The sequence below is a fragment of the Meleagris gallopavo genome, chromosome 1 (genome assembly GCF_000146605.3).
Source record: "Meleagris gallopavo isolate NT-WF06-2002-E0010 breed Aviagen turkey brand Nicholas breeding stock chromosome 1, Turkey_5.1, whole genome shotgun sequence".
In the NCBI taxonomy this organism is placed as follows: domain Eukaryota; kingdom Metazoa; phylum Chordata; class Aves; order Galliformes; family Phasianidae; genus Meleagris; species Meleagris gallopavo.
Genome location: NC_015011.2, coordinates 78510105 through 78580843, shown reverse-complemented (window position 1 = coordinate 78580843; position 70739 = coordinate 78510105). Strand labels below are relative to the sequence as shown.

Here is a 70739-nt window from a genome sequence, read left to right as displayed (position 1 = left end):
GGTGAGACCACAACAGCAATCACAGGTACCTCTGAGCACAGCATTTCCCAGGAGGACATAGCCAGGATCAGCAAGGATCTGGAGGACAGCGTTGGGTTGGATTGCAAACGTTACCTTGGTTTAACAGTGGCAGCTGTTCTCGGACTCCTCGTCTTCCTTACCCCCATCGCCTTCATTCTGTTGCCCCAGATCCTGTGGCGGGACGATCTGGAGCCATGTGGTACTGTCTGTGAGGGACTGTTCATCTCTGTGGCATTTAAACTCCTCATTCTTCTGATCGGGACCTGGGCTCTGTTCTTCCGCCAGCCCAAGGCAGACATACCAAGGGTGTTTGTATTCCGGGCCCTCTTGTTGGTCCTCATCTTCCTGTTTGTGTTTTCCTACTGGCTTTTTTATGGCGTTCGCATCTTGGACTCAAAGGACACCAACTACCAAGGAATAGTGCAGTATGCAGTGTCTCTGGTGGATGCACTGCTCTTCATTCACTACCTGGCCATTGTCCTGCTAGAGCTACGGCAGCTGCAGCCCATGTTTACTGTCAAGGTTGTTCGTTCAACAGATGGAGAATCACGATACTACAGCTTGGGGCACTTGAGGTAGGTACAAGCCACTGGAGTCCTGTGGTGTAGATAAACATGGCTATGCCACAGCAGGAAGCACCAAGTGCATTTGTTTATATGGTGTCATTTTGTTTCTGAATTTTTCCCCAGAGGAATCCTAGTCCCTTGGATGCTACCGAATTGGATTGGGCTGTCCTTGCTTCAGAAACCTGAATAAACATCCCTTGAGTCAGAGAATGAAAAGAGCTGATAGCTCAACTTTAGGTTGGTCATTGGGCTAAGCCCAATGAGGTGCTTACTTAAAGACTTCTCTGTCTCCTTGCTGGAGTAAAGAGGAGAGGCTTCCTCATGTAGCTGAGGGTTGTTTGTGCTCTGTGGTTGCGTGGACCGGATGCTCTCTGACAGCACATCAGAACATCACTCTTCAGAGCCTCCTGACTGGCCAGCAGGTTCCTTACATTCACATGGCAGGGGCTGAAGGAAATAAGTAAGAAAACATTCAGCAATTTAATGTGCTGAAATGCAGAACACATCTTGTCTGTCCTCCCCTGTGCAGCCAGGACTTGTGGAAGAAACTTGAATAAATATTCCTTGTGTTAGACTTAGCACTGCCATTCAGATCCTGTGTGAGGTGTTGGCGACTGGTTGAAATGTTTGCTTTCAGGTGTTTGAACTCTGGCACCTGTTTTTGTGACAAGTAGGAGCTACCTTGAAGGGTGAGGCATGGAGCTACACCATGGGATGCTTTCAGTGGCCTAGAACTCCCCTTCTTTTCTGAGTTCAGCAGCTGGCTGTGTTTTTGCACTGCCTTGCGGGGAGACTTCTTCTGAAGCAGCCTTAGTGCAGCCAGAACTTTCCAGCAGCTTGAACAGTGAAGAACAATATTTTTAATGAGTACTGGGACACATGTAGATACAGGCTATTTGTTTGTTTGTGCTTTTGTTTTCTTGTGGTACTACACCTGGTTTGGTCCTGATTCATGATGGTACCTGCTCTTTTTGTCATTGTTGTTGACCAGTTTGATGGGTCAGATGCATCTAGGAGTGTTTGAGGGCTGTGCAGTTTGCAGGTATTATGCATGCCTGCTTCAGCCTTTCTCCTGGGGTTAATGCTTCTCTCCACAGAGATACAAGAAAGAAAGACTATCTCAGTCTCCTTAGTTCCTGTGTCATGTGAAGATGTCTAGAAATTTCTTCATTCCTGTGCCCTGTCAGCTCTGAAGCTGATTCCCCAGACTGTATGCGTGCTTAAACATCTGCTCCACTTATCTTGTCCAGACCCCTATGGCATGCATATTTATTGCAGATGGAGAGATTAGTGTCTGCTGGTTTAAGTGGATGTAGGAACAGTCTCCAGTTATTAGCTTAGCAATGGAATTGCTTTGAAGCAGATTTAGTGGTTGAAGCTCAAGTCTGGGAGTTGACTCCTGGATGCTGATCCTGGCTTAACAGAAAGGCTTGTGGTCTCCTACGTGAACCAGATCTGGACACTGCTGGTTCTCCTTTGTAAAATGTGAGGCAGGACTCCTTTCTTGTAATGGAAGCACTCCAGTTGCTTTACCCAAAGGTCAGCTTTGGAGTTCAAAAAACAATCTCTGTTGATTTTCTTTTTTCATTTATTTATTTATTTATTTTAAAACTTGCAAATTCCTCTATGGTAGGTGGCAGATCCAGGGCATCTCTTTAATCTGAAAGTGGAGGGCGATGGAGGAAGCTATCAAAGAGCTCCCTTGTACTGTGGCTTTGTGCCTTGGGGGTGCCGTGACAATTCTCACAGAAGTGAACTGTGCACAGAGAATTCAGTATTTGCATGTGTATGCCTACGTATGAACACCAAGTGCAGGTTTGGCTTGAGAAGGTTTGCATGGTAGTTGACTGTTGATTTGTGTTCAGAGGAATTAAGATCCTCCTTCTGCCAAAGTCTACCTGTCTGTCTTTAGCTGTGTGTATTGGAAATGCTGTGTCATGGTGTGAACCACCAATTGAGTACCTGGTAGGAAGGCAGAGTCAACTCAGGGAACTCAGGTGCACGCAGTGTACCTGAGTGACCAGAAGGGATGGAGCCAGGATCCACCCCTTCCCAGACCTCAGCTAACAGTTGGCAGTGGAGGTGCTTATCTGAGGACCTTACAGACCCTCCGAAGGTAAGCAGTTTCATATTTCTGTGCCTTCTACTATCACTTCTAAGCAGATCCTCACTTGCTGTAGCCTAAGATATCTCCCATCTAGTTATGCTTTCTATCACATGACACAATACGGGTAACTGTGACTTTGTAGACAAAGAATTTGCTTGAGAATCCAGGCCTTAATAGCACTAGCGTTAGAAACAGTGTTCTCTTTGGAGCAGTTTTCTCTTTACAGAAGGATTTTGGAATGCCTTAGGTGATGTGAAGGCAGCAAGGACTAGTAAAATCTGCGATGTATGAAAAAATTAATAATTTCTCATTTGTTGGCAAGCTGCTTGCAATTTTGTTTGGCACACCGAATCCAAAGCATGCAAAATGTAGATGCTTCAGCAGCATCTTGTGTTAGAGAGGAGAGTCTTGCCAAGCATGTCTAAGAATGGGAAGCTAGTGCTGCTTTTTCCTGAGTTTCTGGCAGCTGTATAACATGTTTTTGAGGCTCTGTTGTTTTTAACATCCTTGCTAATGTAGAGGTAAGACTTTGAAGATCTGATTAGAAGCCAAGTGTCTCACAGACAAGGAAGAACACATTCTCTCTTCATCTCTCTCTTTTGCAGAATGCAAGAGAGGAGAGTTATTTGTGTGCAGATGGCACAAGCAGCTGGACTTGATATGGAGCATGACCCCAGTGTGATAAGCACTATAAGAAATGACTGAAATTCCTCTTTCCATCTTCTAACAGCTTAGAATTGCAAGGTGTTCGTGCAAAACAAGAGAAATTTGACAACTGAAACACCCTTGTATTATAATCTTGCAAAGTGTCCGTGAAGTCTCTTACGTGCTTGTCCATAAAATGTCATAGAGGGCTGCCTTCTACATCTGGCTGGTTTGCTCTACTGGAACGTGAGGTCTGGATGGTTGAGATGCACAAAGGTGGTACGTTCAGGAGGACTGAAGAAGCAGCCTTGTGGGAGCACTGGAGAAATTTTCATGGCTGTGATGGAGTATGTGTATGCTGCTTGTTGCTGCCGGTGGGCTCTTTCTGTTTACTCTTGTGTATGCTTGCCTCACCCCAACCCTTTTAAAGGGGTCATATATAGGTTGTGGCCTGCTGCCTGGAAGGAGGAAACAAGCTTCAACAGGCGTAGTAATCTGATTGCCTTCTGAAATCAAAATGTTGTTGCCTTGGTCTGTTCTTTAGTCCTTTTTGTGCACCCAAGCATCTCAGAGTTTTGGTCCATGGGGTTTTCCATCCTCAGCAGTCCGACAGGCTCCAGAGGCTGGTAGTGAGAAGACTTTTGGGACATCTTGTGCAGTTTTGCTTGGTTGAGTAGTCCTGAATTGTTTCCCTGGCAAAACTGTTGGTACCTTTTCAGTCAAAGATGCAGGCTTTCAAATTCTGCCTCTTCTCTAATATGGCAGAGAGCTGCTAAGTGTGAGGAAACTGTCTGGGAGAGAAAGGAAGAAAACAACAGCTTAACTGCTCTTTTGTAAAACTATGGGTTTTGCTAGGTAGAGTATGGACTGGATTTTCCACCCTCCTTGGCTCCAACTGCAGTTAAAAAGTTGAATATGCTGAGTTTGATGTTCCATTCCACCCCTGAGGGCCCTGGGTCCAGGAGGGTAGGCATATTTGGGAGTAGTTCCCCAAACTCATATTGTAATTAACCTATTAATAGACTGGCTTGGTCCCACCTCCAGCACTTTGGCTACAACTTTTCTTTTGGGAGACTTTAGCTGCCAAAATGAGCATTCCCTTTGGCAGTAGCTCAGGGTTTGGCGAGGGGAGGTAAAAATTAAATTGGAGTCCCTGTGAACAAAGTGCCAAGTCTCAACTTACTAACTGCTCTGCTGCTCCTAGTAGGAGGGGTTGTCATGTGGGGGAAGTGCTTTATGGGGGTATGGATGGACAAAGAGGTGGGAAGAGCGAGCAGATATGGGAAAGTAAAGCCTGGGAAAACATAGGAAAGGTTGGGTGGGGATGCTGGTGAGAATTTTGGAAGCAAGAACAAAGGGAACAAAGGTGGGGAAGAGTGACAGTAGATAACTTTTCTGTTGAAAGGCTGATTGCTTTGCTGTTACTGGGACGTGGATGACATCTATCATCCATAATTCAGTTCCTCCTGGATGGCTCAAAAATAATGTAGATAGGGCGTTGCTGGAGAAAACCCTCCTCTTCACGTTCAAGTGCTGGATGCAGTCCTTTTCTCTCCAGTGAATAGTCTTTCCCCACCCCAGAGCTTTGCTGGTCTAGAGAACTCAGGAAAGTGAATTACTTCAAACATGCATGGTAATTATTGATCCTACACATAGACTGAATGTGGTTCCGTTGTAGTCTTTGTTTTCTGAGGTTAGAAATATCTGTGAGTGGGTTTTTCTCCTCCCTGCAGTATTAATATGAGAAGCGTGGCCATGATAGTTTGTTCTGAACTGACAAGTTGGTTATGAGTCTTCCATACAGCTTGAGTCAGGACACAGCTTTTGCAGACTGATATGAGCTGCTTGGTGTTCATTGTCCATATAATCAAAAGAAGCTTAGTACTGAGAAGTAGTAGAAAATATCTGCTAGAGCGTTGTCCATCCTTGTATTTACCATCTGTATTTGGATGACTATTTGCTGAGTTGTGGTTTGAAAATACGAGAGCAGATGCTTCCTTGAAACAGGTGTATGTCTCTGAAGAGCCTGCACCTTCCCTGCAGGAGTTAGCCATATCTTATTGAGAAATCTTGTGGCTTGTACAGGCTCACAGAACAAAATAGATGCATAAGTTTTTTGGAAGGGGAGTCTGTCTCTTGGCTGAACTGAAGCAGAGAAGCAGCTGTTCCATAGGTGGTGCTTGAACCCTTATGTTCAGTACAAAACAAAGCTGAAAAGATAATTGTGTGGTGGAAACTGATGCTTCTTTTGATCCAAGGTTGGCATTCTTGTATCTGTTGAACCTACTGATTACAAAAGTGATTTCTAGGCTCAGTATTTACAGATCTGACAGATCTGTGTGCATCCCTTTGTGCTACCAGGGTAGTTTTCCCTAGTAAGGTAGTATATAGGGGATTAAGGTCTGGGAAGAAGCTTCTTCATGCAGCAGTTCACTTTTGCACGTCTTATTTTGCAGCAGCTTGTCCCCCTTATCAAGGGTGAAATTCTTCTCTTTAGTAAAACCTGGTCAGCATTTCAGCTGCATAGAGAGCACTGTCCTGGAGTTGTATCAACGCTTCTCTCATGATTGTACTGTCCTAAAATCTCCCTACCTTCTAAAAGGAAGGAAAGTTTCCATTACATCTTTTGTTTCTGTTTTTTCAGCATGGATAAATGTATCAGCTTAAACATGGGCTTAGGCTGGATGTCATCTTGCCTGAGACAAAAGCTGCTAAAACCCTGCTGCATTCTGATGGAGGAGCTTCCTAATGTGCATCTCATTAAATTGATCATTCTGATTGTGATTGATCCCATGCACTTGCAGGCTATTTCTGTTTCCAGTTGGGTGGTCAAAAGTATGACTGCAAAGCAATGCAGTGTCTGCTGTGATAAACCTAGCTGGACACTTCTTCCACAGGGAGTGTGTCTGGGCTTACACACTCCTTCCTTCTACCCTGCCTATGGTTTGCTGGACCTGCCTTCCCAGGGACTGGAGAAATTATTCTAACTGGCCCTCCCTTCTCTTTCAATCCTTGCCGTTATCCATAGTGATAAACACTATGATGAGAGATTGAGGTGTATTTGTATCTTGTTCTGTAGCAAAACATCTTATTAACTGTGCCACTGCCTTGATTACAGGAGCTCCCTACAGCTGCGTGTTACACAAATGAGCTACCTTGCAAAACAGTTCTGTCACCAGAGCCTCTAGTCCAGGCATGTCCAACCTGCAGCCTGTTGGCCATGTGCGGCCTGGCCTGGCCCAGATGGTAGTGCAGCCCGTCCCTTCCCTGCGCCATCATGGCAGCAGTTCTTAGCAGTTCTTCCCGCCGAGCTGCCCAGCCTGGCCCCTCAGCACCAACCAAACATTGGTGCATTGAAGCAGACTGATGTGTTAGTTTCATAAAAACAGGGTCAAATATCCTACTAGTTTTGTTTTTGTTGCTCTTTTGTGCGTGTTTTAATTAAAATACCTTTTGTTAATGTTTTTTTTTAAATTGTTACTTATATACATTAATTATATATTTAATGGGAGGTGCTCTGAAAAAAATGCCTGATATGTTATTATGTTGGCCCACAACATCAGAGGTGGATGTTGGTGGTATGGCAGTAGAGGTTGAGCCTTCCCACCAATATTCCCTTGCATGTTGTTGCTGTGTGACAGATGGCAGCAGAGGGACAGTCTGTCAGAATGGCATCTGACATGGGAGTGCATACGAAGCAAAGGTGTGTCACTGAATTCCTCCATGTGGAGAAATGGCCCCCAGGGACATTCATTGATGCTTGCTGAACACTTATGGAGACCAAGCAGTGGGTGTGAGCGCAGTGGTGGTGGGTGATAGGTGTCAGTATTGGGGCACCTCCACTGTGCAGATTGTTATGAGTGTGGCATGCAGACTCTTGCTCATTGCTGGTGAAAATGCGTAGCTAATAATTGTGACTGCGTTGAAAAATAGTATTTTGTAGCTGAGAACTTGCTCTATTAAATAGTGTTATTGTGTTCTTTTATCGGTTGTAGTTTCCATGGAAATAATTACACGGCATTACTTTCTGTGCTGCCTTCATAGATAGATCGTGAAGACGATTCCTCTTCACTCAGGCCGGGCAAACCAAAGGATTGGACATCCATACTCTCTAGCCTGTGTGAAATCAGCCTCCTTTCTCAGTACATTTTCTCAGTCCTGAATTCCACACAAAGCACCCTGATGAGCATTTGTTTGAGTGTCTTTCTCCTCCCCTTTCACCCAGCCAGATGAGCACCAGCCTTAAGTACTCTCTCTCTCCAAGAAGTTCTCGCTAAATGTTAGGTGTTAATTGCATCCTCAAGTGTGAAGTTACTGAAGAAACCTAACTGTGCTCCAGAGCGGCTTCTTTAGCACTGACAAAGAGATGTGTCAGACGTGACCTCCAAGCCAGTGTCCCTGGCAGCATTTCACATAACTAGGTGTTTACAACCACTTTTTTATGGGTTTTAGCCCAGCCTGTTTTCTCCAAAGCTGGGCTGAATCTCTGCGCTTCCATTCCTGGGCTTGAGGAACTTGCCTCCAGGAGAATGGTGCCACCAAGAACGAATTGGCTGTTTGCTGTTACTGTGAGGGTCCTGGTGGAACTGCAGAAACAAATTTTCCCTCTGTTCCCTGCAGAGCAGATGGAAGCCTGCTTTGATGCTGGGGATGAGTTATAGCAGTGATGCCTCTGTTTTATGAGGGTCTGTCTGATGGTGTGTGGGGTGTGTTGCCAGCAGAGATCGGTGAGGACTTCTTACTTGGGTCAGAGTAACACCTCATTAAAAGGATGTTTATTTGTGACAGTAGTGAACAGCAGGCTCCAGTAGTGCCAGATGCTTCTCATTAGATGTGGGGTTGGAAATCTGGAATAGACTGTCAGTATCTCTGACTGCATGCACTGCTCATCTGGGAACTTCTGATGTGGTGAAGTCTGATAGGGCTCTGTTTTTCTTGAAAGGAGCATGCTTTCCTAGCCTCTTGTCTCTGTGTACACTTTTCAGAAGGCTTTATATATAGCTTTACACACAGAGCTGTTCTTAACGTTGATAAAGATGACAGCTCAAGAGACTGAAGGGCCCACAGTCATCTTGCCTATCCCCCTCTTCTTGTTTGATCTTGGCTGCCTTGCTTACTTTTCTGTGCATCCCTCCGTTGTGTGCGTGGGGAGCCTTATGTGAGGTGCTGCAGTAATACAGAGTTGTATTTCACAAGCCCCAGGTGTGCCAATAAAATAACAACATAAACATGAACCCTCACAAACTCCTGGGCTGTGCTTTTCAGGACAAACCAATCTGCATTTACACTACCTGTGCACACAAGCTGTGCTGCATCTTTCTGCAAGAGGAGCTTGGAGTTGGGCACGGTAAACAACAGCCTAGCTAAGGATTGTGTTCTGCTCCTGTGAATGCACCAAGCAGCAGTGGCTGGTAGCTCGGGGTGATTGCTGCACCCTGGAGCGCTCTCACATTTTTTGAATAGTTAATACTTTAAAAGTTTACAAGCATACTTGTAAGCAGAGGGCCCTCAGTCAATTATTAATTCTCCTGGCCAGTGCAGCCAGTACAGTAGTACAGTGTGACTTGCTGTAATGGGGAGTTGCTGGGTTTGTCCTTCTGAAAGGGGTGGTGAGGAGGAAATGCCACTGGTTTCATCTGCGGAGATTTTTTTTTTCTTGTTGGTTTGTCTTTCTAAACAACCAGCACCCAGCAGTACAACAGCAGGCTCTCCAGCCTGCCCTGTACTTAAGGCATTTGCCATGTAATTTCTTTCCCCCCCCCGTCTCTGCCCTCCAAGTCGCCAGTGTGTACCACCCACAGAGACAGATGGTCTCTCTAAGCTGCTGAACAAATTTTGTGGCCATGAAGATGCTTTTATCTTCAAATGCTGAAGAAAAAAGTAAGAATCCACCCCCTCAATCTTTAACAGCCAGTTTTTGTGGTGAATGGTGAAATACAAATATTCTGCAAAGGAGTATGTCCTTAGGGGGAAAGGAGGAGGCATCGTTTTTGTTTAAAGTGTAAGAAATTAAGAATTTACAGTTCTCATACAGAAGAAACCAAATAATGTTTAAGAAAACTGGAAACTACCTACCCTGAAGGAATAGGGAAGGGTTAATAAGGAGTTGGGTGGTAACTGAAGATTTTTTGGCCACAAATCTGAGGGCAATATTTTCATTTATAACTTGATTTCCCTCCCAGCTGTCAGCCTGTTAAGTGTACCTCTATGCTTAAATTTTGCTTGCACCGTTTAGATCAAGTTGAGTCTTCGGCTGAAGTTTTTGGGAGAGCCATTCTGGCAGACAGGCACCTGTCATATAAGGAAGGACTTAAACTGCAACGTGAAGGCTGCTGGCTGGTTTGTGTTCCCTAAAAGTCAAAGGTTAGTGAAGGGTAATGTGCATCCTTTTTGGGTCTCGGTTGGAGATGCTCATCCTGAAAGTGCAGATCATGTTCCCACAACCTCAGCAGCATTTGCAGAATCTCTGGGTGCTGCTGGCTTTAAAATGAGAAGCTTTGCTTGGGCAGAGCTGTGGGTTGGATCAGGCACTCCTTTATGTGCAGGGCTTTGCTGGTGTCTGGGCAGGCCTCTCCATCTAACCTTAAAGTCCCATTGCTATGCTGGTTTTGCTGCCAAAGAAACTTTGAATGCTTTCTTTCTGTTGTTTCCTTGGAATTTAAATTGCGTTTCTTAGCTTTCATTAGAAAGAAAGAAAGAAAGTACTTTTTAACTATTAATGTAACTTGAAGAGTTCCTGTATAGTGTATGCAAGGTGTCTATAAGCTCTGGCCTTTCATATCACTTGGTCAAGTTTTAAATCATCTTCTGAAAATGTCTCTTACAAACTTCTTGCGGTACGTGATGGTTCCTGCATTCTAAATTATCTTTTTAGAGGCTCAGGCTCTAGCATACATGCGTGATGGCGAGATGAGACACATCACTGCTGCAGATACATCAGTACTAGGGACTGGAAGCAGTAATCCAGGGTACTTTGTGCGGCTGCTGCAAGGTTTCTGGGTGCTGCAGGAATGGGCACTCTGTGTCTGCACATAGTGGCTATTCCAGACTTGAGGCAGCGGGAGTTCTTGGTATTATTCCTAGCTTACCTATTCAGAAGATAGCTTCAAGCTTCAGTTGAGCTGATTTTTTTAAAATGCACAAACAGCTAGGGGCCAGGATCACATCCCCTATGCCTTAGGACTTGTTCAAAACTCCTACAGTCCTAAGAGCAACTTCAGGTGTGTACACACTTTTAAAAGAGGTCAAGCTTCCCTCAAACACTTTATCTATGTTTTTCAAAGATGAACTGTGAACTCAACAGCTGATGCTCTTATCTAATACAGCCTGATGGGTGTGAAGAGGAAAGAGGAGATAATTACTTTTCTTTTTTTAAAACCATAGTTATGTTTTGTGCTAAAATTACATTTGAATGAAGTGAAGGTTTGAGAATTTGGGGGAGTTCTGCATGTGGTGGATTTTTTTGTTTATTAAAAGACAAACTCTTGCTTATAGTTTCTGAAGTTTGAGCACAGTGGAGAAGCTCATGCAAATGGAGTTTGGTACTGGCAGTTCTGTGCTAGATTACTTATGAATATCAAAGAACACATTTCACCCTTCAGTTGAATAAACACTAGGACGAGAGACACCTTAAATTGTGCCAGGGGAGGTTCAGGTTGGATATTAGGAAAAATGTCTTCTCAGAAGTAGTGGTGAGGCAGTGGCACAGCTGCCCAAGGAGGTGATGCAGTCAGTGTCCCTGGAGGTGTTCAGGAAATGTGTAGATGTGCCATTGAGGGATGTGGCTTAGTGGGCATGGTGGGGATGGATTGATGGTTATGCTAGATGATCTGAGGGGTCTTTTCCAACCTAAATGATTCTATGAAATGCTTGATCATAGTTTCATATCATTGCTTAAACTGATGCTGCTGCAAGAAATTGTCCTGTCAAGTGTCTGATTCTCCCTTTGCCTTCCCAAGGAAACCTTGTCTAGTTGCACAGCAAGCTGAATGGCTGAGCTGGTATTTATACCTCTGTGTTATCTACATGGCTCTGTAGTTTATGTTTGTGGATGGGTCATTTAGTCCAGCTCAACTTCTTCAGTCTTCTTAATTATCTTAGTGCCGAAAGTGTGCAAAGACTTGAGTTGGCGGAAGTTATGAGATGGGGCAGAGGAGAGGTGTTGGGATTGTGTTCTCTAGATTTAAACTGTAAGATCAACTTCAGCAGTGTCTGTAGATTGGTCACCAGCCTTTGTAGAGTTGGATATAGACAAGGGGAGCGAATTGAGCTGCAGCTGGAGAAGCCAGTGGCTTTTCTGTATCTCTGTCTATTGGGTATCCTATCCCATATCAGTGCTGCTATGCAGGGACAGCTCGGCAGCAGCTTCCTCTAGTCATCTTTTCACTGAAGTTGTCCCCCCACGCTCCTTTCTCTCTACCCTCCTTCCCAACCTTCCAGTTTGATCAATAGATAAAGGAAGCCTTTCACAGCTTTGGTTTTGCGTTGATGTGAGCAGCCAGTAGCTGTTTCTCTTTTTCCCTTAAATAAGCAAGTCTGTATTCTCACTAGCTCCCTTGAGGACATCCCACCACTCTGCAAAACTGTGGCATGGAAACCAGCTGCTTGTTGTGTTGTCAGCATGCTCAGAAAAAACAATTCTCAGCTGGAGCTGTGATCCCTGTGCTGCTGCTGTCAGGATCCAATTCAGCCACTGTTAGCCTCTGAGGGCATGGAATTGGGTTTGAGACACAAAGGTAGTGCCTTCATCTGTCTGAATGCCCTTCATCTGGTCAAAGGGGGTGGAAGAATCCAGCTTGAGAGTTGTTGGGGTATTTCATGAGGCTGTTGGTGTCTAAAAGAGCAGCCTGAACACTGCTGTTGTCTGTGGGTTATACTATGTGGTTTTGCATGTTGAGGGAGTGCTTGAAGCCCCTCAGGCACACTGTTCCTCCTGCGGAGAGACCTTAGCAAGGAGGATGAGAGTGGTTTGCCTTGCAGCCCACACTCCTGGCAGCTGGCTGCTGTGGGAGGAGCTCAGCCCTTCACAAGGTGCCCTTTCACATGTGGCCCTGCAGGCCCTCTTGATGCAAGCTCATGGCTGGGCTGAGGTAAGCACTGCAACATACCTTTGCCACGTATTGACAAATTGCCCTTTGCTCTTCTGTAAGGGGCCTAGAAGGACAGACCTCCTGGTTACCTGAGCTGACCCCATGCCATCAGGCATCCTAAAGTTGCAGGCAGTGAACCCCAGCATGACTTTGGACTCGGCAAGGTCTTCAGTCTTTCCTTTCTCATGGAAAAAGTGTTCGCTGGATCCCATTGGAAGCTGCTCTTGTGCTTCAGGCCCTCCTTTGTTTCTAAAACCTGTGTTAGGTTTTTGCAGCTTATCTTTTATGTTCACTGAAAGTCAAAACAGGACTAACAGGTATCCTTGTGATTGTGCCTTCCTTGTCACTATGTCCTGTGATGTGCTTGCTGTGTTACCGAGGAAAGGAAGAGGTGTAGTGCTAGCGCTCTCAGCCCAGCACAGTGTCTTGCTTTTCCCAGTAAACCATCTTACCGGACTTTTTGAAACTTGCCAGTAAAGGTGACTGGGGAAAAATGCTTGTGTTCTGAAGACCAATTAACTTGCTGAAATATCAGGCTAGAAAGCCTCTGAGAAGGAGATTGCAGTGGGAGCGTGCATGCCTGTGGGTTTACTGGGTTTTTATAGCTGCTTGCTCAAACTTAGCACTCCGTACTTCTGTAGCAGCATCTTCTGAGCACTGACCTGGGAATACTTTTATAGGGCTCTTTAGGGAGGTATTAAATAAGAGCTTGTTTGGGTCATATCATTTAAAGGAGCAGACTCTTTTTCTAAAAAGTTTGATCGTGCTCTTTTATAAAAGCCTATGTTTTAAAAATTCCCGTTTCCATACTCACAGCTTCTCTTCTGAATAAAAAGGTTGCAACATAAGAGCAGGATTTGTAGTGGACTGGCAGTGGTCCTTTCCTTTTTCCTTTGTGCTGGATGGTTTGGCTGGGCTGCTAATGAAGAGGGGAAAGAAAAAACAACCCCAAAAAACCCCTCCAAGAAAACAACAGCTTGCTGTCCTGCTCTCATCCAGGTAGAAGACTGTGGGACAAGCTCTCTGTGCTGTGTTTATGCTTGCGTGCACTCTACACAAACTGGCTGTTTGCTCACATCTAAAACAAACTGTGTCCTGGTAGCTCGATGCCTGCTCCTTGGGGGAGGGAGAGCTGTGCCTGCCTGCCTCCTGCCTGAGCCCAGTGGAGACTTCAGTTGTGGTTGCCTGACAAGAGAATGTGGTTTTCCTGTTCCTAGGGGCTGTGGTCTTGTTCTCCCAGCTATACTAGGCTGAAATGCCACTGTAGTTATGGTGATGAAAAGGTATTTTTCTGCTTGGCTTGCTTGGTGCGGCTGCTGAAGGAGTTCCTTGTCTTGGCATCTCTGCTTGGCATCTCATCCTAGAGGGAGTAAGGAGACCTCAGCAACTTGCTGTAGATGGACCTGATGCAGCTGTGGGCTGGAGGCAGCCTGTAAGCCAAAGCTAGCTATGCACAGAGGGTTGCTCTCTGCAGTTCTTGCTCAGTTTCTCGTCGAGGTGCCAGAGCTTCCCAACTGGCTGTGGTATGTATTTAGCATGCCTAGAGTCCTTGGCTTGTTTTGATGCTGTGTGTCTGTTTTGCAGCACTTAAAAAAACGTTTGGAGGAGATGAGTCTGTGTTGGGAGCCATTTAGTGAAATAACCCTGGGCTTGCTCAGTCCTCAATTAGTACAGCACCAATCTCTGATTCTCCCTGTGGATTTTGGATGCTTGGCTCGCCCTCAGCTCTGATCCTATGGGTTTTGCCTCTGTGGCAGAGTAAGGAAGTTCATGCTCTGGTAGCAAACATCTTAGTTCTTTCTGGGTGTGTGTTTAGATCTGTATCTGCTGCAACACTGTGAGGAACCCCTGTGCCTTCAGAGGGTAACAGAGCCATGGCAAGCTGCCTTCCTAGCTCAGAAGGCAAAACGCAAAGCTTCTAAAACCCCATCAGTGACACCACTGCGGTCTTTTTGTGTCTGATGGCAACTTTGAGCTTAGAAGTGTGACTTTGATCTCTTTTTTTCACCACTCCCCTTCTTACTGTCCATCTTCCCACCACTACAGCAGACTCAGCACCATTTTTCCCAGGAAGCAGCAGCTTCTAAGCTGGCATTCTGATGACATGAGCAGGCTTCCTTGTGCTCTCAGTATAGCACTGGCTCGTTTGCCTGGAAATCCTCTAAAAGCAGTTTCAGTGGTGGTGTAGCTATGTCTGGGAAGGCAAATAGAAAGCCAAAACGGCCTCTGAGTGAGTGACACAGTGTTAAGACCTCAGATACCAAAATCCCATGTAGCAACAAGTTCTTGAGCAGGTTGCTCATGACATATCTTTTGACAGGGAAAAGCTGGCAGTTGTTATGCTTTTGTGTCACACAGTCCCCTCCTCCATTTCCTTGGAGATCCCACAGAAGTTAATTCATTGTTGTTTGTTAAGGACTCGGCCTCTCTCTGCTGCCAAATGCTGCTGAGGTACGCAGCACTGCTGCCGGATCTGCTTGTTTGCTTTCCCTGCTGGCAGCGTGCTGTGACATGGCCTTCTTCAGGAGGAGAAGAATAAAGATAATAAAAACAAATTATTTCAAACCCCCCTCAAACTGCACAAAATACAAAGCAGTGAAAGTAGGATTTTACTGATGCTGCCTTTACAAGGCTGTGGTCCTGTGCAAGAGGTCCTTTCTATGTCGCAGGTTTCTGTTGCCTGAAAATGCTTTTCACATCCTGATCTGCTTTTTTGGGCTCTGGTATTTTGTTGCTATGCCTGAATTTCATTTGGCTGCCAGATGCTCTTTGCAGGACATAAGGAAGGTCCTTGCTTTGGCCTTCCCTAAGTAGACAGTCTGGTATTGAAACTTTCTGTTCCTTTTCCTCCCACCTCTCCCCATTCTTTTGAAATTGTGCATACAAGGGGCCTTCATCTGCTGAAGTGCAGAGCGAATGGATGCAGTGGGTGGATACGGTGCTGAGCTCCTCCTGAGACACTTCTGCAGGGAAAGGCATCCGAGTGCGGGCTGTGGGCCAGCTGCCAGTTCCCATTCCTGGAGGAGCTGGTGTGTGGGTGGGGAGGAGGCTGCCACTGAAGCACCTTGTTTGCTGTGGCAGCAGAGGGTCTGGCCTGCTGTGGAAAATCCCAAAGAACTGCATGTTGCAGGAAGCCCAAGGCTTCCTTAGCTTGTTTCTGGGAGCTACTGAGGTACCCAAGTGTGCTGGGTCCCTCTGCTGTGCCGGGGATAGCCACATTGCTTGTAGGGCTGCTTGCTGCTCTTCAGCTCCTACTTTCAGCAGGGTGAGGTTTCCCCTTGATGTGGGTGAAAAGGTTAAGCAATGCTGCCCAGAAGGCTCTGATTCAACTTTACCCTCACCCTGGCTAATTATGGTCACCCTTCTAATTTTCTCGGCTGCAGCACCTTCTCTTTAATTCTTTTCTTTAGAAGAAAGTTTGAAGAGTCCCAGCCTAGCTGTCCCCCTCACCTGGTGGGCCTGTGATGAATTGCATGGGAGCCAGAGATTTCCTAAGTAGAAATTTAGGAAACTGCATCAGTAGAAAATAACAGGGCTTTAATATTCAGGGCAGCAACGGCTGAGTTTTGCAATGTAACAGCTTGATTGTGTTTGGATTTTGGGTGCGTGTGTGCCAGTGAATCAGAGGGGTAGGTAAGTCATTGAGGTGTAGGAACAACTGGTGTCATTGTGATAACAGCCTCTGTGGGGCCCAGAGAAAATGTGTATGTATTAAAGTGCATCATGCTCTCCCGTGCCCTAGCAGAGCCAGCTGGCCAGTGGAGCACCTCCCAGACATTTCCACTGCTGCCACTGATGTCCTAGTGCTGTCTGAAACCAGTGCCCTGCACTGCCAAGGTATAACTGTTCTTGTTTTTATCATCTTGTTTCCAAATGTTACATTTTGAGACAAAGCTCATCAAGTTTCGCCTTTCTTCCTGGGAAGCAGACATGGAAAAACTCAGTCGTGTTTGAGTACAGGCACAAGGGAAAATATATACTGCAACTATGATTTCTTTTGTGAAATTTTGTTTTGGAGCTGCAACAAATCCACAGTAGGAATCGGGAGTTTGGCAGGGAGAAATAAACTGGTCGTGGGTGGGGGTGTCCATCTGCAGGCCTTTGTTAAAGGAATATTATTTCCCTGATTAAACAGTGGCCTTCATTACATATCGTTAGCTGAGTGCTTAAATGAAATTGCTTTTAACATACCTGATAGGAGATGATATTTAGAACTGGTATCTGAAGAATAAAGCTCCCAGAGGATGCGGTAGTTAGTGTGGTGGGGTGTTTTGCATCTGTCCTAAAGATGGAATTTGCTTTAAAACCTCAACTGATCATCTTAAAAGTGTACAGCTAACAAAACAGATGATGCTGTACCGTAACAGTGAAAGAGGAAGGTACACACTGAGCAAGTCTGGATTTGTTTGTCTTCCCCAGCATCTTGTAGATGGACTGCATCTCTACTTCATTCACTGCTGGGTGGGAGATGGGCAACGAGATGGTGAGAGCGACAGAGCTAGTGTGTGTGAGTTTGAATTACTGAGGTGTGATGTAGAAGTTAATATTAGCACAAGGCACGGGAAAATTAAATTGCTCCTCTGGGAGCACACGTTGAATCAGTGGCAGTGATGAGAATTGAATGTAGGTCTTAATTTGTTCGCGTCTGTTTTCCCACATTACTATTCTTTTTTTTTTTTTTCCCCTATGGTGTAACGTGTGAGAGTACTTGGTTGCTTTCCTTATGACAGGCTTAGTCAGTAAGTGTGAACTTCACAAATAACTGCCAACAAATATGTTGGCAGTTCCCTTTTAATTTTTGTGGGCTCCAAATGAAACGAAGTGTGATGCTGCCTCGATTCTGTCCCTTACTTGGGATTTAACAGGCACTACTGAGATAATTCATTCTCAGGCAGCTGTGCTCCTAAGGCAATGATCTTATCATGCTGTGAAAGCTGGTAAGATTGGGCTCCTGTTAGAGCTTGGATGGAGGAGATCTGAGAAGCTGTAAGGTGCGGCTGGAAATGACTCAAATAGAAAAGCATCTGCACTGAGCTGGTCCCTCTATGCAGGCTGGCCACACAAAGCCAGCAGGACACGCTGATCCCTGGCCTGGGCATGCCAGGGAGCTGAGCACTGTCTGCATTTTGCCATGCTGCAGGTAGCCTGGCGCATCCTTGACACTTTGCCCTTGCTCAGGGCTTTCCTATCGTCCTCCTGTTGAGGCATGGAGAGACATTTCTAGCATCCTAGACAAGATTTTTAGGTTCTAGGGAGAGCCTCAGTATTTAATATTCGGTGTGTTGCAAAATTTCGTGGGTGTGACAGCCTTGTTCTAAATAACATGGCTATTTCTTCCATAAAACTTTTACTTTAAAAAGAAATAAAAAACCTTATTGCATTCTGTGAGTTTATCTTCTCCTGTTCTTTTTCCTCTAGCATCCAGCGAGCTGCACTGGTAGTTCTGGAAAATTACTACAGAGATTTCCCCGTCTACAACCCAGCGCTGTTAACAGCCTCCAAATCCCGTGCTGCCAAACACATGGCTGGCCTGAAAGTCTACAATGTTGATGGTAGGTGAGGTGAAATGTAGTCTCTGAGAACGGGTGGGATAGGGAAGGGCTGGGTTGGCCTTACGCTTTGTTATGCACGCATTCTCACCTTTTTGCTTTGCCAAATCCTTGTCTCTTGCTGGAAGTTTTCCTAAGGGTGCTGGGGTTGCTGGTTCCAGCTGACTTTACAGATGTGTTTAGTCCACAAAAAGGCTTTTGTTTTTGCCAGGTGAAAACAGCCAAGTTTTGGGTCAGGCTTAATGATTACGTGGCTTGACAGAGTTTCTTGGCACCGCTGCTTGCTTTGGGCAGCCTCTGCTTCTTGTCACCCTTAGGTCATCTCCTTGGTTGTGCTAGTACAATAAACGCAACTTTTAACCTAGATCTGTTCCCCAGTCATTCACTGCACAGATGCTGTGGGCAGCCTTCAGGAGGATTGAGGAGGTTCATACCAATGCGGGGAGGAGCAACTGTGTAAGCAGCAGTTGACAGGGAAAGAAATGTTCATCAGGCTTGCAGCCTTAGTGGTAAATTAGCTGTACATGTCTTATGCTTGGCTGTGCTTCCAAGTCATTGTGATGCTCAGCAGTTTGCGGGAAAATGCCAAGACAGATAACTATCCCCATGGAGCCTTACTGTTTTGCAAACTTGTTTCAGGCTCTTGGGCTTTGAGGATATGTGTGGGAGGATGGCTGAGTGGATCCATGAGAGCACTCAAAGCAGTGAAAACTGGACTTAATCATTTGGCACTCTGAAGCTCTGTCAGTAGAAGCTAGGCTTGATAAGCAGGGTGTGCCCAGCCATCTGAGCCTCCATAAAAGTGTGCACTCTTCTGATGGAAGAGCTTTGATGGAAGTTGCATGGGGCAGCTTCTTCAGTGAGGCAAGGCTGAAACCCCAAGATGTGGTAAGTCCTGCATATAAATGGGTTTGTATTAAAAGGCTTTGAGAGCAGGAAGGAACTGGAAGGACTTAGCTGCTCTAGGTGGCTTTGTGTATGCTGTAGACACTGAAATATGAACATTGGTCAATGCAGCCACGTGTCTTGGGTTTTTCCTTTGCCTTAACAAGGCTATGATGTCTCTTATTTATTTTGGTTTTTTAATTTTTGTATTTTTGATAGCTCTAGAAGTTTCAAAGCCTTATTCTTAGTTTTTCCCCAAATCTGATGCAGCACTGCAGAGTCCATAAAATCAATTGTAGATTTAAGATCTTTACAATGAGATCTCCCATTTCTGGTAGAGGATAGGTGAAAGGAAGCAGGAGGGGGGTAGAGGGGCAGCCTTTCTTCTTCCGTGTCCCCTGTTTCCTGGAGTGAAGAAGCTTGGAAGCCGGAAAGAATTAATTCAGTAAGAGAGAAGTAACCCGACTTGCTCTGCACTTTTCCAGGGGTGAGATTTTGCATCTAGTTGCTCATTCTCAGTGAGGCCCTGTGTATGGAAAGTCAGAGCTGCCAGATCCCAGTGTCTGTGCACCATTCAAACCATACTGCAGGATATGCTGTTCCCATTACCAGCTTGCTTCTGGTGCAGCATCTCTTTAAGAAATAGCAGGATGCCTGACTCTGTAGCAGTTACTGGGGTAGCTCAAGCTTGGAGGAAAAACTGTCAGTACAGTGGCATTAGAAGTTTTGTGAGTTAGCAGCTCCTAAACTAGTTGAAATATGAGGAACCAGAAATGAGCTCCAGATATGGCTGGCCAGGCCTTCTTAATGGCAATCTGATGAGCCTGGTAGGGCCTCAAAACTTGCACTTTCCATTTTGGGGCAGTACAGGATCCCTTGTGCAACACTTTTGCCTTTGTAGATGTGGAAATCTCAGGCTTAAAGGCATATTCTTCAGAAGCATTCCCATCCTCTTTACAAAGAGGAGTGTAGTTCTGGCTGCAGCTCGCCTTGGCGTCTTGACAGCCTTTTACACCCTCTGTGTGAAAAAACAGTAACGCTATTAAGCAGCTTAATTTGTTGGCAGCTTTTGTATTTGATGTTGTAGCAGCCAGGAAGAAAAAACATCTTGCTGTAATCTTATACAGAGTGGGGAGGCTCACCTTCAAAACCTGAATTTCCATCACCAGACATAGTGAAAGAGGCTTGTAATAATTCTGACCCAAATTTGGGAACCAGTGTCTCCCTTGAGTAGTATTCTCCATTTCAAGTCTGTGAAACAAAGTCTGAAGTGTTCAGACTTTTTAGGAGCCATCTGTTTGAATGATGGGTCTTCCTACTGTTGAGCTTCAGGCTTCTGTCTTGGAAACGTGGTTTGTGATTTTTAGGAAAAATAAATAGAAGCTGCCTTTGCATAAGCAGAATAATTTAAGCATGTCTGTGCAATTAATGGGCCTTAGTCACTGCCAGGTAAGAGCAGTTGGAAAAACAGCTCTCGGTGGTTTGGAGACTGTCTTAGGCTTCCCTTCTTTATCCTCTGTTGGGTAGAAGAGTTGGTAGACTCATCGAGAGTAACATTTTCTCCCTTTCTGCCACATGTCTGCCCAAACACCCAGAGCTGGGAGCTTCTTAGGCCTTTCCTGCACTGTACACTGTAAACTCCTCTTTCATTTGCTGGGGTGTTCAAGAGCAGGTCATGGATTCCCTGTTCAGGGAATAGAAGCAATAGAAGCTCTGATAGCAGATGCTGCACTGCAGTTGCTGCGTGCACAGACCCCAGCCTAACCTGTAGCACACCTGCTCAGAAAACATCTACCCTTCTGCAAACCTTGATGCTTTGTCGGAAGGCGGTTATGTTGTCTCTGCATCCTGCTTTTCTTTTCCGTGTGTAACTGCCTGAACGTCAGTTTTCATTCATTCGTATCTACGTCTCTTGATGTTCTTGTGTTTGTCTTTCTCCTCTTTCCAATGCCATGTTTCTTCCGTTCTCACACTGTCTTGTTGCTGAAATGTGGGGCGTTGCAGCTGTTCTTGCTGTCAAACTGAAAGCACATATAATGGATGGTAAGTTGCATCCTTGGCATGCGTATCTTACCTGCCTTTGTGCGAGATCCCTACTAACTTCTTTTTCCACTGTCATCCTTGGAGCTAGGAAGAAAGCTCCCCTCCAAGCACGTGCTGTCCAGCGGGGTTTCTACAGAGCTCATGAGGGCTGGGGAAGCGTTTATAGCCCCAGCTGTGTAGATGGGGTAGGGGCAGAGTTGTGGCACACCTGTGGCAGATGCTTTGTGGTACTGCTCTTTCCCAGCTCCCTTCTGTGACAGTAATGCCCGCCTTCTTGTCTCCTCTTGTGGAAGGCCCAGGGAACAACGCCTCGGGGCAGTCCCGTGCCATGATCGCAGCCGCAGCCCGGCGCAGGGACTCTAGCCACAATGAGCTCTACTACGAAGAGGCCGACCACGAGCGCCGAGTTAAAAAGCGTCGTGCAAGGTAAAGGTGTCCTTTCCCCACGGTTGAGCCTCAGTGCTGCTCAGCTGATGCTGAACCACTCTTGAGAGGCTCAGTCATGATAGACTTGCTGAGCCTGTTCAGAGAAAGGGATTTTTGATTAAGGGCTGGGGGTGGCTGTAAATCTGTCACGGTATGCGAACATATGAAACCCAGATGCACAAGGGACAGTAACAGCTTGAAAACTAGAGTTATCTGAAGAAAATACATAAGCAGAGCTTGTGTATATTGTGCCAGATAAGCTAATGTGATGTCACGGATTAGGGAACAGTCCAGTGCTTGACAAATCCATAGTTACTTGCTGTAGGAAATCCCATTATTTCCCCCGTGCTCAGGCTTGTCATCTCGGCTCAAGTAATCCAAGGGCAGAGCTGGTAGAACATTTGGTATTGCTTCTTCATGGGAGACGAAAGAATATGTTTTTATAGGCAACTAAAAGGGGCAGTTTGCCTGTCTTTTAGAAATGAATTGAAGGGGAAAGACATGACCAGGACTGCCTCTGTTTTATTTTGGAAATAAATAGGTGTTTTCTGCTAGTCACACTTAAGCTGTGGAGTGAGGTTTTTGGTGAGGTGACCCCAGAGAGTTTGTGTCTTTGTTTGCTTGAGAACCTAATTACTGTTTGTAGTTAACACACCTAATGTTTTGAGGGGAGCTGCATACAGACAGGCACCCCTATGGGATTCCTTCCCTTTGGAAGGAATGTGCCATAACTGGATAGAGCTGGCTTGTATTGTGTTTTATTTTGGCCGCTTATATTTCATTAGAAAAGTGCTGGCACAGTGTCCCCCCAGCCTGATTTGGTCTGACCTATGCTCTATAGTTGTTGTTGGTCAGGCTCTCTTCCAGCCATGGGGTAATAAGATCCTAAATTTTCTTTTCTGTGCAGTATAGCATCCTAATGTGTGCATGTCTCTCTTTCTTGATGAGGCTGGTTAGAGCAGCTGCTTAGTCAGAGCAAAACCATCAGTCACTAGAAGAGCATGCCAGATATTACAAAGAAGGAAGGCCAGAGCTGCAACAAAAGGACACAGAGATTAGAAACTGATTTCCACTGTTCCCCACGTCAAATTAAAGAAAACTTACAGGGGTCAGGGCTTCTCATGCTGTTCTTTGTATACAGCCTGAATGCAGTCTTCTGTACTCCTGCTTGTCCTGAGGCAGCTTCTCCTAGCTTTACTATACATTGGGTAATGGCATAAAGGTCACAGTAATTGGTGAAACATGTCCTGTCTAGAGAGGCAAAATAATTTTGTCGGGTGGCTCTTCTATTACTGTTGCTTTCTCCCCATTGACTGCAGCATAGTCCATCACTTGTTAAATTCTGCTGGGCTTGCAAGTGTCATTTGGCATGTTTGCCTTTTTATGGTGCGTTCTCGGTGTTTGCTCACCTGTGCCAACACAGGAATGCTTTGCAGAGGTTGTCTTTGGCTGCAGTGTTAGGAGAGTAGATGGGGACCTCATCATTGTTCAGTGGAGAGTTACAGGGCAGTCATCCAGAAATGCAAGGTTTGCTCCCAGTTGGTGTAAATCAGAGCAGGCCGCAGCTGGTGAGCACAGTCTTACAGCGCTCTGCGTCCTGGGTCATGCTAGTTTATAGCCAGCCTCTTCCTGACATCAAGCTGCTGCACTGCATGCTGGAACTGCCGTTTCCAAAGATATGCCTTAAACACAAGGGCAGCTGTGTCTTGTTAAGTCATGTAACTGATGTTTATGCTGTGTTGGCAGAACCAAGTACGACATTCAGGCTTTTAAAGCCTTAATCCTGGTTTATGACCCTCGGTTTTTGGATGGCTTGGGCAAGAAAGAGAGAGCTGCTGTCTACCTCACAGATCGTCAGCGGAGTGGATTTTATGTAACTTGTATGGCAGACAGTGAGTCAGTGGTAGAGATAGGAACCAGAGCTTGCAAATCCTGACTCCCAGGCTCTGCCTTAACTGCAGACCTGTCCTACCTCTTGTGTTGTGACTCTTGCTGTGCTGGTTTTCTTTCCGCAGGCTTGTGGTTGCAGTAGAGGAAGCCTTCACTCATATCAAACGCCTCCAGGCAGAGGAACAGCAAAAAGCTCCAGGAGAGATGATGGACTCTCGAGAAGCAGCCCAGGCAATCTTCCCGTCCATGGCAAGAGCTCTGCAGAAGTACCTTCGCACCACCCGCCAGCAGCAGTACCACAGCATGGAGAGCATCCTGCAACACTTGTCCTTCTGCATCACAAATAACATGACACCAAAGGTAATGTGCTCTTTAACCCTAGTGTAGGGCAGGAAGGATAAAGGGACAGCACGTGTGTGTGCACAGGGCAAGGAATTGCTGGGGAAAGCGAGTGGAGATTTTTATATCTGCTTTCTGTAATGCAATCAGCACTCTGTAGATTGCATCAAGTCTTAAAGGGAAGTGGTGGTTCCTCAGAAGCACCTTTTTCTTTTCAGCTGAAAGTACCCTTGAGATAATTAGCCACTTGTTCTGATATCCAGTTCAGCACTGGAGTCAGTATCAAAGAAGTGTCCAAGGTGGTGGCCCTGAGTCATGGGCAGTTTTCCCAGCTGGCTGACTGATGGAGATAGCAACTTGCAAAGGACATTTTTCTTCTTTTTATCTCTTCCACACTGCTGCATTTTGGACTGCTTCTATTTATAGCCTAAATCCCTGTCTGACAGTGTTTGTAACTCGTGGTCTGCCTGGTCAGATGTCAGTTTGTTGCTTCACACCCTGACTGCTGAAATGCAAATGCAGGGAGGGACTGAACAATGAGGTAGATAAATCACGTGGTCCCTCAGTGTCCTCCCTCCCACCTTCTGCCTTCCTCCCTAATAGTATCCTACAACCACCTTGCTGGAGAACACAACCCAAGGACAGAAATGCAATAATTCACTCTTGGGAATTTACCCAGGATTTTCTGTGCTGAGTGTGAAAATGCTGTGAAGAAACAGAGGTGGACTTTTCACTGGAATCCACATGGGATCTTCCTCAGAGCTGCAAGGGGGTGGTTCTGCTGCCATTAAGATGGCAAGGGAGAGGGGAACAGATGTCTCCTGAAGCCCAGAAGCTGAAATAACTTCCTGCATTGCAAGCCAATGCTCACAGAGCTTTATCTAGAGAAAGAAAGAGCGTGGAAGCAGACAGAGTCATGGGGCTGCTGTTTCCCTGGTGCTAATGTGTTCACTTTCTTGCTAGGCATTCCTGGAGCGTTACCTCAGCCCCGGCCCAACCCTCCAGTACGACAGGGATCGCTGGTTCTCCAAGCAGTGGACGCTCGTTAGCGAGGAAGCAGTCACAAGCGGGTTGCAAGACGGAATTGTTTTTGTCCTCAAGTGCTTGGACTTCAGCCTTGTTGCTAATGTGAAGAAAATTCCCTTCATCAAACTCTCTGAAGAGTTCATAGACCCTAAATCTCATAAATTTGTCCTCCGCTTACAATCCGAGACTTCAGTCTAAGGGATTTTGAGGATAGGTTGTTTTAGAATTTTTTTTTTTTTTTCACTATTCTGCTTTTGGGTTTATTTCCCCAATGCTGACTGAAACTGGCAGATGATGGACCAGTAATATTTGACCATCTGCACTTTATTTGGAAAGGGGTGGAGGGAGCTGGGATATCTTATCTAGAAAGGAATATCTTAAGAGGCGACAGGGTGACTTGGCTTGGTTAGCTCAGCCTTGGAGACAGAACAGATTTTTTTTTTCCCCTTTCCAGGCATATTGTAAATCTCACGCTCTCTTCCTCTGCACAGTTGCAACGTCTGTATTTCTGTTGGAATGCTGCCTTACACTCTGTGTGTGCTTTTGCTACCTGTATCTCCTGAAAACAGGTTGCTCACCTCTCCACTACAGAAGTCTGCTTGTACAGAGAGAACTTACAGTTTCTTTTCATGTGAAAGTGGGAGAGTGTGATGTTTCCTTGTGTCAGCTACATAATCGTAAGACTGAAGATCTGTTTATTTTTTTTTCCTACTCTCTGTGTGTCTTCTTATCAGTGCTGGATCTGTGTGAACATAGTGGGATGGTTTTGCAGTCTGTTTCTGTCTCTGTGAAGTTGCTTGTGTCAACCTGGATCAGCCCATCTTGCTGCTCTTCCAAATTCTTTTTAGCAATGCTTGTTAGTGAAACAGTTCTGCATGCCACAGCTCTCTTTTGTCTGTGTTCGGTTCCTCTCCTTTGCCAGGCTCTCCAAAGCTCCCCAGTCTGCTTTCCAAACGTGTTTCTCCAGCCCCAGTGCCCTCGGGGTCTGCCTTACTGCTTCTTCCTCTCACACCTGCGGGGGCTGCACATTTGCACAGGGTGGGTAACTAGCTGGCTCCTTCTCAGATGCATCACAGACGCTGCTATGTCTGCAGCCCTACAGAAGGGAAGAAGAAAGCATGCAGGAATGTATCCCTCGATATCCAAGGGGTTCAATGTGTCTGGAAAACAGACGGGCAAAAACGCTTCCTTCCTCGAAGAGGGGAGCCAGGGAAGGGCTGGCTCTACTGCCCTCCTCGTGCTTTGAAGAACTGCTGTGATCTTGAAGTGCTGCAGCGTGTCCTTCCCCGCCTTCACCTATAGCTGGGAAATACCAAACTGTCTGAATGCTGAAAACCTGCCTACCTTTTTTGGCCTTTTTCTGCTGTGGGGGTTTCTCCGTTCTCAGTGCCAGGATAGCCTGCTGCTTCTCTGTTCTTGTGAGAGATGCTTAGCTCTTAAAATTGCAGTTTTGTCTTGAAAGCCTTCTTTGCCCATCAGTGCATAACTTCTGTGTTGTCTGAGTTTTGTGGGATTTGAAAGGTTTCTTTGTAAGATGAGCCTGTCTGGATGCTAGTGCTGAGCATTGTGTGACTCCAGAGCCATCTCTGTGGCTGGTGGTGACCCATCTTCAGGCAGGCTCCTCCTAGAGGCCCTTATCTGTGGTGACGGATTCAAGTGGAAATGCTGGATTCATCCTGCCCAGTCTTTTGCCATGAAAAGATCTGCACCTAGCGTGAGCCAACCTGCCTTCCACGGAGATCTCTTACTGCAAAGGGCCCTGCTGGCAAGGTACACCCAATGCCATTCACTGCGTTATTTTCTGTGGTGGCCCATGATAGCTTCCTACAGCCTCTTTTGCCTTCCCCAGGCCTTCCTTGGGCTCCATCATCAGTCCACTAGGCTGCTTCCCTGCTCCAGCAGCGGTAGTTGAGAAGGAGCCACATGTCCAGCAGCACCAGTTGGTCCTCTTGGGTTTGAGGGAGCTACCAGCCACCTGACCTCCCTGGTGAGGGAGGGTCCCAGGTGGAGATTCCCCCAGCCAAGTATAACCCATGGTCTCTGTGACCTCCTGCTGCTGGCAGCTTTCATCTGAATGTATAACACTCACTTCCAACCTGTGGTCTCTGTGTGATGTGTCAGAATTGGTTGTGAAGAAACAAAACGTGCATGATGAGACCAAGCCTATCTATGCCTCTTCAAGGATGAGAAGTAGGTGGAGTTTTCCTTGTCTAAACTCAACACCTGAGTTTCTTTCTAGGTCAGACTTTCTTGCAGTCTGTGTTTGTACAGGGATTTATTTTTTTTTTTTACTGACTGTGGCCTTTGCAGTATTTTAGTTTGGAAAAACACAAGTTTATTCCCTCCTTAAAAACAAAACAAACAAAAAAGGTGATGGAGCATACAGTATCTCACACGTAGCTCTCTTAAAGGTGTATGTATTTGTTTTTTATTATGTGCATTACCAGCCAGGGCAGGAGAGACTGGGAGTAGCATGGGCACTACAAAGCACTTCTGCCCATGGCTGAACTAGCTTGGATGTGTGCAGCCAGAGAGAGAACTGCTGTGCCGGGGGCTTGGGTGTGCCCCACACATGGGAGCACCCTGGTTTGGGCACTGCTCCATAAAACCTTCCTTTCCCAGGATTTCCTCTCCCCGACAAATGGCCTGTCTGACAGTGTCTGCTCAGGAAACTCATGTCTTAATCCTTAGTTGCATTGAATCCTTGAACACATGGAAAGCCAGATGGAAGCAGGGCATGCTCACTCTGGATCTGCTTCCTAATCTGTGCTGCCTTCTCTGTCAGCAAGGCCAGCTCCTGCTTTAAGCACTCTTCCCAGTGTTGAGGTGAATGCTTTGCTTGATAAAATCTGAAGGAGGGAGCTTCACTTCTCAAACAGTCTGCTTACTGCAGTGTTGCAATCTGTTCCGGGCTGAGGACAAGCTATAAGGGAACCTGAACTCCTGGGTATTCCCAGGTTTTTTTAATGATTTTTTATTTCTCTGGCTCTTTCTTTGGGGGCTTATTTCCCCTCCCCATGTAAAATCAAGGGACCATGATCATACCTACCTCAGTGGGCTGTTGTGAGGCTAAACTCAATGCATCACAAAGTGCTTTAAAATCCACGTATGGATCTGTGGAGTCTGTAAGAACTCAGGCTCTTTGTAAAAATCCTAAGCAGTAAGAGCAGACTGGTTTGTTTAATTCTGTTTCTAGCCAGCTAATGAGTAAGAATTGAGTCACAGGGAATAAAGCTCTGATCCAAATCCTGCAGTCCTTACTCCTGGAAAGCTTGCCAAGAGCTGAGCGTAAATAAGGTTGTACAGTTTGCCAGCCGAGCACAGGCTGCTTCTCTCCAAATGCTTCCTATTCTGCACCATCTCCTTGTGTATAAATCTCTCTCCTGTCTCCCAAGCTTGTATGCTCTTACCTAATTGAGAAGTGATTTTTAGAAATGAGTGGTTTTTGAGATAACTCTGTAGTGAAGCTGAGCCCATGCCCCTCAGAGGAGGACCTTATGCTGCACCATTCAGTAGAATGCTGTGTTGGCCCACTCCTCTTTTCCATGTGCGATACTCAAGTATGCTGCTCAGACAGTTTAAAGACTCATATTTGTTACAGCCTAAATCCAAAACCATGCTAAGATCTTCCTAAACCAGATGCAACAAAGACTTGCAGCTGCTTCAAGGCAAATGGAAATGACTGTGGGTTTTCACAAAGGCTGACTCTCTTTCATGGCCGAAGAGTGGAAAGTTAGGATTTCTTGCAGCTTCTAAGAGCACAGGGGTAGTAGACCTTGGCACCCACACACCCTGCATGCAGCAGAGTATCTGCTGAAGGTGTACTGTGCATGGAAGAGTGGCAGAGCAAGGTCAACTCCAGAGTACACCCTGCTTTGGGGTTGTGCTTGGCTCTTTCAAGACAGCAAGAGAAATCCACTCTGGAGCGGCATCTTAGAGACAGATTTCATCTTTTTCTCTGGTGTTCTCCTACCTCTGAAGTCTTCATGCCAGCAGATCCAGTCACTCCACCCTACTAGCTGTGTTCTATTGAGTTTTCTGCTGAGGAAGAACAAATACCAGGTGGGATGTGAGGTGTCGGTCTATGGTTTGGAGCCTGAGACAGCTTGGGGTAGGACATAAGTCTGAGAGAGAGCTGAACAAATTGCAACCCACAAAGAGCTTTTGCCTCTTTTGCTTTGGGATGCTTCACACAAAGTGTAGGGATTCCACTGTTTCCAAGCATGCCAGAAGCTGTGGAGAAGCAGTTTCTAAAACTGGCCGTGCAGAAGTAGCTTGTAAAAGTTTTGTTTGAGATGTGCTTGTTCCAATGCTCATTAGCGAAGAAACTGGAAAGATCTATACTATGCAAAATGTGGAAACCTACTCAGGCCAATTTCGTCTTGCTCACAGAAACTTTTCAATCTCCTCTTTTTTTAAAAAGGTAAATGAAAAATCTTGCAGTCTACTGAAGAATGCTGCCGTCTGGCCCCAGGCCCTGCTCAACTCTGCCCTGCTGTCCAAGAGGTGTTTTGAGATGTTTGTACAGATGTCTGTTTTCTCATTCAGCTTGTGCGTGGATGTGCTTCTCTCTTTATAGGTGTATGCATTATACTTGTCTAAAGCCTCGAGCCAGGCTTGGTGGTTCAGTGTTTGAATTGTGAAGAAGGAAGCACTCTTGGGATCAAATTTTTTTTTTTTTTTAAGTAATCTGTTCTCCTAAAAGAGTGGGCTTTTTTTGAGCCTTGAAGTCTCCTTTAGGAACATGCATCCTTATGTGCTTGGGCTGCTGCCTCAGGTAGATGGTGACCAAAAGTCGCTGTTTCCGACTGCTGGTGTGGATCTCATTGAGTTTACTCCAGATGGGTCCCTCCATCACCAGTTTATCTGCCTGTGTTTCCCTCCAGGAGGCAGCGTGTGCTGATCCATGTGCTGCAGTGCAGCCCTGTGGGCAGTGCATGTTGCTGGGGGTGTGCTCTGCTACCCCACAGTGACTTCCCTTAGCAGCTTCCACCAGTGCTGACAGGGCTTGGGAGCATCTCGTCCGCACACGGGGATGCTGCGGCTTGCTGCCCACACAGACCCAGCTGTGAAGGGATCTTACACTCTTCTGTGCCTGTTTCTTTGATTCAGCGTTATTGTGTCTTGGGGTAGGGAATGGGAGTCAGCTCTCTTCTTGCACCCTTTTTGATCACTGTGTAATACTCCTTTTCTACACATACTCTGTATACTAAGGTGGGTTTTGCCAAGGTTTTCTAATTAACAGACACTAACCAGCATTTTTTTTTTTTTCCCCTCCTTTTTGCACATGTGACTTTAACTGCAGTGGTACATGGTCTTTCAGTTCTTTTCTAATCATGGACTTAAGTAAGCAAATTCCTGGTGTCTGTGACATTAATGCACTGTGGGTCTCGTCTAGTAAGTCATTCTGTTCCAAGCTGGGTTCTCTTCAGTTATAGCTGGATGGGTTTTTGTTGTTTTTAAACTGAAACATAAAACCGTTTTACACTTTGCATATTTTGTACAGTAAAATTCTGGAAATAAACTGAAACCAGATTTGATTGTCCTACTCTTTCCTCTTATCTTTTCAGACACACACACACACACACACACACGCACACACAAAAAGGAAGAAAAGGGGCTCTGGCCTCCAGGCATTCCTAAGTTGTGGCTGGGAGGGGCCCTGCAAACATGTGGGTTAACCTTTTTGAGGCTGCCTTGTGTCACCTTCTTTTCAGACCTTTCTGATCTACCCTGCCATAGTAAAATGCAAACTCATTTATCACTCTTGAAGTGAGACTGGTAGGTGACTGCTTTGAACACCTGAAATCTCCAAGGATCGAGAGCAAATACAGCTGGTGAGGGTGTGTGTGGTGGGGGGACCGGGGCTGAAACAGGTTTTTCTGCCTGCTGTATTCTTTGCTCACACATTATGAAGTGTAGGATTTGTGGCTGAATCCTTTATTAGGACCTGGTGGGGAGGAGGAGTGTTGAGGCAAAGCCTCCTTGTTTCAGTGGATGCGTGCTCTGCTAACAATGACTTAAGGGCGTCTTGCCTTGAAATCACCCAGTGGATGCAGCTGTTCCCACTCTCATGGTGCTGAGAGCTTTGAAAGACCATGTCTTGTAGGCCCTTGGTACCTTGCTCTGTAGGACAGCCCCTTCCATGGGCTCTTACCACTTCACCATGCGAAGCAGCTCTTCCTTATGGGCTGTTGGAAAAATCCACAGGATGCTGTGGAGCGGTGAAAAACACAGTGTAGCAATTGTTGAGATAAGTGCTAAAAATATAAACACTGGTGGAGAGAAACATCCCAACAAGTAATTCTGTGCTTAGGGGGAGAGGAACGTGTTTGAGCTAACAACCAAAGCCCAGAAGGAAGCAGGAAGGGTGGGGTGGGGTGTGCTGGGCCCTGCCTCCTGCCCTGCATTGATTTCTGCTTTTGATCCATGTCCCTTCATCCTGCTGGTGGGGCCCAGCAACACTGTCCTGCCCTGCGCTGTCTGCACCTTCTCTGGGCAGCCTGTTCCCAGTGCCTCATCATCCTCTGACTAAAGGATTTTCTCCTAACGTCTCATCGAAATCTCTCCTCTTTTAGTTTTAAACCATTTCCCTTTTACCCACCACTACATGCTCTTATTAAAAAGTCCCTCTCTTCTCCAGGCTGAACCAGTCTGTCCTCACAGCGGAGGTGCTTCAGCCCTCTGAGCATCCTTGTGGCTTCCTTTGGACCCCTTCCAACAGCTTCACGTCCTTCTCGTGCTGTTGGTCGTGCTTTCTCTCTCTGACTGTGGGTTGTGGAAATTGAAGGTAGAAACAGGCTTTGCCAGAGGGACCAGTTCCCCTGGCTTTCACCCAGAGCTCAGGTATCTGAATCATAAGGGGCTGCGGTGTGAAGCTCAGCAGAAATTAGAGCTGAGGGTGCTGCTCTGGGTTGGCCAAATCTTTCACTGGAGTCATAAGGAGCCTTGAGGTGTGAGGGAGCCCCAGGCACGGTGCTGGGGCAAGTGCTGCCCACACAAATTCCTGTCAAGATGGGGAAGGAGGCAGTTACTGGTAACAGCGCGTGGATGAGCTGGGTGTGCTGCCCACCAGGTGAGCGCCTTGCTCCTGCAGGAGATATTGGGGTTGTTTAGGAAGAGGGAACTCCTTTTGCAGTGCCCAGAAAGCTTTGGCTGCCCCGAGACAGCACAGCAATGCCTACTGAGGCAAAGTGTCTAATGCTGAGCAAGGTGGTGCCTGAAGTATGGCCTAGTACATGAGGAGGTACTGCTGACTGCGTAGTAGGTGGTGGGACCAGGCCTCATGGTTACATGTGCTGAGGGAACTTTGCCTTTGGAGAATTCAGTGGGGAGAAATGAGGCAAAGGTGTAGTCTGTGTGTAACACATGGGTTAAGAAAGCGATTCATCTCTTAGATGGCTCCAGAGCCTTGCATGCAACACTAGCAGTGCCTCAAGTCATGATAACATTAGCTAGGTAAACAGCTTGATGAAACATCTAGCTGCGGTGATGAGCAGAGCTTCCAACCTCAAAACAGGTTCTATGCATCGGCTCTGCTGCTCCTGCCCTAGATCTGAACCTTGTGGAAGTGTGGGGAGGGACTGAACTGAGGCTTCCCAGGGAAAGCCAGGGTGGCCAGGCAGGCCCTGAGCTCTGGGCAGGGCGTGATGCCAGAGGCGGGGGATGTCTGTCGTGTGTGCTGCAACAGTGTGTGAAATGGGAAGGCATGGAGGGAGTTGTCCAAGCGGTGCTCTTTGATTTGTCTTTCAACACCGCTCCTGAGTTTATGTTGGACTGGGATGGTGATGGGCTTAGGTTACAGTCCTTTCCGGCCTGACGAATAATCCATGGGGTCAGGGATGTCCATCCCTTTTCACGTGAGAATCCACGTGCTGCAGGGACCAGGTGGAGGTAGGGGTTGTTTAGTGTAGTGATTGCACGTGCATAAATCACTATGAACAAGGCTACCGTGGTTGCTTTGAAGTGCTGTTACACATTTTACAGCCCTGCTGCTAGCTTGTACCAGAGAGTACCTCCACAGAAATAAAACTTTTCCATTCTCCTCTCCATTTCCCTGTGCCCTTCCAAAATGCAGTTGCAGAAGCCTTCCTTTTTCACAACAACGTTTATACAGGAGTCCGTGATCTGGTTGGAGCCCACTGCAAAACTGCCAGACACCTCTAAAACCCGGAGCTGATTTTCCTTCCCCCCTCAAAATGATGAGCTGAATGAGTGAAGGAGATCACTTCTGTGCATGACTTGGCTTGATGCAAACAACTCAGGGAAGCAGTGTTGCCTCCTGCAGCCTGTGGTCCCGCCTGCGGGAAGAGCAGAGAGGTTCTGTGCTGGTGGGACCAAGGCCAAGATGAAGGGAGCAATTGGTCTCTGGAAGTTGTGTGGGCAGCTTTAGGAGAGAAAGAAAGGAGATAACTTGTGTTATGAGTATTTAGGATAGCTCAGTGTGGCCACCATGCTATGTATCCGAGTACAGAAGAAGGAATAAAGCCTCAAGAGAAACAGTAAGACAAGTTGGAGGCAGTGAGAAGTTGATGGGAGAGACCTTAGAAGACAGAGTATGTTCTTTCCCACCAGCATCCTTAGGAATATGAAGATACAAAGGTTTCAAAATCAGACACACCATAGATTGCTCTAGACATGAATCTTCTCTTTGAATTGTAACATTTTGTTCCTGATTTTTCCAGCGGTGAAAATCAGGCTTTTAAATACTTGGACTTCTGCAGTCCTTCTTCTTAACACGTGAAAAGATGACATGAATAATAACTCCATAAAACTGAAGAGAAGGGAGTTCTTGATAAAACACAGTTGATTCAGCCTCTGTGGAACTTTTAAGAGACACTCAGAACTTTTGGCTCTTTGGACCTTCTTTTAGCACAAGTCAGATGCTATGAGCATGCTTTGAAACAGGGAACAAGGAGCTGATTATATCTGCACCACAGATGTGAAACAGATCTGTAAATCTTTTAGCTTCTATTTTGTAAAAGCTCATTCTTGAGTACTCATAATACCAGATCCTACAGTTGATTATAATTTTGCTTTGTAAGTAGTTGGGATAAACTGGCTTAGTAATTCAGTAACTAGACTGGGAAGCATTGCAAATTCCTTCAGTGATTTCATTCTGCAGGGGCTAAACTGTTCTTCAAATGTTTGGTTACTTCTGTCATTCAATAACTCCTTTTCCTTTGTCACTAGTAGGAGTGGGCTTTGGCACACTGGTTTGAATTTTAGAGCAAAATCCCACTCCAGGCCAATCTCACTGGTCATACATAGTTTTATTTTTACCCATGTTACTTGTTTCACAGGCAGGCAGGTTCTCCTGCCAACCCAAGCAGAAGAGGTTGCCCATGGCTGTGGTTCGAGACATTTGCCACCCACGGCCAATGAAGGGCGCTGTCAGGATGGCTGCTGCTCTTCTTAGGTGGGTGGTTGGCTTTCTGGCTGTTGCTAAAGTATGGGATAATTACTCTGTCAAAAGTCTGTTTGTTTAACCCTTATTTCTTGTGCTTGAGGCTTATTTCTTATGCCTGAAGTTTTGCCACTCATCTCAGGCAGAGTAGCAGAATAATTTTTATTTATTCATTAATTTAACAGTTTAGCACCTTTTAGACCTGGCAAGGGTTGTTCCCCTGGATCTGGACTAGCCTAGGTTGAGGTTGGGTGTCAGAGGTATCAGGCTTGAGGAACTGGGGAATAAGCAGGAGATCCTACAGCATATTGGGTACCAAGTCTTGGGTCTCAGATAGGGCTCAGTCCTACTGGCACAGCCAGATTAACCCAGGATAATTGCCCTTTCTTTGTTCTTTGTTGCCTGCTCACTGGTTGTCCCTCTTCAGGTCCTTAAGACCAGGCATTGGTGTGTGACTAGTCCTATATGGGGCTTCCCCGAAGTTTTGCTGAGGCAGAGAGAGATCTAGATGTAATCCTGCCTCGTTTTCACAGGACTGCAAGACTTCAGTAGCCAGGAATTGATATGTTCCTGTCTAATTAATTGTTTAATTAATTGAGAATAAAAAGCAACGTTTATCATTTGGCCCTGGTAATGAATTCCTGAATCATTTCTGATGTGTGGACAGACACAGAGAAGCAGCCAGTATCTACCTCTTCAGGATGGGAAACAGCCAAGGTGTCCAATTTGCCAGTATGGGAGACCTCCCTTATTCTCAGAAACACCAGCAGAACTGCTGACCATGAAAATATGAAACACTGTGACTTCACTGTGCCACCCTCATCCTCTCCTTCAGAAACTTTCCCAAGGGATTGATGTTAGCTCAAACATGGTTCTGGTTCATGGAGTCTCTCCAGCCTGCTGCAACTGCAGGAGCTTCCTCCTCTGTGTTTCTGATAGATCTAACATGTATTTTCACTGAAGTGGTAATTTGACATTCCGATTAAATTGGTCTTAATACAGATGAAGATGATGAACTATGTTTTGCCCTCATCCAATAGACCTGCCTGCAGAAACACTGAGTGCGGCCCACTGCACCTCCTAGCGCTCTGGATGTAACTGTCATAAGATGGAGGAGGGTAAGGTATGCAGGTGTGGGTATGGACCCACACCAGTAGTGTATTGGGAAATTAAAACATTTCAATGGTTTTGTGCAGAGTTTCTCCCTGTCTCACCAGCTGTAACCCACAACACACAGATAAGATACCTGTCCCTGGAAGGAAGACACTCAAATTCAAACTTTCAACACCTTCACGAGGAGCTTTGTCTCATTCAGTCCCTGTGAACCTGGGTGCTGTGGGTGAATGAGAGTGCCTTGGCCACCTGCTGTTCTTCATTGCTGCAATCCTTCCTCTTCTGCAACACCTGTTAATTTTTGATAGGTTTATCCCAGAAGAAGAGACTGGCCACTTCTGGCTTTGTAAGTAAGAGCTGGAGATGAAACGATCCCCTTTGTGGTCAAAGAGAACTAAAGGAAACCAAAACATGAGACTGAGGGAAGAGAGAAGGGCAGTACCTTCAGGAACTGTGCTGGCCCCATTGAGGAGTGGCAGCCATATGATCAGCCCTTTCTCTCATAACACAGGGGGAATTCTCCATAAATCACCAACACCAGCCTACTGGCTGCAGTGTGAGCTCGGTCTTCCTAGTATCTGTATAAAGTTAAACACCACCTGTGCACCTGAACACATCTGCAATGCTATTTTCAGGGTCTATTTCTTCTGCCTAATATATGTCTCTTGGAGCATATGGACAGAGGCATATCAGACTAGAAATATGTCTGGGAGCAGTGGTATTACAAGGAAAGCATCCAAGCAGTTGGGGTGTCCAGGGACAGTGCTGGCTGGGAAAGGCAGTAGAGCAAATCTTGGTTTATTCTTCATGTTTATCGACAGTGGCAGGACTTAGCAATGACTGATCTGGGGCTGCAGAGCTGCTAAGGAAGTTATAACATGCAGAGTGAAATCTTGCATGCTTTTCTCCTGGGAATATCTCCAAGGTAAAGATAAGCAAGTACTATTCTCAGGTGAGCAGCATAAGCAGAGTTTGTCCCTTAATCACAAACTAAGAGACTACTAAACTGCCAGTTTAGCCTGTTCTTGCTCTTTACTAATGTGCGTAAATGAGTCTTTGAGTTCAGCTTGTTCCCTCTCTCCTGGCTGAAATAGCTGAAAGGGCAGAGCAAAGGGATAGCACTGGGCACCTTTCTGGTCTGGAGAGAGGACCTCCGGTCTGACAGCACACTGCATTTCAAGCCTTCCCAAAGTTTCCATCAGGTCTTTGGATTGGGGCTGAGCTGTTCACCGCTATGCACACTGGTGTGAACACCCAGATGATCTCCCCAAATACACTTGGTTCAAGTCTTGCAGAAAGTGCTTATACATCATAAAGAAATAAGAAAGGGCTAACACAGATAATACCCAACCTGAGGACGTAGCTGTCCTATCATGCTAATAGATAGTGCCTGAAAAGTGCTGGTTGAGTGTCGGATGCTCAATGTGGAGCTAGCATGGCCTACAGCCATCTACCATGTAGGCACAGCATTCATTCACAGAGATATGTAGACATCCAGCTGAGTGTTTTTCATGCTGGCGCCTCCCACTGAGGGGACATGGCACACACAGAAGTAGATCAGTACTTCAGCCAATTTATACTAGTAACTTCAAATTTCTATTTCAGCTCAAGTATGGAAAGAAAGAGAGAGACAAAGAGACTGACCAACATAAAGGAGAAAAAGAAATCTATAAAATCTTGCTTTGCAGCTTATCCAATGAAGGAAATATATGGTGTGTAAACCTTGTTTCTCGTCAGGCTGATTCATTTTCATACAGCGTGCACTGAATCTCTTGTTCCTTGCACTATTATTTCCACTAACATCACTTATCTCTGACATAAGCCAGTTTTCTTAAGAAAGACCAGAACAATGTTTTTGGATTGTTTCAGGAGAGGACATGTACATCCCACCTCTGCTACTGTCTGAATTACTGGAAAACATATTTATAAAGTATTTATAAAGATAAAGCATCTCCAAGCTCTCCATTCATTGCACTATTGTCAAACCTAAGAAGCTAAGACAATTGAAATCTGCTGGCATGGGAAAGCAGGGAGACCTAATGCTGTTGAAGTGACCTGCACATGGATGGAGCGGCACTCACTGGGACTCAGTCACTGGCCCTTTACCTCATGGCCCCCTTTGCTGCAAGCTGATGCCATGAGCTCCACCTCAGTGTGGAAGAGGCTTCTCACAGGCTACCGTGGGACATCCAAGTCTTTAAGCAGGAATTGAATTTGCAACTGAATATGTAAAAGTTGACCAGCTTGAATGCTTTCGTTGCTCATTGCCCAACTCACTTAATCCAGCATCTAGTATGGTTGGATGGATATGTTCCTTCCTAACACCTTGGTCATGGGAAAAGATGCTACATGGAATTTTGGTTAAAACTCACCTAAAGCTGGAAGGTCATGGGGAATAGGAAGGCTTCAGGGTGAGCCCCTATGAAGGTTTCTATAGGCAGAAGTGTGCTATTTCATTCACCACTTCAGCCCGGACCTGCCTGCAGATGTTTGGAACTGGCCTGAGGTCAGCTCCGGTGTTTCCCCAAGATTAAGAACCAACAGTCAGGCTCAGTGCAGTGATCTTCATCCTCAAGAGTCTGGACTCATACTTGCATCAGCCTTTCCAGCATTCAGAAACTTCCAAGCTCAAGAACTTGCAAGCTGTACTGTCCCATCTAAAACCACCTGCACTTACTCTATTTTTTGCTTGAAGAAAGCGTGTCAGATAGGGACTGTGGTGTTGGGTTTTGTATCCTCTGTCAGATACTGTCATTTTATGACACTAAAAATTATTTTAGGAACACTAATTAGCGTTCCTAGAACTGTCTTCCCCCCCTCAAATGTTCTGCTGCTTCTAGTATGTTAACAAGTAGCTTTACACTCCTATAGCAGAACTATCAGGATCCAGTGGTCTTGGCAGAGTAGCTGCAAAGGGCATTTTGTTTAATGAAAGGACTAAACTTTACAGTGACCTTCCCTCTGTATCGAGTGAGATTTGGTCTTTGGATGTACTGATGGGCTGATGAGCATGGAAAATACAAACTGGCTCCCTGTATCCCTCCGGCAGTGAGCATGCAGGTGCTTTCCTCCTGCACTGGGCACTGGGGCAGGTTCCCTACAGATTCCTATTGTCCTTTCTACGGAGGCATGATTTACAGCGGTGCTGGGCACCTGCTGGTGCCACCCACCAAGGTGGCAGTCCTGGTGGCTCAGCACCTCTGAGAATCAGGCCGGGAGTCCCAGCAGGGGCAGGGGGAGCGGGGCAAGGGGGAAAGGAGGAGCAGGCGGTGCTTGCTGACGCTCAAACACAGGTCTTCTGATGAAGGGACCTGCCACAGGGGGAGGCCTCTCAGCCTCCACAAGTCAAACTGTACAGAGTCACAGTTAGTCATCATCATCATCGTCATCATCATCGTCGTCGTCATCGTCGTCATCATCATCGTCGTCATCGTCGTCATCATCATCGTCATCATCATCATCATCATCTTCAGTATTTATCTTCCCAGAAAGCACGTCCTCTATCCAGTCCTCCAACTCCTCGGCTGTGGGCAGGTCATCATCGTCTCTGATCTCCATCCAGACACTATCAGCCTGTGGAGACAGGTGACAGGGATTAGCCACCCTCGGTCACACAGGAAGAGATTAGATTTGTTGCTAATGTTGTGGTAAGGACTGGACCATATGAGGGATGCAGGGTTGGAGGTGGCATTAGCTCCATCCTTACTACAGCATGTGGGCAGGAGCAGCCACAACACCACTCTACCCAAATGTTGGGACTACCACCCTCCCCATGAAGTGCTATTGGTTCCGACTATGAGAAGTAGGACTGTTTGATGTGTCTACAGGAGCGTATGGTGCCGTTTGTTTTGTGTTTGATGTGAGCCTGCTGCCCTATTCCTAATCCTACACTACATTACTTCCATAAACTGGAGAAGTGAGGGGGAGTAACAAGATGATGTTGTTTAAAATGCAGTTAGAAGGTGCTGCCTAAATTGCAGCTATTAGCCAGAGACAGAAAACATAGCTTAGATTTGTCTCTCTGTTTTCCTATAGGTTCCTTGAGTAAATGCTTTAATAAGCTCCTTTTCCTTCTTTGTTTTCTCTCTGTAAACAAGATCAGCCTCCTGTTTTACAGAGGTGCTGTGAGGTTCTTTCTATCAGTGTTTGATTTTGCAGAAGCAAGAACTTTCCATGAGTGAGATGATAGCTACACACACCACTTCTCTGTGGTACTTAATTGTCTTTATTGTATGGCTTCTTAAAAGCCAGACCATATTTAGAATCAGAGAATAATTTGGGCTGGAAGGAATCTTAAAGCCCACTCAGTTCCAAACCCCTGCCATGGGCAGAGTTGCTACTCACCAGCTCAGGCTGCCCAGGTCCCCATCCAAACTGGCCTTGAACACCTCTGGATGGGGCATCCACAGTTTCTCTGGGCAGCCTATTCAGTGCCTCACCACCCCCATAGCGAAGAATTTCCTCCTTATGTTTAATCTAAACCCACTCTCTTTCAGTTTGAAGTTATTACCCCTTGTCCTCTCACTACACTCCCTGCCAAAGAGTCTCTCCTCCTTTTTCCTATAGGCCCTCTTTAGGAATTGGAAAGCCTCAATGAAGTCTCCCCAGAGCCTTCTCTTTAGGCTGAACAACCTCATGTCTTTCAGCCTCTCTTCACAGGAGAGGCACTCCAGTTCTCTAAACATCCTTGTGGCTTCCTCTGGACTCGCTCCAACAGGTCCATGTTTTTCTTATGCTACATTTTCCTTCAAAAACAGAAAAACTGAAACGACAACAACAACAAAAAAGGACCACGGAGAGGCATGCAGCTCTTACTTCATGTAAATGATCCTGTTCCAGAGCACAGGATCATTCATGTGGCAAGAAGGGACACCTCAGATAAGGGTGGGGGGAGTAGGACCATCGAGGAGATGCTGTGCAGAAGCAGCAGCAATGTTCTGAAGCACATCATGGTGCGAGTTCTGAGCCACAACAATGTGACTAGCCAGTGTGGGCCTCTGGGAGCTTGGTGTTTGTATTGGTAAGTTTTCAGAGAAGTGATAAGGTCACAGAGGTTATGTCCACTGAAGCCAACAGGAGTGTTTATTTATACTCTGCTGTGTAAGCCCTACTTTGTACCTGTGTAACTCCACTGAAAGAAGTGATATAACACTGAAATAGCAAAATGAGCTCAATGTTTGTGTTAGATATCACCAGCCAACCTAGAACTTTCTTAAAATCTCTCTCTTGAGGAACAGAAAACAGACTTAAGAGGAATGAAATAAAATCTGCAAATACTATAATCAACAACCCAAAATTTACTATATCAAATCTAGATAATGTATGAGTTTTTACAGGTCTCTTAGTGACTGTCAGATAACAAGGCATATGTTCCTGCCTGATGCTGCTTTTTATATGATTCCCTTGTTACTGACAGTCCTACTTTTATGAATGTCCATTGATAGCTGTTTAATGTTGCTTTGACATGACTTAAACACAGCCAACAGCAATAAATATAATAGAGACACCATAAGCTAGTAATAAGAGCAAAAGACTGGAAGACTTGGGGCTCTATTTCTATCTTGTCTGTTCCTCTCTCTCATGATCGCAGGTGACAGAAACCACCTTGATCCTCTTCCCTTTTCTCTCTCTCTGCCTAGTACTCTGACAACTGCTGCCCTAAAACACCAGACACATCCAGCCAGCACTGCATCTGCTTGGGGTTGGGGGCCAGGCAAACAGCTCAGCTGAAGTACATCTGCACCAGTGCATGCAGCATGGATAACAGGAGGAGCTGGAAGCCATTGTGCCACAGGCAAACTGAGTTGCCATTACTGACTCATGATCCTACATGGTGGGATCTCTCCTAGGACTGGAGTTCTGCAGTGGATGGCTATAAGCTCTTCAGAAGGGATAGGCAAGGAAGGAGGGGCAATGGCTTGATTGTCTGTGCTAGAGAATGTGGAGGTGAGAACTGTCTTGGACACAGGCTGGATTGATGGGCTGAGGCCAATGGGATTAAGTTCAACAAGACCAAAAAGTGCCAGGTCCCAGACATTGGTCACAATAATGCCAGGCAATGCTATAGGCTTGAGGCAGAGTAGCTGGAAGACTGTGCAGAGGAATGGGGGTGTTAGTTGACACTCAGCTGAATGAGCCAGCAGTATGCCCAGGTGGCCAAGAAGGCCAAGGGCATCCTGGCTTGTACCAGAAATAGTGTGGCCAGCAGGAGCAGGGAGGTGATCATCCCCCTGCACTCAACTCTGGTGAGGCTGCACCTTGAGTACTATGTTCATTTTCAGGCCCCTTAGTACAAAACATTGAGGCCCTGGAGCATGTCCAGAGAAAGACAACGTGAGAGGTCTGGAGCACAAATCTTCTGAAGAGTGGCTGAGGAAACTGAGATTGTTTAGTCCAAGAAGAGGAGGCTTAGGGGAGACCTTATCCCTCTCTACAACTCCCTGAAAGGAGGTTGTCGAGAGCTAGGGGTCAGCCTCTGCTCCCAGATAACAGTAATAGGATAGGAGGGAATGGCCTCAAGCTGTACCAGAGGTGGATCAGGTTGGATATTAGGAAAACCTTCTCCAAAAGAGTGGTGAGGTGCTGGAACAGGCTGTCCAGGGAGGTGGTTGAGTCACCACCCTTGGACGTGTTCAAGAAATATTTAGATATTATACTGAGGGACATGGTTTAGTGGGCAGCACTGGTGGTAGGTGGATGGTTGGACTAGATGATCTTAGAGGTCTTTTCCAAGGTAAATGATTCTATGATTCTATGACTCTATACTCTGTAGCTCCTAATGCAGCCTGAGCACCTTCCTCTCATTCCCTGCACACAGGAATGGTGGGGTCTTGATACTTTTTCCCAGGGGAAAAAAGCCTGTTTTCCTTGCACTTAACAGAAATCTTACTAATGCCAGTAGACCTACTTTCTGCTTTGGATCCCATAATTTCAAGCATTGTAATCATGGGATCACTGGATTTTTGGATGCATGCTACTCACGTCTGTGACATTCACAATCCCAATCTGCGGCCTGAACAGGTCAATCTTGAAGGTCTTCTCCCAGTAAGTGATAAGCTGCAGGAGCAAGAAGCAAAACTCAAACAAGGATCTTTGCAATATTCCTTTGCATAAATTCAACTGGAAGGGCAGTGAGTCCAGAATACCATGCACATGAAGGAATGGAAGAGAAACTGAATGCAAGCTTGGCCATTGCTCACGGCAAAGAAAAGTGCTGTCTCTGGGGATGCTGCTGAGACATCACTCAAGTGAGCAGCTCCTAGTGACAGCCCATGGCGCAGTGCCCCTTGCTTTGCATCCTGTGCTCGCACCCAGGCTAATCCTGTGCTCCTGTGCCTATATCCACATGCCAAATCAAGGAAGGAAACCAGCCCCTGCCACTCACCAGAGGAAAGTCGTCAGGGTCGATCCACACAATGCTCAGGTCAGGATTATCAGTGTTGTCCCTGGCAACCTGCTTCAGGATTTCCAGGAACTCAAAGCCGTCTGAAACGACAGAGGAACCTCTAGAGCCCTCTCCTGCAAACACCCAGCCACTTTCGCTTGTGGGGTTTCTGACTTCCTTCACCCCCTATGAACACAGGAGTTATTTATAATTCTCATTAAAATGCTGTCTCCCCCCTCTTTCTTCTGATAATAAGGCTTTTAATTTGGACCATCCTCCCTGGGTATTGAAATTAGTTACACATGAATTAATCCTCATAATCCCTCCATGGAGTGGAACAATGTAAGTGTTTTCTTGTGGCGAGGGAGGAGACCAGCCCTTAAGAGGCCAAAGCTTTTCATCATGCTGCTGGCATTGAGAATCACTGTTTCTGTGGCTTTTCAGGAAGTTATGCCTACGGTTTTCCTGCATGCATGTGACAGAACAAGCCCTCAGCACATTCTCAATTCACACAACGAGACAGATTCAGAATTAGGGACAAATCTTAGCGCCCAAGCCCCAGCTTCCTTGCTGGCTATGGAAAAACACATGACCTGCCACACCAATTAAACCAGAGCTCTGTGCTAGGCACAACTTTGGTGACAGCTGTGGCAGAGCTTCAGAAGTGATGGATTGCTTCCAGGTGCCAGGCTGGGATGGAGAAGACACCTGTTCTTCCAGCCAGCCATGTACTTAAGTCCAGCCTCTGTAGGATGGTCTGGTCAGGGTGGAGCTTTGAGTCAGCTGGGAGAGGAGATTGAGGGTGGTCCCAGGGGCTTGTTAGAAAGGGATGGTAACCCCTGTGCTGAGGATCAAGGTGAGGGAGGACAACAAAGCAAATAGTAAGGGGGGATGAGAAGGGGCAATTCTGGGGGCTGAGGGGGGGGACCTACACCTTCTTGAGGGAATGAAGAGTCATACAATGAAGAAAATGGCCTCCTACCTGGGTCATCTTCTTCAGCAAAGGCCACGATATGGATTCCTTCCATGTCATCTTCCTGCAAACAATGAAACAGTTATTGATGGGACAGAGGGAAGACAGTCTGAGTGGCTGCTGGAGATAAGAGGTGCTGGGATAACTTTGAACAAGCAGCACAATCTCCAAGAGAAAATTAGCTGAGGCACCACTGAGACACCAGAAATGAGAACTGAAGTAAGGCTGAGTCGTGGAGGTAGCAAGCACCAAAACAGGTTATCTGGGCAGCATTGCTGAAAAACTGGGGCTAAAAATAAGGTGTGCACTCCAATGGTGAAGGTGATAGAGCTTCTCTAATGGTGTGGGTCAAAACCTTGCTTGCTAAGAAGGTTGAAAACCATCAACATGGGAATCTGTGTTCACCTACCACATCCTAGGTCACCTAAATTCACCGTGCTCAGCCCTAAAGTATGCTTGTTTGAGTCCAGTAAAGGAGCTTCCCTCATGCTGTGGGGGGTGATGTGGATTACTTGCGCATCTTCTGGGAGATGAAGGGTCTCTGCTCTAAACAAGGGTCTTCATGAGCAGCAAGGGGCATTGAGTAGGAGGGTCAATTTGGGGTTCAAATGAATGGAAGATAGAAATGACAGCCTGACGGGCTGCTTCTCTCTGTGAGATGTGTGAGCAATGGGTAATGATATTGGCAAAGGCCAATCGATCTGCCAGCTGTTTTGTCATCCGCCTGCTATAAATGTCATCTCCCACAGAATGGCTTCACATTCCTCACCCACTGCTGGTCCCGGATTTGATTTCAATTGGTTTTAATGCGAGAAGAAATTTCTATCTAAATGCTAATTTCTTTTCCATTCTGAGCTCAGAGGTGACAAAACCACCATCAAAAACCGAAAGGAAAAAAACCTGAAAGATTAAGTAGAAAATATTATCTTTAAAAACAACAGCTAGAGTAGGGCCATTGGTGGCATCTTTGGAGAATATGTTTTCAAAGGGTATTCTGGGCAGATTTTCTCTGGGATTCAGAGCACTTACGTCTGGCAAAATCTACAGCATTCCTTTTTCTTCATATTTATCTGCAGCATTGTCAGACAGGAAAATACAAATATATATATGAACAGAATATATATATACACCAATATAAATGCATATGTATTCTGACATTCCGTGAAGCAATCTAAACTGGAGTAACACCAATGAAGCCACTGGTACTGTCTTGAACTTGCAGTGAGATCTGAATCCACGCTGTTGTGGTGCAGGTGCAAGTCATGTAGCAGAGGAACGTTTTGTATTTCCAGGCTGTTTTTTAAGCAAATATCCCACCACTGACAATTCACACACTTCTCTAGAGGTTATTTCAGAATGTATTCAGTATGAAATCAAAATCATTGCCTGTGAAATTTGGGTCCTAGTGAAGCCTGTGAAAATAACTGTGAGGAACTTAGTGGACCTAGGAAACCATATTCTACACAGAATCTGTATTTCAAAACAAAATGAAAACCTACCATGCCTAAGTGGCTCATAACTCTCAGTACAGTTTATTACCTCTTGCCTTGTTGTATTAAAGATTCCCAGGGTTTTCAGTGCTTCTAACTCCCACAGCATTTTATGTTACATAGTGAATGCTGTTAAAAATATTGAGATCTTTGGAAGAATGATTGCATCTTCTGTAACTTCTATAAGCATCTGTTCAGCTTTGTTTTCCAGCATTCAGCTGGCACTTAAAGCTCTCTAAATGGCTGTTAATGTCTTATTCATCCATGGTGAAGGAATAATTTGCAATACATTATTTTTCTTTATTTTTCACCTTTTCCCCCTTCCCCTACTTTTACAGACCAGGAGAACTCTGTGTGTGTGTTCTGCTCCAAACTGCTGCTTAGTTCTCCATAATTGCTGACTTGCAGCTCGCTCACACCTCAATAAGAGCAATCAACAGGCTATTTACTCCATAATCTATATAATCAGCTGAACTGCCTGCCCTCGCATTTTGAATTGTACAGTTGCTCCAGTACAGTTTCCATGAGTCATACATTTGGTACAATCTCTGTGACTCCCCCATCTAAAGGATGTCCATTAGATGATCCTTGCCAAGATTGCTCTGCATCAATGTACCATGGTCGGTGCAAAGATTCTCGACAACAGATACCTTTTATCTTAGCTGGAGTAGTTGGTTACCTGAGAATAACTTCTACTTTTGGGAGGGAATAGCCATTTATTTGGAATTAACTCTTTATGCTTCTGGGAAAGTGTAGCTTTGTTTGCTTAGCCAAAGGCTGGGGCTTGGGAGCAGCAGTTTGGTAGCCAGAGTGGGTTTGTTTCTGTTTGGAAGCTAGTAGAGGACACAAAGCTTCATCCTCACGTGTACTTACCCATGTCTCAAACATATCTTCTGGGCGCAGCTTCCGCAAGGTGGCTCTGAAAAGAAGAAGGAAAGGCTCTTTGAAGATATATTCAGCACCATCACACACAACGCTGCCACTGTCATGGGCAAGCTCACTGTGCCACATTTGATTGATATCCCAGTTCAACACTGCAAGCCACCACATTTCGAATGCAAGTCAGGAGCAGGGTAGGTCATCATCTACTTTCATGTGTGGCCATACAATCCTGCCCTTGGCTTCGCTGGAGTTGCTCTAGCCACTCCTTGTGCCTGGGAAGATGAGACAACACTCTGTGCTGGGACATGTTGGGGCATCAGTCCCACACATGACAGATGGTTCCATCCAGGCTGAGGGCATAAGATGAGCCATCCACTTTTGTTTTGCTGCCCCTAGGACATTCATACTCTTGTTTTCCTATGGGACCCTGTTCTCTTCTAGCAGTTTTAGCCCAGCTTAACTCTGCCATAAAAATCCCCCAGATTCTGTTATAGCAAAGAATAACCTCTGGCAAGAAAAAAAACATCATAAGAACCACTGGAAAGAAAATGTAAATCAGCCAAAGCCTGGTGGTTTTTTTGGAGTTTGTTTTTGAGAAGTAGCTCGTAAAGGGTGAAAAAAGGAATAGTAAATGTTTTCAGACACATCTGCAGCAGAAAGCTTGTCAGAGGGTCTGGCTGGCTGAGGGGTGAACAACAAAGGGACACAAGGCTGTGGCAGATAAGCACAAGGGACCCTTTGAGTCTCTGCTGACTGTGTTCCAAGGGATCAGTATTCCAAGCAGAGCAGCTCTTTACGGCAGAGGAGCCCTGCAAGTTGTTGCAAAGAGTGGGTCAATTAAGTTTTGAAATTGGTAAAGTGAGTGACAGCACATCATCAGGATGAGGGGGCATCCTGTGAGATGTGAAGCCTGTGTCTTATGTTTGCCTTTCTGCTAGAGCAATGGAAACAGGGAATGGATGTTCAGGTTTTTAAAAGTTCCTGATGGCTCCGAGGAGCCAGTTAACATTCACAGCATATGCTTTGGCAGGATCATATGCATAACATATTCTTACATTATCTGAAGATAGCTGGGAAATAGGGAGATGACAGCATTTGCTTATTATATCCAATTATTCAGATGGTCCACACCAGGCCTGATGGAGAGGAGTTACAAAGGCATCTCCAGAGACCTGAGTGTCTTCATGATGGATAGACATATAGGAAGTAACACATTTGCAGAAAAGCAGCCCTGATTATACAGGTCCAACAATGGGCTCTAAATTAGTTATCATTAATTATTGCCTCTAAGGGAAGGGGCCCAGGTGTCATAAACTGAGAAAGCAGCAGTTCCAAAAACAAAACAAAACAAAGAAAAGGTTGCAAATGGTTGGGAAATGGCTAAAGAGCAAAAGATATCATATCATTATAGCAATAGACAACTCCACTGTGCATACCCCCTCACTGAATGCATTTGTTGTCCAGAATATCCCATCCCAGAAATGACATAGGACAACTGAAACAGTCACATGAAAACACGGTAGTGGTAAAGAAAGGTTTGGAATGGCCTCTATTTTGTGGAGATTAACTTAATGAAAATTATTTGTCTTGAAAAATAAGTGACTGAAAAGGGATTTGGTACAGAGTGTGAAAAATGTTTACCGTTCACAAGAAATGAACCAGGCTAGTCATTGTTTCTCAGAGCACAGCTAGTAGGCACACAGTAAAATTATAAGGCAGCTGGTATAAACTGAACAAAGAGGAATACTCTTTTGATGCAATACACAATTCAGCTTTGGAACTCCTTACGTTTAGATACTTTATGCAGCAAAATAGAAATGAGGTGAAGAATAACTACAGAATTTGAAGAAAAAAACACTAAGCACAAGGACAGGGCTACAATTCTTGACCCAGCAAGTGACCTCACTGATGTTTGACTGAAACTGGAGATTATGTTGGATGAATGCATATCTCGTACTTGTACCCAGTGTTTCAGATGCTTTACCCAGCCGTTTTCTAGAGACAGCTCTTAGATAAAAGAAGTTCGGTGACAAGGATCTTTGAGTGCACTCACGTGTTTCCACTGTAATGTTGTGCTGATAGAAAGCACGCCTCACTAGACTATAGTATTTAGCTGGCTGTGTTTAATCATCTTCTTGATGCTGCTACTTGACAGAAGAGCTTGAGAGAGAAGATGGGAAGGAAGTCCAGGAGGTCAGCAAAGTGACCTGAGAGTACATGGAAGATAGAGGACCCCTTCATAATTCAGAAAAAGCAGAGATCTGTTTGCAAGACTTGCATTCAGCATCCCCTGTCTCTAAACTCTGTGTGTGCACGAACGCAAATCTCCCTGTTTGTGGTGCTCTAGCAACATCTGCTCTGCTTTTCTTCAGCCCCTTTCAAGTCCCTTAGATGTCTGTTGTGAAATGCAGCTTGCACAAACAATGGATAGCCTGTGTGACTGTCATGTGCTGTATTTATTTTTAAGGATGCAAAAGTAGAAGAATTATAGAATATCCTGAGTTAGAAGGATATTCTATAATGATCCCCAAGGATCACTGAATCCAACTCCTGGCTTCACACTGCACTACCCAAAATTGAAAGCCTATGTCCAAACGGTCATAGAATCATAGAATCGCCATGGTTGGAAAAGATCTCCAAGATCATCTAGTCCAACCGTCCACCTTCCATCAATATTGACCAACGTGGTCTCCTTCTATGATGGAGTTACCCACCTGGTGGATGAGGGAATCATTGATGTAGTATATTGGTGGTTCTATGATTCTACATTGCCCACTAAACCATGTCCCTTAGTACCACATCTAAACATTTCTTGAACACCTCCAAGGACAGTGACTCAACCACCTCCCTGTGCAGCCTGTGCCAATGCCTCACCACTCTTTCTGAGAAGACATTTTTCATAATATCCAACCCAAACCTTCCTTGGTACAACTTGATGCCATTCCCTCTAGTCTACTCTGAGAGTCTTGAACTCTGGCAGCTCGGGGCTGTGCCCACTGCCCTGGGCAGCCTTCACCATCTTCTGGTGAAGAACCTTTTCTTAACCCCCAACCTGACCTTTCCCGACACAACTCCATGCCATTCCCTTGATTGCTGTCTCTGTCACCAGCAAGCAGAGCTCAGTGCTGCAGGCCGCCATGAGGCCTTCCTTCAGCCTCCTCTGCTCTAGAGCAAGCAAACCACGGGACCTCATCTGCTGCTCATACACCCTGCCTCCAGACCCTTCCCTATCTTTGTAGCCCTCCTTTGGTTACTCTGTAACAATTTTATGTTCCTCCTATGTTATGGCACACAAAACCTCTCTAATTGAGGCCACACCAGCTCAGAGATATATCAGGACAGAACAGTCCCTTCCTAAGACTGTCTGGCAGTGCAGTACTTAATAGAGCACCTCATAGGAAGTTATGCCCTTTATACAAAGGCTGCTCTGAAAGTACTGCCTCCTATTTTATTATTTTGGCCCATGACATCAGAAGCAGATGTCAGTGCTATGACAGTAGAGGTTGAATCTTTGCCATGTGACAGATGGCAGCAGAGGAGCGGTCTAACAGAATGGGGTCTGATATGGAATAGCATATGAAGCAAAAAGTGTGTCATTTAATTCCTCCATGCAGAAAAAAAATGGCACTCAATTACATTCATTGACACTAGTAGAACATTTGTGGACACCAAACAGGGGATGTCAGCACAGTGAGGCAGTAGGTGGAGCATTTCATCAGCAGCAATGGCAATGTGAAAGACAAGCCATGTTTCGGATGGCCATGTACAGCTGTCATACCATGAAATGAAGAGTGTCTTGATCAGCTCATCCACATGAATCAGCAGATTACAGCTACAGAACTATGTATGGAACTGAATATCAGCTTCAGTGCATTAGAAACGATGGCGACAACATTGGAATATTGCAGTGCCAGATGGGTCTCACAGATTCTCACACTGGAACAGAAAGTACACTGTATGCAAAGTTGACAGGACCTGTTTAACCAATACAAGGCTGAAGATTACAGTTTCCTGGATTGTATCTTTACCAGTGACAAGATGTGGTGTCAACACTATAAGCCAGAATCAAAATGACAGTCCATGGAGTGGCGACATGTGAATTCCCCATCAAAGAAAAATTCAAGATACACCTCTCAGTGAATGAAGTAATGTGTACTGTCTTTTGGAACAGAAAAGAGGTGATCCTGCCAGATTTCCTAGAACCCAGACAAAGCATCAACTCTGACCACTACATTGTGACACTGACTAAGATGAAGGCTCGAACTTTCAAATTCAGGCTAGAGAAGAATACAGCTTTTCTCTTGCAACACGATAATGCCAGGCCACATACCAGTCTGAAGACCACGGAGCAGACTGCCAGTCTTGGCTGGACTGTCCTACCATACCTACTGTATAGTTCAGATTTGGCACCTTCTGACTTCCATCTTTTTGAGGCCAATGAAAGATGAACTGCATGGGCAACAACATCATCATAGCAGCTGTGAAACAGTGGGTCACTTCCACTAGCACAGATTTCAGTGAGAGTGGCATGTAGGTTCTTGTTTCACTGGTGAAAATGAATTAGTAATCATGGCGACTATGTTGAAATTAGTGCTTTGTGGCTGAGAATTTGCTCTATCAGACAGTGTTATTGTGATCTTTGCATCTGTCATATTTTCCACAGAAATAAATAGGAGGAATTACTTTCAGAGCACCTTTGCCCTCTTATCATGGCCAGGAGAGTCCTGACTGCTACATACCTTTTGTGCTCCTTCACAAATTCAACCAGCTCCTCTTCTGTGTAAGGTTTATCGGGGATGTGAACAGGATCATCCATGAATGGTTCATAGAAGTCCACCTCGTTCATCTTCAGACCCAGTTTCTTAGCAACCTGTGGGAGTTCAAATGGTCACAGGTGAGTGAGCCTGAGGTGTCTCCTGGGAATCCAGAGCCTTTGCTGGTGGAAGAGTTGAGGCCAAGCAATTTTCAATCCCTCAAAGTGCACTCTTAGTGTGGCCAGCAAAATATGAATGAATATTTCCTTGCAAAAAAAAAAAAAAAGCACTGATGCTTTCTGCACTGCCAGTATCAAGCACTATGGGAGAGCAAGGCTAGGGTCCTTGTCCTGCAAGCCTAATGGAGCTGGTTCTCAAATCCAGATCCAAATCTGACTCCCCACTGCAGAAATGGCTTTTAATCTTGGAACAGAGCCAATGCAAAAGCAGACACAAATACTACAAGTTACAGGAATGCTCAAAATGAGAAGCTAGAGCCAGATACCAAATCCAGGAACATCCTGAGCTTCTGGAAAATGCTGTATAAGTTGTGGATTTGGAAATTACAGACAGAGCAAGGCTTTGTGATAAACATGGCATCTTCTTGCACAATATGCCTCTGCTGATTTGTATGTCTTAATGACCCCTATTTGAACAGCTCTCATTTATTCCATTCCATTCCAGTTCATTTCTGTCTAGCTGTTGCACACGAGGAGCCTGAAGCCAGAGTACACCTATCTTGTCCATTTGAGATGTAACAGCCTCAAATAGCAAAGGAGGAGATGAGCTACAACAGAGCAAAAGACTCCCAGTCCTCACTTACGCATACCAGCCTTGATCTATCTTTGCAATGACATGCCCACTGTGAATGTGCAAGTGACAGCTTGTGGTCTAGGAGGGCCAGGGGCAGATGCAGAGCTGAAGGAAGGTGGAAGCACTGTTGACCGGTAGTTCACAAAATTACAGCATGGTTGAGCTAGAAGGGGCCTCTGATGTCATCTGGTTCAACCCTCTTGCACAAAAAGTTACCTGGAATAGGATGCTTGTGGCCACTCTAACCCTCACGCTCAGAGTTTTAGGGAAAGCCTGCTCTCAATTTCTTGCTTCAAAGCCCACACCTTTGCAGTGGAAAGGCTTTAAGCTGTGCAGAAAGGAGTCTGTCATCTCCCATGATGAGGTGTGTGGATGCTTACCCCTTTGTCAAATGTGGCAAAGAATTTGATGTATGGTTGGAAGTGTTCAGCAGCCTCTTCAAATGCCTTGTAATCTGTAAGGAGAAAAGGGGAATGAAGGAAAGATTTCATAGACAGCTGGTCTCATTCTGATCAGTACAGGAGGCACCAGGAATGAGCAAATATAAATTATTACAAAATAGAGCAGATGACATTACTATGTTTCATACACACCTTCAGGATTTACAAACAAGAACCATTTCACGTAGAGTGAACAGAATACACTTTGTGCAGCCCCACTACAAATCCCAAAATGCTACATTAAGTAGGGGCTAAAATCAGCAGCCCTGTGAAGCAAGTCCAAGGGTGACTGCTGTTGGTGTAGAAATGGGCTTATGCACAGCAAAAGCAGAAGCTCATTTGCAACCCTACCTCATCCTCCAGTGACTATTGCACTGCAACCTCTTGTCTCCTTAATGTTAATGAACAGGAAGGTATAATCCCCAGCACCCCCACCAAGGCTCCAAGCCCCACAAGGAACATATTCATCTTACGTTCAGAGTCTTCTCCTTTGAAGTAGCCGATCAGTTTGATTTCGTCATCAATTTGGTCAAAGGCTTGAAGCTCCAGCTTGCTGTTTATGATTTCAACAGGGTCTTCTAGCAACTGCCATGACAAATGCATTTGATAACACAACAATTTGCTGCACCAACCTGTAACTGCCAGACTGTGTCACTAGCTGCTTAAGTGGGGAGAAAGAGGTCACCCAATTTATCTGCTGCTGGAAACCTTGTTTGGTGCTCTCTGCCTCTCTGTGAGAAACTAACTGAGACATGTGGGTCACCTTCAGAAGGAGCACTTAATAGGTTCATTGCACAGGCTGAAGCATTCAGAGGGATACTGAGAGAGGTATGGGTGACCCAAATAGATGCTGTGATGGGAGATAAAGTGTAGTAATTGCAGCTGGCTTTGGAGAGGCTGTGAAGATGGTAGAATGGTTGAAAGGACTGCAATATGAGAACTATGTTCTTCTGTGAATGAGGGATATACCTGTTTTTAAGTGTAGCTTGCTAGAAGAGATCATTATAAAGATATTTTGGAAAAATATTTAAAAGGAACATGCTAGAGTGTGACCAAACAATTTTTTGGAGCAGTGGGAAGTCTAGAAGTGAAATTTACTGGCTGATCTACACATGCATGGTGGGTTAAATCTGTTCTTTGTCCCCAGACGTATCAGAGTTCTGACGAAAAAGTTGGAAGACAAATCTTCTAGTTTATCCTAGTTTTAGTCCAAACTTTGTTTCTTAACCAGACACTGCTGGGGGAAGGATTTGGTCTGATTTATTTATTTGTTCTGTTTTGTTTTGATATGCCAAGCAATACTGGTGTAAATTGGGTGCGGCTTCACTAGGAAAACAAATGCAGGCATGCCACTGCATAACCTGTAGAGGAGTAGAGAAATACAGGGTTTGTTTGAGATCAGGCTGTCCAGGTACCACTGATGTGTTTGCTTTTATTTCCAGGCTTTTCTATGTGTTTTTCCTTGAGTGGAAAACATACAAACAGAAATCCTTACTCTCCTACTTTCTTTGCAGAACTTGTTTTATCAATGGTGCATCACAAAGCATGGCAAATGAAGCCTCGTGAGGTGACTTATGCTGCACCCCTTACCAGTAATGCTCCACTGTGCACAACTCCCTCCTGCTGTTGTGTTGTTAGGGTTCAAGCCAACATAAATGAGGACTCCATCACTACCAGGCTGCCAAAAAAGCCCTGCTTTAGTTGGAATTTATGTGCGATTGTTGCTTGCTCCCTGGTTGAGCAACCAAATATTCCATAAATAGGAAAGAGAGAAAAATATATTTAAGACATAAGTGGTTGGTGACATATAAAGGTCCTGGCTTTTTCTGGGAACTTGTGGTCAGTCAAGTATTTGGGAAGTTGGCAAACAACATCATTTGCATGCTGGTGTGCAGCAAACAGGGATGGAGTTTCAAATAGAGATAACCTGGTTTTTTTTGCAAAGTGAGTGCAAGGTCTTCTCTGAGAGGCTTTGTCTGAACTTATCTTACATCCAAGAGGAATTCCACCAAGACATCCGTGGCCAGTTCCCCGTCAAATTCAATCAACCGTTCCTCCTTAAAGACATAGAGACTTCCCTCCTCAACCAAGCCTGAAAGAAGGAGACAGGAAATATCATGTGATCAGTAAAAGCATCTCTCTTTTTACATTGAAGCATCTTGCTGGTTATTCTAGCAACACCTCCTGGGGAAATGCAGTTGCCTGTTGACTTGGTTGGTCAAGTTAGAAACAATCCTAATGATCTCCTGAGTCAGAGTTACATTAACTCTGTGAATGTAAAAAATGAGCAAGAAGCCAAAGCAAATTTTAAACTCTAATATGCTTAGCTTGCTTTGGTAAAAGTTAGAAGCATTTGTTGGAGATGGTGCAGAAGGCAGGCTGGCACATGACTGAGCTGAGGACTGAATGCCACACCATCTTGGTGAAAGCTACAAGATGAGGGGCTCTGAGCTCTGCAGTGCATGATGACAGGGTTGTGTATTGCTTTCTGGAGAAGCAGAAGCTCTCTGCTTTATTTTCATATGCACTGTCACTCTTAGCCTCTAATTTAGGAAAGAAAATTACAGTCCAGTATACAAGGCATAATAAGTCTCTGGCCTTAAGCCTAGTGTGGTATTTAAGTACCATTGTATTTGCATGCCATAGTATTTCCATATTCTTTGTGAGATGAAATATGAAAAAATACTACGTAGCTACTAGAGGGCAGCTGTTTCGAGGGGTGGAAACAGGAGGATGGAGGACTCCTCTTATATCTGGGGAGCAACTCAGGAAACAGATGGCACTTGGTTGCCATTGCAAGGCTGCAGTTCCTATTAGTGGCTGGGGATCACCCTTCCAGGAAACAGATGGCATCTGGGGGACACGTGTTGCCTCCATAGATGTTGGTTCTGCATCACTGTATCAGAGCTGTCTCTGTGCAGGAAGAGCATGGAGTTTTCACACCATGGTATCCAAACTGTTCTAGAGATAACAAACATGGGACTTAACTTAGCAAACATGGGACTTACCTAGCTTTTTGGCGAGTTTGGCATCCTTCTTGGAATCCACCATCCCAAAGCCGATGCTCCTAGGCTCCAGGACCTGAGCTGCCAGCTGTGGGGAAAACCAGAGTCCAGCATGAGCAGCAGGAATGCTGGAGGACATTGTGCCCTGTCAGGATGGCACAGGAAGCACAGATGACCCATATTTTGCTCCCAGGCAGCATCAATGGGTGGCACACATCACATGTTGCCTCTTTGCTGAGATAAGGCTGTCTGGAGGTCATAAGGGTTGGATTTCTTCCCACTGTGTCACAGCGCTGGGTTTGCTGGTGATACCACGTGCTGCCAACTGCGCTTTGACACTTGGGCATCAGGAGAGAGTTCCCAGCCACATTGGTGACACCGAAGTAGTGGGAACAGCTGGGAGGAAGACTTACACCCTCTGGCAGACCAAAAGCTCTCTCCTTCCTCATGCATCTATGGTCTCCTACAGGGGACTGTGACATACAGGTACTGAGGATGTTTTAATTCTGGGAGTGCTTGGTGCTAGGTAGCAGTGGCTGGAAAATTGAAGGTGGCAGAAGTATCACTGCTTATATATGATGCAGTAGCAAAAGCACCCTGGCTCTGTGAAAACAGCAGTGCTACACCACCACGTGCTCCTGGCCATCACTGTGTCTCCTTTCTGTCCTGGGCTCTCCATGTATCTCCCTATATCAATCGTTTATTGCTTGTCTTGTTGTCCCTCTGGAAGGAAATCCAAATCCAGTGATGCTTAATGCCCCAGCTTGTATTGAACTGTGGGCCAGTCAGAGGGTAACAGTGCAGCAATAAGACAACATGGTCAAGCTAACACCCAAATCAGTCTCTTCTGCTCTTAAGTGCCTTAAGTCCCATCTCCTGTCCTGACTTCGGCCAGCTCCCCATCTCTGGGTCCTCCTTTCTGCCCTGTTTCCTCAGGAAACAAGGCTAATCCCAGCCACACTCGTATTTGTCACCTTGCAGCTTTGGAAACTGCTGCCCATCCCCACCATTTTTGATGAAGGGGCCTCTTGGTGATATCAAATTCCTGCCTGATTTGTGAAAATAGATATCTGTGGAAAGGAGAGACGCGCTGCAAGTGCCCTGTGGTGGGGACCCTGCAAATTCCTCCCGGGCGCCGTGGACATGTGGCGGCCCTGGGAAGCAGGCGGGCAGCGTCCTCATCCACAGGCACTCTCTGGAGTGGTAACACCATCTCAAGACCCCCGAGCAGCTGTAACACCCCCTCCTCCTCCCTCTTTTCCTGCTCACAGATGCCTCTGATGCCGACAGCCTCCTTGCTGTCCCTCCAGTGCACCCTGCCACAGGGAGCATGCCCCATCTCAGCTGCTGCCCCATTCCCATCCACAAAACCCTACTGAATTTAGGGATAGGGAATGAGAGTTGGAGGCCTCTGGGATGTCCCTATTAGGGCACGGCCACCTCCACTCACTGGAGGGTGCAGCAGAAAGGCTGCAGCCAGAGAGATGGCGAGCTGATTTATGGTAGTGCCCTCCTCCAGGGCCCATTTCAGCACCCCCTCAACCTCAAAGCCGGTTTGAATGTCACCCAGCGCCGCTGTGTCCGTGGCCATGCGTCCCCTTGGCTCCCCGCTATAAATAGTCCCCACCTGCAGATGGCCGGCAATTGCAGGGATCATGGAGGAAAAGTCTCAAAATCCTGGGGGAAAACAGCAGGCACCCTGAAGATATGGGCTCAGAGACTTTACTTAGGCTAAGAGCGGTGACACTTATTTGAAGGACAGGGTTATCTTCTCCCTGCCACCAAATGCATGTCCCAGAGCTCCCCTAGAAAGACATTCTCCACCATCACAGCATCTCAGCTTCTTTTTCCAAAGGATGGTACCTACAGCAGTGCATACCCTCCATTTCACAATGTCATCAAGGAACAGGAACACCCGATTACCTTAACCCCCCACAGCTACCTGGCCTGCTGTCTTTAGGAGGTGCTGCATGTTGTAAAGGAATTGTGTTGATTTGCTAATCTTCTCTCACTCTCTACCGATAATTGGAAATAAAAGGGAGGCTGCAAGTCAGGGCTCTTGCTTACAGAGGACACTGCCTGAATCCAGTAGAGCAATGGTCTATATTCACACATCTATGGATAAAGCATCAGAGCATTGGTCTGATCACTGGATGTTGTGTTGAGGGACATGGCTTTGTGGGAGCTATTGGTAATAGGTGAACAGTTGGACTGGATGATCTTTTAGGTCTTTTCCAACCTTGGTGATTCTACGATTCTATGATTCTATGATCAGTCTGGTATCCCCTCACCTGGGCCTTGTTAGATCAGCTGATGTCCAACATGATAGGAGAAGATGGTCACTTCTTGTGTGGAGGTGCCTTTATTGGGAAAAGGGATGGAGTCTCTGGGAATCAGAAGCTTTAGGGGACGTGTGACTCCCTGCACTGAAGCAGTTGTGTAGACCAGCAACAGGCTCTTCAAAGTTTGAGGCTCTGGCTGTGCTGAGACTGTCGAGTCATGTAAATACACTTCCTCTAGCTGCAGCCTTATAGGCTACTTACTTACATCTGTTAGTCAAGTGCCAGATACAGCCCAGGCAGTTTGAGCCCTATAGCTCTTGACTAGTGTGTGCAGGAGATGGTTAGAGTTTCTTGGGGGTGTTTGAAGAAGCTCAGCAATGTGCCTTCATCATCTGAGGCTGTGACACCTGCTGCAGACAAGTGGTTGGGCACAAGCAGGAGTGAGAGATGTTTGTAAAAGTGGAGGCTTAGATCAGGAGTAGCATATGTGAACATGGCAGATTATGCAAGATAGCTCTTCAGGGTTGAGAGTGTGAGCATGGGAGCTTGCTGGAAAAGAGTAGATGTGTCTAGAAAATTAGGGATGGGATGGAAGCTTCTTTGTGGAAGACTGTGGGAACATGCACTTCATTAGGGCTTGGGAGGCAAAAAAACCCAGAATCACAGCATGGCTGAGGTTGGCAGGACCCTCTGAGTCCATCGGCTCTCAGCAGGGACAGCCAGAGCAGGGTGCCAGGCCCACATCCAGGTGACTTTTGGAGACCTCTCAGAGGGAGACTGCACAATCTCTCCTACAGGCATGTGAGATGTCTCTCTGAAGAGACTCACCTCAGGAGAAGATGAATGTGAATAGATGGGAGTGTATGTAGATAGTGTGTGTACAGAGGAGAGTGTGTTTGTGTACATGTGCAAATGACGGAACTGCTCTGCTGGCAGCCTTTCTCCTTTGTTGGAGCTTTCAGGATAATGAGATAAGGAGGGAGCAGTACAGCCCATGCCAAGCCACAGAGCTCTTCAGTCCTCACTGGGAAAATCTTTCTGCAACATGAAACTCAGTACAGCTCTTTCCATTGGCACTGCTGGAAGGTAGGGGACCTTTGCAGGCTGCCTGTGCCTACAGTCACATTTTCAAATGCCAGCTCTGTGGGGTTGGATGTTACTCCTGCTTGCTGCTTCCCAGTGGGGCAGGTGGGTCTGAGCAGTACCCAGGTGTGCATGCATTCCCATATCCACATTTGAACCCCATCAGGCAGCAACATATAGAGGATGCCAGAGGCACGCAGCTTGGCTGGTTGCCCCCAGCTCATTGCAGTATCAAGCATTTGTATATCCCCTTACAGTATTTTCTGATTCCATAATGCTAGTGGGATTTAAATGCAGATAATGTTTCTGATCTTGACAATCCTTTTGGCTCAGAACTTCGGAACAGAGGCGGCTGTAATGTAAGAACACAGCTCCTACTCCTTCTTCTCCCCTTAAATTCATATTGCTTAAAGTCTCATCCAGCCAGAGCCCCTGCCTTTGTGTCAGCTTCTATAGTGAGTAATTTAGCTTCAACAGCTGCATGGGGAGATGCGAGGGAGAAACTGCCCCGGAAGAACTGGGCTTAGCTGGTCATGCAGTCCCTGAGGTACATGAAGAGGTTCAGGGCAGGCAGGGCTTAGAGCACAAGCAAAGACAGCAGGGGCTTGTAAGGTTGTATGCCATGCACATTTTGCAACCTTTATCTCGTAAGCACGAAGCCTTTGCAGTGCACTCTTTATAGCCATGGGGTCACAAGTTGAGTCCTGTGCATTCTCAGGAACAGGAGTTGTGAGTTTTCCTCAGGTAACAGCCCTATTCTCATTTGAGAATAGGCATGTGCATGGCCCTGTGAGAGTGATGAGAAGTGCCAGCTCCAAATGAAGCCTGAAGACCATTCTACAGTTCTATGACCTATGAGTGAGAAAGCACCGTCTCATCAGGGGTTGGAACTAGATGATCATTAACATCCCTTCCAACCTAAGCCATTCCGTAATTCTGTGATTCTATGATTTTGGGTGGTGTCAGCAGGTGCTAGCAATCTGAATAATGGTGGTGGAAGGAAACAGCTCCTTGCTAGAGCATCTCAGCTTCCTACTACCATAACTATCTGAACTGAGGTGTGGTGATGGGAAGCTTTAAGGAGACTCATAGGATCCTTCTGAAATCCTACGCTACAAGCAGCAGCAGAAGCATCACCCTTGTAAAGGTGATAGGTTGTTTGACAGCAAACCTGCTTCAGCTGCAGACAGTGGTGATTCTTCTGAACCTTACATTTGGTGTCAATCTTGCCATCAAATGGCAGAACAAATGCAGTAGAGAGGGTTACAGGTGGAGATGAATGAGACAGGTATCCCAGCACAGTCAGTCTTTCATCGTGGAGAGCCATTATGAGTTTCTGGCCTGGATTTTCTTCTCACTTCACTGTCAAGATCCCCCCAGCAGCACGGCTGGCATTCCCCAGCTGCCCAGGCTGGGAGGCAGGGTGCTGGGCACACCTGGGTCTCTGATAGCCTTTGGGAGTACTTCTGCTATGCACAGGGAAATTGCTGTTTCCCAGCAGTCAGTGGTAGAAGAGCAAAACTGAAGCAACACTAAGAGAAGAGCAATGGGAGATTATATGGGAAGTCACCTTTCTTTCCACTTTTCTGTTGCTCTGCTCTTTAAAGCTGCAGAGCATGGTGATGGTCAGAACATGCTGATGTGAAGATGAGAATGACTTAATGTCTTAAAACTTATTTTTATTTTCAGAAACAACAGGAAGATATGGCAAGAAACTAGAGTATTTCCCCAAAGGCTTTGAAAGCTTCTGCAGAACTCATACCTTTACACTGTGGTTGGCTTCTCCATTCTTTGAACAATCTGTAGTAGAGCAGAGGGGTATCGCTCTCCTTAATGCTGTTTTGTGCCATGCAGCATCCTCTCACGGTACCGATCAGAAAAGTATTGGATCTCTGGTAACTCAGGCTGGTGAATGACAGCTCCTGAAGCATTGTGATGGCCACAGAGAAGGGGCAGGAGCCTGCTGAGTAGCTGCTGCAACAGGGCCTGGCAGCAGAGCCGGGAGAGAGAAAGCATGGCCCATCTTGCTGCCCTTTTCCACCACTGGAGCTGCCCTCTTAGGGTGTTGCTGCTCTCCTGGTGAAAAGCCAAGCCCCCAAATACAGAACACCCAAAGGTCACTGAGGGAGGTCCTTTCACAGGTAGTGCTCCAAGAATGGTGCTGCGGCCCTTTAAGAGCTACTCGGCTGCTCAGCCTAGCCAGGCATATGATGTGCTCTTTGGCCACCTACCTAAAGGTTTCACATAGCTAGGGCTGTATTTTTATCCACACCCGGGCATCTCTAATTTTAGTCAGCTGTAAGTTAAAGCCCCTGAGATAGCTGGAGATGATGCTGGTGGCTGTGAGCGTCCATGGGGCAGGGACCACTTGCTGCTGCTGTTGGCTGGTGCCTGCTGGCATTGCTTCACAGGTGTTTTGCCGATTCAGCCGAGCAGCTTGCACACTGAGGACAGTCTGGGGCTGCGAATGTGCATGTGCTGACCTCAGCTCTGCAGGTGGATTGGTGCCTGGGGCTGCTCTGTGGAACCTTCTCTGTTGAACCCCACTCTGCTGAACCAGAGGCAGGAGGAGGACTCTGGGAGCTTTCCTCTACAAAAGTGAGGCTATAACTAGCTTTGCTTGAAAGTGAAGGCTGGATGCCACAGCAAAACCTATGTGGAGCAGCAGCCAGCTGCTTTCAAGTGGGTGCTGGAGGAAGGAAGTGAGCTCAGTGCACAACAGCCCCTTCTCCTCCTCAAGACCCTGAGGTGTTTTTACGCTTCCAGCTCCAAGGAAACTTCTCAGTTTTCTGACCCAGTGGGTCTGAGCCAATGCCTCTGAAACCCTGGAGTGCCACAGGAGGATCTGGGTGCTCCTGCCATGAATCCATACCGGTATGGGACCCTGGGGGAGCAGTAGGTTCCTTGGGGTGAAGGAGGACTCAGCCAAGGAGCAGTGAGCAACCAGCCCCAAGGGAAACGCTCAGAACAAGTGTCTCCTTACGCAGGCTTTGAGGTGTCAGAGCTCTGCTCAGTCTGTCGGCTGCCAGGGCAGGAGCAAGTTCCCAGAAAGAGAAGGTATCATGTCGTGCAGCTGGCCTGCACCGGAGCTGCGCCAGAGCGTGTGCAGGAATGAGCCCCATCAGCAGTGCTCAGGGGCCAGCGCAGCGGGGAACCGCGCATGAGGCTACTGCTTGTTCTATTTCCTCGGGCAAGGTTTTCTTTCTATAAGTAGGTAAATCCCAGTGTGCAGAGGATTAAGTAAAACAAGATAATTCGGACCTTGCTAAGTCACTTCTTTCCTGGGCCACTCATTCCTTGCCTGGGTGACTGATGTTTAGGGACAGAGGCCTCGAAAAGACATCTTTGGTCATCAGAATTTGGACCAGGTTGCTCAATCTCTGTCAGTGTCCTTTAAACTCACTGGGCTGTTCTTCTCCCCTTGACTCTGGTGATAGGAGCTCCCTAGTTTCCAAACTTGATTTATTCATAGCCCATTTGTCCTCAGGCTTTGTGCTTAAATAGTTCCCCTCCCTCCTGGGGCTTTAAAGAGAATGACTGTATCTCCTTTCCCTTTTCCCCATGGGTGAAGCTCAGGCTTAAATGCAGGGTAGAGGCAGGCTTTGATCAGCTCGATTTAAATGAAGGGCACCACAGACTGAGCTCTGGAATGAGGGCAGTGGGAGCTAATGCAGTGTGGTACCTGCTCCACCTCATAGGATGCTATCTGCCCTCAGCAGTCTCCTGGGCAGTGTCAAGGTCTGAGGCAGAGAACAAATGGTGACAGTACACATACACTGGAGCTGGACTCGGTCCTTATGGGTCCCTTCCAACTTGCAATATTCTATGCCCAGTAGTGAATGATTTCTCAGGCCAGTCCTTTGGATGCCCACTTACAGTGCATTATGATAGGTCAATGGCATCTTATTAGACAGAAGTGTGATCCTGCCTCCTGGATATCAAGAATGCATCAGAAAACTCCTACTGGCATGTTTCTAGGGAGCCTAATTGGTGTGGTAGGATGACTGAGGTTTGAAGAATGGGCTTTTCACAACTTTTCCTCATCTCTTGGGCATTTCAGAACAAAGGTGTGCCATGGAAGGAGTCTCCAACTGCTTTAAGGTCTTGCATGGCACCTACAGAGGCTGTCTGCTGAATTTCCCTTAGACACTGGGATGACAGCTATTTTCTACTCTGAGAACAGCCAGCAGCACACTTCTCTCCCTCTGACCATACATGACTGGACATGAAGGATGCCTTTCCAAGAGGGAGGTGGTGGTGGAAATGGGGGTCTTATGCTAGAAGCTGCTCAGGCAGCCAGGCATCAACCTCAGTGATGAGATGGATGGAGGGGTATTGGGAATGGAAACTAGGTGATAGGAATTAAAGTAGTCTCGGAAATTGTTTCTACCACTAGTTATACAGAAAGTCCAAATTATCCATTTGTGCCTGGGTGTAAGTGTGCCCATCTACAGACTGGGGAGCTCTCTGTAGCTTCTTTTATGATTGGCATGTCAGGGAGTGAAACTTTCCTAGTGCTGCTGCCGAAATCAGTGCTCTGAGCTGTTAATGGACTGAGATGTACTTACATTGTCTCAGAGGCCAAAGGAAGCAGTGCACATCTTTTCCTTTCTCTCCCTTCCTTCCTAACCTTTTGCTTTAACTTATCTGCAGTGGAAGCCACTGCCTCAGCAGCTGTGGCAACTTGTTTTATTACTTGTATTATGAGGTACTCATGCTGTAGGCTTCTTCAGGTACCTCTCTAGGTGTGCCCCATCTCTCACCCTGACGATTTGCTCCGTAGGGTCGCAGGGACCAGGCAGTTTCTGTGGCACTCAATGTATAACATGTTTACCCAGCCAAGGAAGTCATACTGAGCTAGTGTCTCATGAACATACTATTTTCAAAGAAAAAGGTTGAAAACTGAGTCTATGAAACAAACTGATAAGGGTGCTGAAAGAAAGCTCTTGGTTTTATATTCTCCTGTACTCTGTTTGGACATGGGGATAATGTCTCAGCTACTGCTTCCTATGAATGTCTATACATACCTATATTTGCAAACTTTTTTCCTATGTTGGATCAGAAGAGAAGGCCTTTTTGCTACATATGACATGTTTCTGAGCTCTCACAGGAGCTATCAGCACTAAAATGATTTGAAGACCAGATGGGTGGAACTGCCCCAAAACCAGACAAATCTTAATTGATTTTTCCATTCTCAGCTGAAAGCCTGTGAGTGGAGCTTTACAAGTGTCAGCACTTGAAAGTGAGTCCTTGCTTTCAAGTGAATTAGACCTTATGCTCACTTTAATCCTTATTCTGTTGAACTCAAAAGCTATATTTCCCTCTCACAGCACAAGCAGTACTGATTATACGTGGACACTGGGAGGGAGATGCAATGTCTGCTTTGCAGGCAGCCTGCTCTGCACTAAGACAGCCTCTGCTGGTGGAGAGAGCTTCTCATGTGCAAAATAAAAATCCCTTACCCCGCTGCTCTTTATTTTTGTAACATGATTCTTAGAGACAGACTGGCCCACTGGAAAGCAAAGCTCTCCCAATATTTGGGAAGGGTTTGGAGATGAGAGGGAGAAGGGAGAGGTCTGTTAAGCAGTGATATGAGATTGGAGGAAATAGGAGAGTTGCAAAGAAGAAGAGTAGCAGAACAGATATTTTAAGTTTCCCTGCTTTGTTCTTGTCCTCTTTCACCCTTTTTCCATTAAAGTTGAGAGATTTGGGGACAAGTAGCTTTTTGTCTTACTTGGCACTTAAATCTGCACTGTGAAGCTTTGTGTCTGACTGTGTGTGATCTCCTTCTCTGTGCTCACCTCACAGGGCACACAGGGCTCTTAGAAAAATTGCCACAGGGTAGGAACTGTTACCACTGTCCTCAAGACTGCTGGGTCATCATCTAGAGTGGAGGATTTTCCTCACAACCTAGAGGAGCTGTTCAGCAGAAGTTGGGGTGAGTGGAGGGAGAAAGGGAAGCAAAGGAGTGTAAGAGCCCCTTAGTCTGAGATGTGAAGCAGCCATACTCATCAACTCAGAGCCATAGAATTGCCTTGGTTGGAAAAGACAAAAAGACAACAGAGTAAATTGCAGGGGCTGCCAGGTCAGCTGATGATCTTCTTCATTGCCTTTCCAAATTGGAAGGGCATGCTGGGCTGTGTGGGAATCCAGTGGCAGATCCCAATAGGACTGGGTGGAGAGAGCTGAAGATCCCGTAATATCAGTGTAACCACAGCATCCCTTTATCTGATGATACCCGGTGAATATTCCTGAGATTCTGCTGGTCAGCTCCACACACTGGGCATTTGTAATGGGGAGGAGAATTTTCCTGGCATATCACTTTCTCCTCACCCTGATGTTTGTGGTTCTAAATGGATCAAGACCTTAACTGTGTGCTTAACTTCACTTATGCTGTCAGGTTTTCAGCACGTTTCCCTAAGGAAATGAGACCCTCACTATTCTCTTCTTTCTGCTCTCCTGGTTTGTCTGTCAGCTGCCTCCACAAATAAAGTTTCAAGCTCTTGGTCATTTTCAAACAGATTTTCCAGGGAGATCTCAGACATAATTTAGGCATTGCAAGCTTCAAACAGAGCAGGGACTTGGAAGGGAAGAGACTCTGAAAGAGGGAAGTGCTGCCACATGAGCTCAAGCCCTGTTAGCTACTAGTTGAACCAATCCAAGCTTGTTGATGACTATGACCAATGTATTTGGATGAAACCATAGCCAAGGGACAATTTGCTCCTGGATTGTAGGAGTGTTGTCTAGGCCCATCCTGCCCTCCTTGGATGTTTTGTAGCCATGTCTTTTTTCACATGCTGAGACCTAAACTAGTGACTGGGTCTAAAGTGAAGAAGGGACCAGCAGGCGCTACTGGGACTTCTGCTTGCTTTGATAATATGCCATACTATCTATTACCTAGGCACATCTGGAATTTTGTCCTAGCAAATCTGGAGGGACCTGTTACTGAATCTCTCCACATTTTTTCCTTGTTCTAAGATATTTGTTCAAGCCTTTGGTCTTTGGAACTATGCATTTCTTCTGAGGTGCATGTGAGATAGAGGAGGGGTGGATACTTTGGAGGTTTTCAGGACTTAACATCCATGAAGCCTATTTCTTCCTGTGTACACACATACCTGTGTTCATCAGGCAATAGGAAGTAATAACCCTTAGATGATTAGCTCAGATCTTTGCTTAGCTCCACACCTGCCTGAAGGTCTCGTGTGAAGGGTTCCCATTATTCTTTATGATGGAGACCAGTACAATTTTATAGAAGTAAGGCTAAGGACATGGTGTTTTCCAGGCTGTGGAAGCAGCATACTTTGTTGTGAGTCATCAGGCAAATCCTCAATAAAATAAGGTGAAAAAATGTGAGATGCTCCAGAAAGTAAATCCTTAATACAATAAGTAAGCATGAGATGCTCCATATAGGCATCCTCCCAGAGGCAGGGCAGATTGAGAGCTATCCTTGCCACACAACATTTATGACTTGAGGTGAGGGAGGTGAAGCTTTGAGTGCTGTCACCAGACGGAGAAGGTTAAAACCTAGCTCACTGCAGTGGTTAAGTTAGTACAGAAATTAAGAGCACCAGCACCTTGGTGGTCTGTGTCCTATGCAGCACCTTCTCTGTTGCTTTCTCAGATCCAATCCAAGTCTTGGGTGTCTGTGGCGAAGGAGTGTCCAGTCTGCAGATCTCTGCTGTGTGGGAACTGTAAGATTGCTGCTGCAATTCCCAGCCCAGGGGACAATGGGGAACTTCAACACATTCTGAATCAGCAGTGCAAGTTTTGAGGTCTGTAGAATGGTCAGCTTGTAGCTGAGCATTAGTGAACCAGAGCACTACAATGACATAAGGTCTGCTGCGGATCTAATCCTCAATCTCTTGCCCAAGGTCACATCAGAGTTCCATGGAAGAGAAGCAATTGGAAACCAAACCACCAGAGTCCTAAGCTAATGTATTCACCCTCTGAAGCAAGTCCTGCAAAATAAAAGCTCGAACACATGCTGCATTGTAGCAACTGCACACTCAGTATGGTTGACTGCTAACATGGGGATAGGTGTCCAGGGGAGTACAACCAACAGTGTACAACGGGTACCTGCTTCTGCCAGGTTTCTATAAATACACACTTAGTAAATGCTTGCCATCTATCAAGCACAAAATAGCTATCCTATTAAACAACAATGCAATTATACTACCAGCCATAAACTTTTCAGCTGGAATTCCAAGGTTATTTTTTCCTTGCCAAGTGTTATTTGATCACTCACCTGGAACAAGTAACTGTTTCCTGACAGGTGAATAAAATCTGGTCAGGTTTGAATCTTTCTTGCTTGCCTTGTTGAGGAGGTCAGTAGACCTTGAACTTGGCACTTTTGCAGGTCCTAGCCCTCACTCAGTGAGAATATTTTCTAAATCACATTTGCTATACTTAAAAAGATGCAATGTGTTTTGTCTTTGAAAAATAAAGATTATGTATTTCTTCTGCAAATCTCACTTTCCATGCAAATGTGTCTTTTAGTTAAGAAGGAATATTTCTAAGTCCCTGGGAGGAAATGAACAACTATCAAGGTTTACTGCTCTAAGTCCCTAAATTACAGCCACACTACAAGAAAGAATGCAATGAATCTACTTTGTAAGTTTTAGTGTGATTTATTTTACTGAGGATTAATTAATCATTCTTTCACCAAAGAATTAACAATGCTTATTTCCAGCACGGAAACAAACGGCTGTATTAACAAGTAGCTACAGACTTATTCCAAGCAGGCAACCAAGTGTCAGAAAAACAAAAAGGGAATGCTGCACCAACAGGGAGTTTTGAGATGTGGAGCTGGGACACCCATTTGCAACACAGTTCAATGGGACTTGGCTATTTGCTCTGAGTGGAATAGGAAACTGGAAGGAATCTTGAATCCAAGGAGGGTATACTAGAGGGAGAAAGGACCTAACAATTTCAGGCTGCACTCAGACCTGTGCTGAGATCTGAAAAAGCTCAGCTAAGCTGAATTAATGCTGCTGGTGTGTGCACAGTTACTTGCTTTTCCCTGTTTTCTGGTACACCACCCAGAAAGGCTATTTCCCAGCTAACAACTCAGAGGACTACAACAAAAGCTTTACCCTGTGCTTCACAGAGCTCGGGGTCTAAATCGTACTCAGGCAAGCAGCCTCAAACCTTTGGCCATTTCCACCAGGCCCTTGACTGTCCCATGGCCTGTCTCCATAACTCCAGACATGCAGTGGCAATGACCCGTCAGGGAGACGCGCAGTGGTGCTTACCTCCAGGACCATCTCTGTCATCTGGAACTGCTTCTGGGACACCCTGTCAGAGCTCACGGGCTCATGGAAGAGCAGACAAAGCATGTCATACTTCTTCAGGGCATGCTTGTAGTTCTTCTCGTTCAGGTCGATCACTCGGTCTTTCCCATCATACGTGGGGAAATTCAGTCCTTCTTCTGCCTTGCAGCAGAAAAGCAAGCAAAAGCCTGCCAGGATCCAGCAAGTCGCTCTCATTGGGGAACCCTTGGAGTTCAGTGCAGCGCTGGCAAAAGTCTCTCTCCTTCTCAGTTTGGGAAGAGAAGGAGGCCAAGGGCTCCAGTGGGAGTCTGCACCGACTTTCTCTTTCTGCTGCCTTCCTAGTGTTCAGTCCAAGCTCTGCAAGGCTGGTGGCAAGCAACAAACTTTGCTGTCCTGGGCTCACAACAAAGAGACAGACAGGAGAAGCTGTCAGGCCAAGCCCTGGATACCTTACATAGCTATGTCCAGCTCCCGTGTCATTAGGAACTCCATTTTTAGGAAGCAGTTGTTTCAGGCTAAAAATAAACCCTGCAATGAATAAAAAGGACAGATATGACAGCATTGAGGGACTTGCTGGCACTCTGCATCATCTGAGAGTGAGAGAGTGAGTGAGAGGGAGTGTGAGGGAGTGCAGGAGGGAGTGGAGGTTGGCAATGCTGGGAGGATGCAGGCAGATTTGGGGAAGGGGCAGACTTCATTTATACAGAGAGCCAAGGCACACTCCGTCCTACTAGGGCTTAGCAAAAATAGAAGATATTGGCTGCCTTTTGTAACAAGGGTATCTCTGTAACCACTTGGGCATCGCAGTGATTAGGCAGTGGATAACAGAGCTTGGATAAAATTGTTTCAGACTTATCACTACCACTAGAGGAAAAGTCACATTTCCACAACAGTAAAGGAGGTGAGCACTCCTGAGACACCGTCACACTGCCTGGGGCACGAACTTGATTTGCTTGATGGAATTCAAGCTCCTTTCTGAAACACTCTCTCTGCTAACAGAGTGCCAGGAGATCTACTGGCCCTGGGATCTCCTGCTCACAACCATAATCCCAAAGTACAGGGAAGCTTCTCACTCACACAGCAGTTGCCAAGTCCCAGAGATTGCTGGTTACCGATTAAAGCCTTGTCACACTAAAGAATAAGGGCAAGATTTACACTGGTGCCTTTGGGCAGGAGACATGGGCCTCCTTGAGATGATGGGCAGATGACACCACTGCTGCTGGCCTTCCAGCCTCGGGGACCTGTCTGTTGACCCTGAAGGTCTTTTCACAGAGCTTTGCTGTATCTCCTAAGAAGTGAAATGAAGAATGATGACTGTTTCCCTGTTCCCGGTGCAGTGGCACATTCTTTCACCTCCTCTCCTCCTCTGACTGTGTGTCACTGCTGCCCCATGACTGGCAGCAACAGGGACATGGAGGCAAGCCAGCTGGCTGCTGGCCAGCCTTGCCAGGATGATGCTGATCTGCTGGGGAAGATATTTGGAGGATGGCAAAGAGGAGTGTGACAGTGGGGTCTCTCCAATGCCAAAATGATGTGCAGACAAACAACTTCATCAGGCCTACTTCTTGCACACTGCTCCATCGTACCCTTACCCCATTCACATTTGTGAGGAGATGATGTCCCTGGTCCTATTTAATTCTGTGTGTATTTTGATGTTTGCTCGGGGCAAAAAGTGAGTGCTATTTAGCAATTATACCTCACTTCTGGGTGATGTAGGAGCACATATCCCCCATAGATGTCACTTCCAACATAGTGCACGACACATGAGCTGCTACTCTATGGACAACAGTTTTGAAGTCTGTCCTATTTCCAAAACATCTTATTTTCTGGTCTTGTCTTTTTAGGAATTTGTTTGCAACTTGATGTCCTAATGAGGGAAGCTGAGAAATCCAGGTAGTAGCCGGAGCAAGACAGCCTCTGAAATTCACTCCCCACTGTGAGGGCTGTCATTTTCAGAGGGAGATGTGAAAAACCTGGATAAATCTGACTGCTGATAGCAGGAGATGCAAGACTTCTGCCATAGTGGGTGACAACAGCTAGGTTTTTGCTAAATGTTTGGTCTGTAAAGCACAGAACTAAGCTCATGTGATGATCAGGCCTACGCTAGGCTGACTGATTGCCTTTGAAGGACTCCATGTATTTGGAGTGCAGGAATAGGCTGTTCTTGCCATCAGAGCATGTTTTAAAGCAGGCACACATCAGACAGGGTTGCAAAAGTGAAATGTTCAGAGATACTTCAAAATCAACTTCCCAGGCTCCTGCCCTCATTTTATTTTTGTAGATCTACAGCAATTGCTCCACTTTCATATCACTCAAGTTATTTTTGACATGCCTTCTCTCTAATCTGAATATCTTGTTCATGTGCCTAAAATAGACACAATTCAATTTTCATTTCCTCCTCTTTTTGCTATTGAAAAATGAACAAACATTTCTTGGGGTTTTTTAGATACAAAAAAAATATTGCCTTGTTCACTCTAACCCCATCTATTCTGTCTGTTTGTGGCACGAGTAGCAGCAGCCTGTGACTTACGCTTCACCTCTGCCTCAAGGGCAATTATTCCAGCTGAACAACATATCCTGGTCAATGGGACTCCATCTCAGAAACTGCTCAGAAACTCAGTGGGACTATTAGTGCTAAACTCAGTGGGCATTTGCTGAGGTATTTCAGTTGTGGCTGCATCCATCTGAAACTTAAGATACCTTCGTCACTATATCAGAAGTGGTTTATATGATTATATGCTTCCTAGGGGGCAGAATTTGTGTGTTTGATCTAGAAAGGGATAATCCTGTGAAGACAGGATAAATCCTAAATTGTCTTGGTCACCTGAACTTCTTAATTCCAATGAGTGGAACTCTAGTCAAAGCAGATGTTCTCATTGCAAACCAGCTAATACAGACCTGAAATTCCAGATTCATTTGTTCAGGGTGTTCAGAACAGAAGTTAAGTGCCTGAGACTAATACAGAGCTGTTTTGTCCCTGGGAGGATACCAGTAGCAGAGTTGTAACTGGAACTGAATCTCCCACACCCTGGCAAAGGCCATTTACCTCCATCACCATTCTGGGTCCCGGTAGCAGCATACTGAAGTGTGTGGGATCTTCCTGATCCCATATAGCTGTACTTGGGCGCAACGCATTTGATTCTGTGGTTGGTGCCAGGCAAGAGAATGACAAAGTACTGGGGCACCTGTCCTAAAGTTCATTTAGCCCACTGATAATTGCCTGGCACAGCAGGTCTCTGTTAGCCTCTAACAGAAGTGG

The 70739-nt window shown here is 46.0% G+C and overlaps 2 protein-coding genes across 6 annotated transcripts in view; one reads left to right on the top strand and one right to left on the bottom strand.

Moving 5' to 3' along the window:
* The window catches only part of VANGL1 (VANGL planar cell polarity protein 1), a 39650-nt gene extending 9519 nt beyond the window's left edge, over positions 1-30131 (top strand). For 4 of the 5 annotated variants that reach the window (XM_019618642.2, XM_019618644.2, XM_019618647.2 and 1 more), the window contains 5 exons: positions 1-596; positions 17847-17980; positions 21196-21331; positions 23347-23581; positions 24524-30131. The exon at positions 1-596 is cut by the window's left edge and continues 12 nt beyond it. In XM_019618642.2, the coding sequence (XP_019474187.1) occupies positions 1-596; positions 17847-17980; positions 21196-21331; positions 23347-23581; positions 24524-24784 (1362 nt within the window). In that variant the 3' untranslated portion in view covers positions 24785-30131. The remainder of the gene's footprint in view (positions 597-17846; positions 17981-21195; positions 21332-23346; positions 23582-24523) is intronic. The other variant, XM_019618654.2, reaches the window with a different exon arrangement.
* A 6614-nt stretch (positions 30132-36745) lies between these two features.
* CASQ2 (calsequestrin 2) lies at positions 36746-67897 on the bottom strand. The gene is made up of 11 exons (XM_003202719.4): positions 67463-67897; positions 54850-54934; positions 53833-53933; positions 52315-52426; positions 51782-51855; positions 50574-50704; positions 45826-45871; positions 43472-43526; positions 42490-42590; positions 42087-42161; positions 36746-38678 (listed from the first exon to the last, which is right to left on the bottom strand). The coding sequence occupies exons 1-11, from the start codon at positions 67694-67696 to the stop codon at positions 38472-38474; spliced, it is 1221 nt and encodes a 406-aa protein (XP_003202767.1). The 5' UTR covers positions 67697-67897; the 3' UTR covers positions 36746-38471.
* Positions 67898-70739: the final 2842 nt, after the last annotated feature.

Excerpts from the sequence above, each read along its gene's own strand:
- CASQ2 (XM_003202719.4), bottom strand. The coding sequence starts at position 67,696 with ATGAGAGCGACTTGCTGGATCCTGGCAGGCTTTTGCTTGCTTTTCTGC. Across the intron at positions 50,705-51,781 it reads TTGCCACATTTGACAAAGGG|GTTGCTAAGAAACTGGGTCT; the intron begins GTAAGCATCCAC and ends GAACTCCCACAG. Across the intron at positions 43,527-45,825 it reads AAGATATGTTTGAGACATGG|GAAGATGACATGGAAGGAAT; the intron begins GTAAGTACACGT and ends CATTGTTTGCAG.